This window comes from Pseudophryne corroboree, chromosome 5, assembly GCF_028390025.1.
Source record: "Pseudophryne corroboree isolate aPseCor3 chromosome 5, aPseCor3.hap2, whole genome shotgun sequence".
NCBI classification, from domain to species: Eukaryota; Metazoa; Chordata; class Amphibia; order Anura; family Myobatrachidae; genus Pseudophryne; species Pseudophryne corroboree.
In genome coordinates this window covers 445,181,583-445,253,671 of record NC_086448.1, presented here as the reverse complement: position 1 = coordinate 445,253,671, position 72,089 = coordinate 445,181,583, and the positions used below count along the sequence as shown (strand labels likewise).

The following is a 72,089-nucleotide window of genomic DNA, read 5'->3' as shown; positions in this document are numbered from 1 at the left end:
AGTTATACTTTCAAGGTGTGTGTGTAATGTCTTTATTGGGGTATTTTTTTAGTAGTAGTACTACAGGTACCAGCGGGCCCGGTTTTCCGCCGCATGCTGGTACTTGTGGTTCTCCAAGTACCAGCTTGCTGGGGAGGCTTGCTGGGACTTGTAGTACTGCTACTAAAAACAATATTCATAACTTTCAACAAAGGCTATCAGCCCCCCATCCGCAGCCCATTGGATGGGGGGGGACAGCCTCGGGCTTCACCCCTGGCCCTTGGGTGGCTGGGGGGGGGACCCCTTGATTGAAGGGGTCCCCACTCCCCCAGGGTACCCTGGCCAGGGGTGACTAGTTGGATATTTGATGGCACGGCCGCAAGGCACTGTATAAAAGTGACCCCCGGCTGTGGCATTATCTGTCCAGCTAGTGGAGCCCGGTGCTGGTTTCAAAAATACGGGGGACCCCTACGCTTTTTGTCCCCCATATTTTTGGAACCAGGACCAGGCGCAGAGCCCGGTGCTGGTTGCTTAAATATGGGGGAACCCCTGTCAATTTTTTTCCCATATTTTTGCAACCAGGGCCGGCTCAAAGAGCCCGAGGCTGGTTTGGTTTAGGAGGGGGGACCCCACGCAATTTTTTTTTTAAGTTTAAACGTTTTTTGTTTTTTTTTACAAGGTGCACAATGAAGCCCTGCACGGATCTCTCAGATCCGGCCGAGATTCATTGTATTAAAGTCGGCAGTGTTTTACAAGTCACTCACGTAAAACACTGCCTAAAAAAACGAATGACATCGACATCGGAAAAAACTAAAATGCAGAATACGGCAGCTTAGTAAATTAGTCGTAATCAATTCAAAAAGTTGCATATTTACACTTTCGATGTCATTCGTGATTGAACTTTGACCTCAAACGGGAAAATACGAATCTTAGTAAATTTACCCCACAGTAATAATCTAAATAAAGCATGTGATTTGCCTGCGACAGTATCCCATTACCGTTGTCATAAAGTATGTATATCCAGCAGCTTCACTGTAGTAAGCCACTTCAAAAAAATAGAAAAGCAATGGCGGACTAAGTAAACATGTGCATATAGGCATTGACTCTAGAATAGCGTCCCTCTCTCTGTATTCATACATGATACATGTGCAACAGCTCTGTAGAATTACATAGTTTGAGAAGGAGGGCAGTAGCTATTTCAATAATAACATTTATACATGTAGATAGATACCAGGGCACACAGCGTTAACACCAACTCATTTAGCTGTAGCTTTGAAAGGACAGAGTAGAGGTAGAATCCCTGAAAACTCCCTAAACCTAAAGCACTTGTATTGTTAGGCGGTTCTCACCCCTTTGCTAACCAATCCAGACTCTGCATAGCTGCTTAGATTAGATGAAGGTGGTGTGGCTGCAGGTCCTCCAATGACGAGAAGTAGCAAAAAATTATATTGCCAAAACAACATGGAAAGTTGTAGGAACACAAAGCCCCAACTGTCTAATAGTTGCTTGTAGTGTTGTATACTTTGTGTCAATTCTCCCTCTAGTGCAGAGGTTACCAAACGCAATCCTCCTGGCACCCCAACGGTCCTGGTTTTAAACTTATCCATTCTTGGCCACAGGTGACTTAATTAGCACCTTAGTCAATTTGATTTAACCATCTGTGCTGAGCCATGGATATACCTAAAACCTGGACTGTTGGGGTGCCTTGAGGACCGTGTTTGGGAACCTCTGCTCTAGTGCAAAAGCGAAGTATGCAACTACTGTACACCATATCGGATAGTTAGAGAATAATATTGGAACTGATCGGCTGATGTCGCTGAGAATGCAATCGGCACTGAAGATGAGCGCAGATATAATGGGATATTAGGCCCCTGTCTCAGCTCAGGGGAGTTTGTATTCCACAGACACAAGTTCTATGGATAGTCCATTGAGCTACGGAGAAGTCTTAGACTACAAGTCAAATCCTATAACTATATGTAATGCTGACGGCCACTTAGACACTACCAGCGTACTGTTCACTAACTTACGAAAGAGGGGGACTGTGGAGAGTGACCTCATGCCATGGACAACTCGTATAGGAACTGACCTGTCATGAACGCATCAGACTGAAATACCTTCAGGCCGCAGAGCAGAAGTCTTGGTGCCATTGGTGAAGACTCCACACTGTACGCTAAGCACTGTGCTGGAACTTCCATGGTAGAAAAGTGTCCTGTGAAGAGAAAACCATCAACAGTGTACGTGCAACCAACAGAGGAGAGATGTATGGATCATAACAGCCTACAAGGTGAGAACAATATCATCTCACCCATAGTTGAGAAGAGAACTCTCAGATTAAACATAGCTGGATTAGAGAATAGCCACGGGAATACAGACCTCTTTTTTTTTTTTAACATAAATTTTTTATTGAAGCAATACATGTTATACATACATAGATGTTCAGTATGTTTTAAATCTTTGATATAAGGGTATTATAAGAAAACAGAACAAAAAGAATACATTTGAGTCCTTAGTCAAGAGATAAATCTGTTATAAGTAATCAACAGCATCACAATGGTATGTAACAGGACCTCTGAAGATCATCTGTCCTACTGATCTGAAATCCAACTCAGTCGGCTGACCCATATTTGTACTTTCGAATATAATAAAAGAAGGAAATTACAATAAGAAAAAAAAAATAAAAAAATAAAAATAAATTAAAATTAAATAAAAGCAAATATACACACACATGTATATACACGTATGTGCAATACCCGTGCCGTACCCAATTTCCCCCCCAACCCGCCCACAGTGCCCTGTTCGTCAATTAACTTTTAAAGTACAATCGGCGGATCCCCCGCAGCCATTCTAGTGAGAAACCATTCTGTGTTGGACAACGAGTCGTGGAGCTGTTTCCTAACCGCTGTTGACAGGGTCGTTATATAACTCTCCCAAACCTCAAAGAAATTGTGTATCTTGGCGTCTTTTTCTAGCAGGACACTTATCCACTCCATCCTAAAGAGGTAGAATAATTTGGCTTTAAATAATGATAGAGTTGGTGGATCCTTCGCTATCCACACCTGCAGGATGGCTTTTCTAGCCGCCAAACTAACTGCCAGCAACAGTTTTTTACTGCCCAACGAGAGGCGCTGATTCGGTGGTATAATACCAAAGAGCGCCCACTCCGGAGACAACCTCCAATAATTTACCAGATTGGCCGTCAAGTAATTTCGTATCTGAATCCAAAATTGTCTGATTAAGGGACATGTCCACTGACAGTGAAACATATCTGCCTGAGGAGTGCCACATTTCCAACAAGTATGTGTGTCAGCAAGTCCTATCAAGTGTCGTCTATGGGGCGATAGATAAGTCCTATGCAAAATATTGAGAGACATTTCTTTATATCTAGAAGAGGGAAAGAATTTGCAGGTTTTAACATGTGCCGCCAGTAGGTCAGTGATTTCAACGTTCGGAAGACTTTCTCTCCAAGACATAACCCCTCCCGGACCCCTCGAGTAATCCAGGACGTTCCGAAAGTACCCATACGCATTTGAGATTGCTTTCTTAACCCTAGGGGTTTGTTTCAACATTCTATCCATCGGATTATCCCAATTCCCAGGTGAAAAACATCTGATAGTGGATGAAATATAGTGTTGAGCCAGAAGAAAGGCTACAGGAAAAGGCCCTCAGAGTTGGGTATTTAGTAGTGGCCTCCTGGAACGTGAGCGGCCTCGAGCCCCGCATGTCTACTAAATCACCGATCCTGGACACCCCCCCCAGCCTCCATATAGTAAACGGGTAATGTGCCTGACCCTCTTGGAAGTCAGGATTAACCACGAACGGAAGGTGTAATGATTTGTGGGCATTTAGATTTAGTTTATGTCGCATTTCCTTCCACAGTTTTTTGTTTCCCCTCAACTCCTCGGACACCTCCTGATCATGCAGATGTAGAAATGTAATGAGATCCCCCTCCTGTATAAATTCTCTATCTATGTCTGTATTTGTGTATGTGTTATCGTTTTGCATCCAGTCATGTAGGTAACGTAGTTGGGCCGCCTGGGAGTACCATAAGATATTAGGGAAGTTAATTCCCCCATTCCCTACAGTCTGCTGTAGTTTGACTAGCGCTATACGCGGTCTCCCTCCCTGCCAGATGAACCTCATAAAGAGAAAATTGAGACGTTGAACGTCTTTAGGTAGAAGTGTGTGTGGCATGGCTTGAATGAAATACATCAGACGGGGGAATGATATCATCTTGATCAAGCTAGCCCTCCCCAAGTATGATAAAGGCATAGCTTTCCATGTCTCAAGTTCTGTTTCAATTGTTCGAATGGCCGAGGTAAAATTTAGGGTGTATAGTCGCTCAGGCTTTCTCGATATTCGAATCCCTAAATACGTTATGTGATCCGAACTCCATTGTAATGGTAGATTCATCGCCCCCTGCCTCAAAAATGAACCATTCCCCAATCTGAGTGCCACCGATTTTGCCCAGTTAACGTTAAAGCCTGAAACTTGACCATAAGCCTGTAATAGATTAAATATATGTGTCAATGAAGCCTCCGGATCAGAGATATATAGCAGAAGATCATCGGCAAAAGCAGTAAGTTTTAGATTTCTGCGACCAATCTGGATTCCTTGAAACTGATTATCATTTAACAACAAGCGATGTAAGGGATCTATGGCCAGGTTAAACAGCAGGGGAGATAAGGGGCAACCCTGCCGCGTGCCCCGATGCATCACCACCGGGTTGCTCATATAGCCATTAAGCAAAAGGGAAGTCGAGGGAGAGTCGTATAGGTATCGAATAGTTTCAATGAAGTCTTGATGGAACAGTCTACGTTCCAGGACCTTAAATAGATGGGGCCAGTGTACTGTGTCGAAGGCCTTGGTGGTGTCTAAACTGAGGAGTATATTTCTGGATTGGGGCGATTGAGCAGAAGCTACAACTGCCGCAATCGCCGCCCTAATTCCTCTAACCGAATGGGTATTGCGAACAAAGCCAAGTTGGTGGCTAGTTAAAGTGTGGGGGAGAATAACTTGCAGCCGGTCTGCTAGAATCTTAGTAAATAGTTTTATGTCGGTGTTTAGCAACGTAATAGGCCTATAAGAGGTCACCAATTGTGGGTCATGCGCAGGTTTAGGGATTAAAATAGTATGTGCTGTCGTGAAATGGTGAAAGGGGGAGCGATGCTGTAAAAGGCTATTGAACACTTCCAGCAGAGTCGGAACCACATGGGGCTGGAGGATTTTGTAAAATTCATTAGAGAGGCCGTCAGGGCCTGGAGATTTGTGCAACTTGAGTTTGGACATTGCCGAGATCAGTTCCTCTTCTGTAATAGCTCTCACTAGTAGATCCGACTGTGCGGTCGTGATTGGCGGTAATAGAGTGTCTGGTAGGAGTGTGGTGTGGGTGGATTCGTTGAAGGGGAGATCAGAGTATAGGTCCGCAAAGTAAGATTCAAAATGATCTAATATGTCTGGGGAATTGGTAAGGAGTTGTCCCGAGGCGCGATGTCTAACAGCTGTTATGAATTTGCGTGTCGTTTTCTTCCTAGCCATGGTTGCCAGTAGTCTACCGGATTTATTACCCCATGTGTAGTATTTGTGGGAAGAGAATACCACATCACGTTTTGCTTGCGCTAGTAAGTGATCGTTTAAGAGCTGTTTAGCCTGTAAATAAAGCCGCAAGGACTCATCAGTCTGTAGGGTAAGATGGCGTTGCATTGCATCAGTCAATTCTGAGTGTAAGGTGGTATAAATCGCTAAGTTTTTATTTTTCAATCTATGAACATACTCAATAATTTGACCCCTTAAGACTGCTTTTGCCGCCCCCCAAAGAATGTTTGGGCGGTCCCAGTGCTCTAAATTATCGTCTAAATAATTGGCCCAACTTGTTATCAGAAATTTTCTAAAATCATCACAGTTATAGAGATAGCTTGGAAATCTCCAAATCCTAGAACTCCCTGAATGAAGAGTTTTTTGCAGCGTCAATGTCACAGGAGCATGGTCTGATATCAGAATGTTGTGTATATCAGCTTTCATGACTCGCGTCACTAGGGAATCTGCAACCAATATGGAGTCAATTCTGGATCAGGAGCTATGAACCCCGGAGAAGAAAGTAAATGATCTGTCAGAGGGATTGAGGAGACGCCAAATATCAGTAAGTTGAAGGGAGGTTTTCAGTGTTTGGAGATGTGTCCAAGAAGGGGAACCGGCAGTGCGCGGGACAGGGCGTTTGTCAATAGTAGGATCGTCAACTGTGTTCCAGTCACCAGCCAGGATAAGCTGAGAATTATCTCGCTGAAGCAGTTGAGAGCTAATTTCTTGGAAGAAAGCAGCTGTCTCGCCATTCGGTGCATATACGTTAACCAGTGTGTATTTGTTACCCCAAATCTCCACGTCCAAAATTAAATAACATCCCCCCGGGTCAGCTACAGAGTTTAAAACAGTATAGTGTAGGTGTTTGCTAAATAGAATCGCCACCCCCCTAGTCTTCCTCGTGTTGTCTGCTGAAACACAGCTATCCAACCACGGTGCCCGAAGAGCAGAGGAGGCGCCCTCCATCCAGTGGGTTTCTTGGAGAAATATAATTTGAGGTCTAAACCGCTTCAGGTGTGTGACAACCCGCTTACGTTTTATCGGGTAGTTAAGGCCCCCACGTTCCAGGATAACAGTTTAAAACAAGAATCTGCGTTAGAGGCCCCTATCCTAGGATCCGTCATTGACCATCAACCCACTCCCACCCTAGGGTGACTCTCCAACGGGAATATCATGTCACGTCGCCGTCCTCCTCCTTCCCAGCGAGCGGAGAGGAACGAACGAGACCACACAATGTCATTGAGCCTAGAAGCAGATCGGGCGAGGAAGGCACGGCACGGGCAGAACAACAAAAACAACAAAAAATAAAATAAAAAGTAAAATAAAAAAAACACACATTGCTTCACATAACATTTTCCATTTTTTCCAAACCAAACTAAAGACCACGCGAGTGCCAAACCCACTGGTAGCACTGGCGAGAGGCCTATCAGAAATATATATAACATTAGAATGTAAGCTGAGTAGCATGCAAAGAGACCCAATGTCTCTCTCAAATAGAGTCTATACCGACTCTGACACAGGGCACTTAACCACATAATGTTTAGAAACCTATCAGAAGTAAATGCAATATTAAAATTCAAGCTAAGTAGCATGTGAAGAGACCAAGTGTCTCTCTCGTGTGAAAATTAGATCGACTCAGGCATAGAGTATATAACATCAATATGTCTAGTATTAGTGTGGTGGATTTCCAGGGTTCAGCATGTGTGTAACATGGGATTGTGCGGTGGCGGGATCAACAAATATCAATGTGCGACCGTTGTCGTGAATGCGTAGTTTAGCAGGATACATCAGTGCGAATCTAGCATTGTTCTCATGGAGTATTTTGCAAACATCCGAGAACTCCCTTCTCTTCTGCGCAACAGAGGCCGAGAAATCTTGAAAAATCAAAATACGTTTTCCCTGCACTACCAATTGTGGGAGTTTGCGATAAGAGCGCAATACATGTTCCTTCATACGAAAGTCCATGAATTTCGCAATGACAGGCCTCGGCTTCACTTCAGCATCAGGGCGAGCAGGACCAATTCTGTGCACCCTTTCAATGTGAGATAAGAATGGGGCATCTGTGATTCCCAACGCCTGGAATATATCAGTCGTTACAAAATATGACAATTGTCTGTCCTTAACTGCTTCGGGGATGCCCACAAAGCGTAGATTCGATCTTCTATCCCTGTTTTCAAGCTCATCTATTTTTGCCTGTAGAGTTTTAAGAAAGGAATCTTGAGTGTCAGTGGAGCGTTGGAGTGTGTGCATCTGATCCTCCCCATCGCTAACCCGCTGTTCTAGTGAGGTGATCCGTGAGGTGTTATGGTCAATTTTCGCAAGCGTTGAATCAAGCAGTGTCTGTATCTGTTCAAGCCTTTTATCAATTAAAGGGATATTCTCAAGTTTCTTGTCAATTTGGGGCATGAGGAGTCGGGAGAGCTCCTGGGCCATATGCACTAACGAGGTTTGATCAGGAAGCGCCTCCACCTCCTGAGTTTGGTCTCGGGAGTTCCCTGCCTCCAGGGGCGAGGGGGGGTTGGGTTTCCCCGCTGGGTTCTTGGTCTTACTCATTCTTGTAGTAACTGAGGATTGGGAGAGTCTAACCGCTGGAGTTTTATGGACGTATTTGTCCATCCCCCGGTCCGTAGACCACTATCTGCAATAAGCTAGGGGCTTCTATACGAACACACTACAGTATATGATAATAAAACACCTCACGTAATGGCCTGAGTCAGAAGATATGTCAGTGCTACTCAGCAAAAAAATAGCAACAACATTTAAGTAGACATTAGATTACACAGTGTACAAATAAGGGTATTGTAGGGGCATTGCACCCTAAAATCTCCCGGCAGGAGCCTAAATCAGTGCAAAACCATTGAGGGACAGATATTAATCAAGATAGAATAAATTGCTCCCGTAAAAAGGCTTTTTAAAGGATAACAATGGATTAGTATAGCCAATTTACTGCTGAAACCAAGTATCCACCAGATGGTGATATTACCTCAAAAATTTCTGCACAGCGATTTCCACACACTCCAGTATCAGTGTCACGTGTGGCAGCTACCAAAAATAATAATAAAGAAAAAATAGATGAATAAATAAAAATAGGAAGAAAAAGCAGAATAGTGAGAGAGTAAGAGTTTCAAACAGTAATAGGAAAGTGTGTGTAGGTAAGATAAAGGCTAGGAGGAGGTAATTAGCATTTATAAAATAAAGATGGGTCCACACAAAGTCACCAGGGAGCTTGCAGTCCCAGCAGCAGAACCCATGCAGCTAGTGACACAGTCCAGGCTACTGCCAGCAGTTCCCCCAGCTATCAATGCAGGGCCAATTGCAGCCAACCACCAGGTGTCAAAGCCTCTCCTCCAAAGCTGCAGGGAAGATATATATAAGAGAGAAAAAAAAAAAAGAAAAAAAAAAGGGGGGGGGGGGGGGGGTACGCCAGCAATTCCTCCAAGGCACCCCAGCTGTCCTAGGCACCTATACAGCCCTCTGCAACAGTCTCTGCCGTCTGTCCACCGCAGGATGACAAGTGAGTCCGGCCGGTGCTTTAGTAGGATCCCAGGAGTCAGAGGCACTGGGCTTGGGAGTAGGGTCTGGAACTAGGCGGCAATACAGGGGCAATGAGGGACATCCACCCAGGTTCCCGGCAAGAATGTCGCTCACCCTCTCCCGCGATCAGACCGCAGCCAGTCTCAGGCGTAGCCGGCGTTCACCGCGCTGTAGCAGGCAGGCTGAAGTCCTCCTCCGTTCTATGACCGTCACCAGTCACTGACGCCATCCATCGCTCCGCCGCGTCAGGTGCGTTCCCAGGTCTTGCAACACCGCCCGGGGACCAGGGGCCGGAGAGGCGGGGGTGGGCGCAGGGATAGCCCGGCCACAGATCGCTTTCGTCTTGGGTCCTCGTCACGGGCAGCCGCGGAAATCTCCTCACGTACCCGCCGGCTGATCGATCAGGCGGCCGCAGGGGAGCAGGAGTCTCGACCAGTCCACGGGTCACCGCGTGTGATTGTCCTCACCGGGGAGCAGCAGGTATGAGACAGTTAGAGCCCACGGCAGGGGCTATGTCAGCAGGACCCGGGGTTTTGCTTTTCGCGCCAGTCAGCTTACCGGCGTTCATGCAGGCCGTCTCTTTGAGGGCCGGATTCCGGGGGCTTACAATTTTGTACCCCCTCGTGCAGGGTATCTCCGAGTTCCCCTCAGTTCAGGGAGAAGCAGGGTAGGTCTCTCAGGTGAATGAGGGGTATGTTGCAGGAGGATGGCTGAGGGTTCTAATCCTGCAAGACGGAGCCCATGTTAAAAGCAACCATGCTGGATGGCCCGCCCACCGGAAACCTCTTTTTTTATTTTTAAAAACTGAAAAGAGCAAATACAAAGCTGCTGCCTCAAGTTATTTTAAAATGGGCATGCAAGGATGGGGGGAATATACAAACTCCACAACGTCAGGACCATGGTGGTTACCGAACCCATGACCCCAGCACCGTCAGTGCCCAAGCCCTATAGAATCCATGGTGCCCACTCCTGTAATCCCAATTCAAGAATATATATGGCTATATTTGTGCAGGGATAGTCTCTGTTTGAGGGTCCATATACAGCTTTCCAGGGAAGGTTGTATGTGGAGCTATGCGTTTTACTTAAATGGACCCATTAATTTGAAACAAACATAAAAAAACAAAAAGGTAGAGACATTCCCCTAGAGAGGAACAGACAAAAAGGTGCTCCCATACAGTGTAAGGACAAATAGGAATCATACGAGGAGGGCCTCATAATATCACACCTACATTCCAGGAATGGTGAATGTGAGCATCTCTATGCTCTAACCAGTGGCGTAAGTTCGTCACAGTTGCCTGAAGGCAAGATAAATATTGGTGCCCCCCTATTCCCTATATTAAGATAAGTGTGTGTGTGTGTGTGTGTGTGTGTGTGTGTGTGTGTGTGTGTGTGTGTGTGTGTGTGTGTGTGTGGTGTTCTGAAAAAAAATGTATATACTGTATTTATACATTTAATTGTCTTCTATTTTAAATCACACATTTCTTAGCAGTCATACCCAGGATTAGAACCCATAACCTGTTACACTGACAGCAGACACTTTACTGATGGAGTTATTTGCTCCTGTATGGGAAGCATGAGAATTCTAACTATATAAAGTTACGTGTAATTGTCAGAGAAGTAGCTTCATAGTTAAAATTCTCATATTTCCTATACAGGAGCAAACAGCTTCATCAGTAAGGTGACTGCTTCCAGTGTAATTGGTCGTGGTTTCTAATCCTGGGTGTTACACTTGTGAAATGTGTATATTCAGTATAATAAAGAGCAGGGCCGGCGCCACCACTAGGCAGCTTTAGGCAGCTGCCTATGGGCGGTGGACACTGGAGGGCGGCACCTCATGCTGTCAATGAATGCTTGCTTTATGCCTTAGCTGATCTCCACTTCCTTTACAGATGAAGAGCAGGGATGCCGCGGCCACCTGGCAGCACAGTGTAAGTAACCCAGTGAAGTGGCTCTGTCTGTGCACAATAAAGTAAGCTTCGTGCTGCTGGCTCGTTACACTGTACGAACAGTAGTAATTGTCCGCTCCTATCCGCGACAACACCCCGGGGCGGGTTGTACATATTTGCCGCCCCACAACAACACTCTCCCGCGATGTCACGCCGCATTGTGCCCGCCCTCCGGCACCACCACCCGCGATTGCAGCCCGCATATATATTACCCCCCCCCAGTGATTATACCCCCCCTCCCCCCGCCGTACGATTGCATCCATCCCGCATATAATAGCCAACCGAACCCACAATAATCCCCCGCCCCCCTCCCCAGCACGGTATGCATTCGCAGGGAGGGGGTCGGGTGATTATCGTGGATTCGGTTGGCTATTATATGCGGGATGCAATCGTACGGCGGGGGGAGGGGGGGTATAATCACTGGGGGAGTAATATACATGCGGGCAGGCCCGGCGACAGGGGGGGGGACAAAGGGTACAGTAGTAACAGGCCCCGAGGTTCAGGGGCAGAAAACAGTGTGCCTACTAGTAAATTGCTTGTAAGCCAAAGGACTACTCTGCTACTGGCGGCCGCAACTTAGATGACACACTCCAGTCCATTACAACCCCCCCCCCCCCACCCCCCCCACAGTAGTTTGGTCCGGTCCAGGCCATTGCGATGCGCATAATATTAATGACATTGTGATGTCATTATCCTGTGCCGGACCCTCACTGTCCTCTCCGCCGCTGCCCGGCTACTTAGAAAGAGGAGAAGCCAGGAAGAGAATCGCCGGGCAGTGGGCGCAAAGTCTATGAGGCCACTGCAGCAGCCACGCCGCTACTCCCTACGGACACACTCCTTTCAAAAAAGTGACTGGCAGCATGTGGTGAGTCAAGTGACAGCAGCAGCACTCAGCTCTGCAGTCACAGCCCTGCCGGTCATGTTTTCTGCATCTCTCTATATTGTAGATGTTTAGCAGGAACTACCTCCTAATCTGTCTCTGTGTATATGTGTGCCAGTCTCTGTCTCTGTGTGTATGTGTACCAATCTCTGTGTGTGCCAATATGTGTACCAGTCTCTGTGTGTATATGTGCCGGTCTCTGTGCCAGTCTGTCTCTCGGTGTGCCAGTGTCTGTACCAGTCTCTGTCTCTGTGTGTATGTATGACAGTCTCTGCGTGTGTGACAGTCTCTGTGTATGCCAGTCTGTCTCTCTGTGTATGTGCTAGTCCCTGCCTCTCTGTCTGTGCCAGTCTGTGTGTGTGCCAGTCTCTGTGTGTATGTGTGCCAGTCTCTGTGTGTATGTGTGCCAGTCTCTGTGTATGCTAGTCTCTGTCTCTGTGTACCAGTCTCTGTGTGTATGTGTGCCAGTGTCTGTTTCTGTGCCAATCTGTGTGCCAGTCTGTCTGTGTGTGCCAGTCTTTGTCTCTATGTGTATGTGTGCATGCCAGTCTGTCTCTCTCTGTATGTGCTCGTCACTGCCTCTCCGTCTTTGACAGTATCTGTGTGTGCCAGTCTCTCTCTCTCTGCCCCCGTGTGTGTGTGTGTGTGTGTGTGTGTGTGTGTGTGTGTGTGTGTGTGTGTGCCAGGCTCTGTGTGTGTGTGTGTGTGAATGTCTGGCAGTCTCTGTGTTTGTGCCAGCCTGGCTTCTGTCTGGCTTCTCTCCATTCTCCGTGGGGGTAAAATGAGAGTGGCACACTGGTGGGTGAAGGCCTGTATCCAGCATTACAGGCCGGGCATGGGCATGTCTCTGTACTGTAGCATAGCGGTGAGTGCACAGTCTACAGGCGGATCAGGGGCATTCCTTGTCCTAATGGTCCCTGATCCCCACATGTTTCACCTGATGCCCATTACTGGGATTATTACATGGTGGCAGCACTGCAAGGGCAAATGGAGGCTGTGCGCACTATAGGTGTCTAGGCACTGGGACTGGCTGCATCGCACAGAGGTGCAAACCTCGTAAATCAGCATTCCAGAATGAAGTTGTGCTGGCCCCAGTCCACACGCTATTCCTGGAGATATGTCTACGCTGGAATCAGGGGGTTCTCCTACATATACCCAATTACCCTGATTATACCCAATGAGCGTCAGGCATATTATACACACGTACCAAATATGTGTGGGGAGCAGGGTGTTCCTTGTATGACTGAGCCCTCCTCCCCCTTCTTCCCATATAGGACAGTGCATCTTCTATATGACAGTGGATTGCCTCTTTATATGACTGTGCTGCCCTAAGTGGGGGCCGAGGGGTGGGGCCCCAGAGATATCCGTGTACAGGGCCCCATGATTTCTGTTGCCGGCCCTGCATGCGGGCTGCAATCGCGGGTGGTGGTGCCGGAGGGCAGGCACAATGCGGCGTGACATCGCGGGAGAGTGTTGTTGTGGTGTGGGAATATGTACAACCCACCCCGGGGTGTTGTCGCAGATAGGAGCGGACAATTACTACCGTTTGTACAGTGTAACGAGCCAGCAGCACGAACATATATATTATATGCCCTAGCAATAAAGTATGTTGATTTAGCCTGTGGAGTGACATCTGATGTATGTATGTACTAAGGCCCTCATTCCGAGTTGTTCGCTCGCAAGGCGATTTTAGCAGAGTTACACACGCTAAGCCTCCGCCTACTGGGAGTGAATCTTAGCTTCTTAAAATTGCGAACGATGTATTCGCAATATTGCGATTACAAACTATTTAGCAGTTTCAGAGTAGCTTCAACCTTACTCGGCATCTGCGATCAGTTCAGTGCTTGTCGTTCCTGGTTTGACGTCACAAACACACCCAGCTTTCGCCCAGACACTCCTCCGTTTCTCCAGCCACTCCCGCGTTTTTCCCGGAAACGGTAGCGTTTTTATCCACACGCCCATAAAACGCCGTGTTTCCGCCCAGTAACACCCATTTCCTGTCAATCACACTACGATCGCCGGAGCGAAGAAAAAGCCGCGAGTAAAAATACTATCTTCATAGCAAAATTACTTGGCGCAGTCGCAGTGCGAACATTGCGCATGCGTACTAAGCAGAAAAACGCTGCGATGCGAAGAAAAATACCGAGCGAACGACTCGGAATGAGGGCCTAAGTGTGCACAATGACTGACACGCCGGGTTTCCGATGCAGAAGGTAATGCCAGCAAAAGCGTTACCCTATGGAAGCCTATGGGTTTCTTTCTGCATTGGTTTCCGATCTGATCCCTCCCTGCATCCCCTGCGGCTGTGGCATCACTCTGCACATGCGCAGGCGGATGCCCGGGACATAAACTGGGAAGTCCAAGGACTGGCGGCCATCGCCTTTACAATACTAATGGCATATTTTAGTACATATACTATTATTATCGGTGCCGTAAGTGGCGGGTGTACCGCAAGAGGTTGGTACATCCCACCCACTATCTTTTGTGAGATTAATTATTGTAAGAGAGATAAGTGTTCATGAGGCCCAAGCAGTAGCCTACTAATCCATGACACTACACAGGGGGTCATTATGACCCGATCGCTACTGCGCATGTGCGGGGTCCGTAATGCACACGCGCATTGATGCTTCATCGGGCAATGACAAAGGGAACTAAGAAAGTGATTGCAGCGGCGATCGCTTGAGAATTTACAGAAATGGGCGTTCCTGGGCGGCAACACAGCGTTCGGAACCGTTTTCTGGGAGTGGTAAGAAAAATGCAGGCGTGTTTGAAGAAACGCAGGCGTGTCCAGGGCGGGTGTTTGACGTCAGAGCCAGGACCGAACAGGCTGAAAACGTTGCAGCTGGTAAGTATGTCTAGACCTACTTAGGAACTGCACAACATTTTTCCCCATAGCAGCACTGCACAAGCGATCGCAGCCTTGCTATGGGAAAAAACCCACCCCCATAGGAGAAGTATAGTTGATCGCACAGGCTGCAAAAAGCAGCTTCGTGCGATCAACTCGTAATCAGGCCCACTGTCTGCCTACTTCTGTGACCTTGCAAGTTATTATTATTATTATTATTATTATTATTATTAATAAGAGTTTCTAATTATTCTGTTGCGCTTTATAATTGTAAACAGTAATAGAACAAAACTGGGTAATAACAGACAGACAAAGCGGTAGGAACAGGGACGGCTCTACCATTAGGCAGCTGCCTAGAACGCCAGGATCTGGGGGGGTCTGCTTATCATAAAATTAAGGATAACTCTGAGAGATGCATCCTTGTTTAACTTAATGCAGACTGTGGCTGTTGAACTTCTAAGATGCCACCTCCACACTTTCACCTGAAGAGCTGGATAGTAGGTACTGGTTTGTGGTTTGGGAGGGAGTTGGGAAGGGGAGGGGAGCAGCACGCTGAAGTTTTGCCTAGGGCGTCCAGAAACCTTGCACCGGCCCTGATAAAGAGGGTGTGATTTGTAAGGTGCAGGGACCAGTGAGGAAGTCGGCCACTGAAAAGACAGCGACAGATATCAATTAACTTAATTCAATAGTGTTACAGAATGGGAGGAGAGGTGCCCCCCTTCAGAGCAGGAGCCCGGCGGCAGATGACATTCGTTGCCTCCCGGAGTTCTGCCTCTGGCTCTAACCTTCAGTTTTACAACACATGTGGAGAGGTGTGCCAATACTGTTCGTTTGATGCTATAGGTTATTGGAGTAGATCTCCAATTATTTTGTTGACGGCCGGGTACAGCGTTAACTGTAGAATGACACCCCATAAAGGGAGGGTTGATACTGGGAGTCTACCTTAGATAGAGTTTGTATAAGTAACTGAATATTCTCAGTACATACCCCAATACGAGCAGAGAATATTCAGAAAAGAAAGGATATCTCGTTTCTGAAGTGTTTGGAACTGTACAAACGGTAAAACAATTACACATTGGGCCTAATTCAGACCTGATCGCACGCTAGGTTCGGGTCAGAACTGCGCATGCGTATGCACTGCAATGCGCAGGTGTGTCATATGGGTGCAAAATGGATCATTAATGAGCGATGGATTTAACGAAGAATTCATTCACACAGCTGATCGCAAGGAGATTGACAGGAAGAAGGTGTTTGTGGGTGTCAACTGACCATTTTCTGAGAGTGGTTGGAAAAACACAGGCGTGTCCAAATGTTTGCAGGGCGGGTGTCTGACGTCAATTCTGGGCCAGAACAGGCTGAAGTAGTTGCAGCGGCTGAGTAAGTTCTGAGCTACTCAGAAACTGCACAAAACCTTTTTGTAGTGCTTGGCTGCACATGCGTTCGCACACTTGCAAAGCAAACATACACTCCCCTATAGGCGGTGACAATTTGATCGCAGCGCTGCAAAAAATAGCTAGCAAGCGATCAGGTCTGAATTAGGCCCATTGTGAGGATCTAGTGTAAAGGATGTCATAGATGCTGTATATCAGTACGGGCATGAGAGGTCGTGTACACCTGGAGTGCTGTAACACAAGGTTTCACCTGCTTTAAGTTCATGAGTTTATATTCCTGCTACAGTGTATGTCACTACGTAACACTGAATTGTACAGGCCTATGGCCCAAACACTAACCCACTGATCAGCAGCTTGCAGCAATGAAGGTACCTGCTAACATATACACAAATTAGCAAATATAATTTGTTAAAGAAGTTAAACAGGAGCAGAATGCCATGGGGGTCATTCCGAGTTGATCGCTAACTGCCGTTGTTCGCAGTGCAGCGATCAGGCTAAAAATGGCTTTTATGCATATGCACCGCAATGCGCAGGCACGTTGTACGGGACAAAGTCCGTTGTTGTTTAGCACAGGTTCTAGCGAAGTTTTCAGTAGCACTGACGGCCACAAGAAGATTGACAGTAAGGGGGCATTTCTGGGTGTCAACTGACCGTTTTCAAGGAGTGTTTGCAAAAACGCAGGCATGTCTGAAAAAACGCAGGTATTGCTGCGCGTTCGCTGGGTGGGTGTATGATGTCAAATCCGGACACGAATAGGCTGAAGTGATCGCAAACGCTGAGTAGGTTCAGAGCTACTCAGAAACTGCACAAACTGTTTTTGTAGAGCTCGGCTGCACATGCGTTCGTACTTCTGCTAAGCTAAAATACACTCCCCAGTGGGTGGTGGCATAGCGTTTGCACGGCTGCTCAACTTGGAATGACCCCCATGTCCCTTCTGGAAAGCTCTATGGGGATTTGAACCTGAGCCTCCCCAATCAGTGCAGTATCAGGCTATTAGCTCTATTGGCCAGCACAGTATCTTGCCTTGAATTGTATCTGCTGTTTACAATAGGCTCACACAGGACTGTTATAGAGAATAAACAGGTGTTACAAAGTTAACACAACTATGTGTTATGACAGGCACTGGTGCAGAGAGGAAGGGGGAGCAGGTACTATTTACCTGGCCCCAGGCCTGATGGAGGGGCCCCAGAGGTGGCCCAAGCACACCTCCCTCTTACCTGGCAGCAGCACTTTTCCTCAATCCAGTACACGCAGCTGGTGCTGGGCTTCATTGTGGCCAGGGAAGCACTTAAAGTACTATTTATTTAAGTGTGCAGGGCCACGCCTCCCATGATTAGGCCACGCCCCCTGACTAGTACCTGGGCCCGTCCAGGCTTCTAATGCCCTGACAGGTCAGTGCTGAATTGAAGTTCTGGCCCCTGTGTTGTGAGGCAACCTCGCCTTTACTTCTATGCTGTGTTTTAACTTCGCTATGTGAGGGAACACAGGCACTGAACAGGTGCAGGCAGTCATTTTAGTATATATGTGCTGCTAAAGAACATGTACCTGAGCTAACACTGTAGCTGTAAGCAATGGCTCCAGTCTACTAGACAGAGATAGAGATAGCGAAGTATGGCAACAGATATTTGTTTCTGTGTCAACGCAGGTTATCTGGATGTACTCACCCGGATAGTAGCGACCTTTGTTTCAACATGCTAACCAGCTCATGCCTAGTGTTATACACATGTTCTAAGGCTGAGCATAATTAAGCTTGCAATACTAGAAGACCGCAGTATCAGTTGCTGGTGTGTAAGCCCGGCTGCTGTAATAGAAAATGGCGGTAACTGCCATAGGAGCGTGCCATTATGAGTGGGGGTGTTAAGACTCCCCTAAGGCTAGGAGGGTGACCTGAAGTTTAGGAGCACCCCAGTGAGGTTTCCCCAGCGCGGTCATCATAACGAGGGTGCCGAAAGAATCGTGCCGTATTATGCCCGCCCCCAGCCTGGTTGGTGCTATGCAAAAACACCATGTCCTAGAGGCGGGACCATATCAGTGCCTCCTGGAGCTGCTTGCGATCTTCAATATATCAGTGAGCGCAATCTTGTATAACTACACGTGTCTAGGCTAGACTGCAGCCATGGAGGATCCTAGGTCTTTCTATATACTGTGACGGAACACTTTCTCAGTCTCATATTCCACAGATCGCTGCCCCCAACACCAGAGGTGTAACTAGGGTTTTTGGAGCCAATGGCAAGATTCAGAATGCCCCCCCCCCCTCCCCCCCCCCCTCCTCCCCCCCCCATAAAGTATGTGCGCGCACCGGAAAATGTGCATGGCCACATACCACAAGGGGCGTGGCCATTGGAAATGGGGTGTGCCAACATGATAAGCCACCTGTTTCTCGTCAGACTGGGAACATTCTTTTTAATTCCACATGCACCATACCAATATGATGGTTCTTACAATGTGGAACCTCTGAAGAAATGTATCCTCTGAGGCGGATTGCATCTTCACTATTCAGGTAGGAGATCATATCGTCCAGAAGATGCCTGTTTATGTAGGAATATTAACAAGGTCAGCAGCATACAACAGCGGTTCAACCAGACTCGTGTCACCTCCTGCCCTTTGAGTCTCTCAGCCACACTATCTCCCCCTTGCGTCTCTCAGCCGCACTATCATCTCCCCCCTGCTTCTCTCTGCTACACTATCATATCTCCCCAACGTAATCTCTCAGTCACACTCTCACCCCCCCTGAATCTCTCAGCCACACCATCACCTACCCCTGCATCCTCTCTTAGCACACCATCACCTACCTCGTGACGTTTCTCAAAGCACCATCATCTCCCACCCTGGCATCGTCTCTCAGCACACCATCACTTCCCCCTGCGTCATCTCTCAGCACACCATCACCTACCCCTTGCGTCGTCTCTTAGCATACCATCACCTTCCTGTGCGTCGTCACCCAGTACATCAACACTTCCCCATGCACCATCACCTCAATTGTCCCATTTTTGCACATATCGCGCCATTTGCATAAAGCAGCTAAACCCGAATAAAGTAATGGGCGAGATCACGAAAAGTCTCCTTTGGGTCTTCAAACGGGTCACTTTTTAAACATTTCAGCTCGCCATACCCAGGGGCAGTGAGCTGAAATGCTGATATTGCGCCGGTCGGCAGCGACATTTTAATAGCTGCCAGTGGGTGCGATCGTGGGTGGGAGGGAGCTGCAACCTTTGAATTCTGACCTATGTCTTTTAGTGTGTCTCCCCCACCTTCATTTTATAGCTTTTTGTGTCTCCCAACTTCTAAACCTCTCTTGTGTGTCACCTCACTGCCCCCCCCGCCCCCCTTCTAATCCTATCACTGTGTCATCACCACTCACTTTCCCCCTACTCATACCTTCCAGGAGCTGGCAACCGGGAGCGTGTGAAGCAGGCAGCAGTGCTCTGCTCGTTATACAGGGAGTCTAACACATTGTGGTCACACTCCCAGCATGCGGAAGCAAACAGATGGAGTGGCGGGTATAGTGGAGGGTGGGAGGGCCGGACTGCTCGGCGGGCTGCAATGGTGGTACAGTGGAGCGAGTGGGCTGTGCAGATGCCAGTGGCATCCTTCTCGCTCCATGCTTGTTACGCTACTGCCCAACACCAAGATAGGTGTACCTTCTGGCAGTAGCAGCTTCCCTGGTATGTGTGTACATACATTGTACTATCTGGTAGAGTAGCAGCAGAAGACTTTCACAACACTGACCCACATTTTTCCCCAGCGCAGTCTCATGCATGTGTGTGCTGATCTACCCGCGCTAGCACAGTAGACTGTGGGACCCATGTCTTACCACCTTGGAGGTGGAGGCTTCAAACTGATACTCCTGATGGTGGAGTATGATGGCAGATATTCATCTTAACAGCCACTAGGCCTCCCATGGAGCCCACGGTGCTGGGATGCTGCATACAGCCAGGTGCACGGTGAGCCAGAGCCCCAACTAGCCACTGCCTGTCAATCACTATGCAATCCCATCCTTCTGGGTTTTATTTATTATTTATTATCAGTTATTTATATAGCGCACACATATTCTGCAACGCTTTACAGAGAATATTTGGCCATTCACATCAGTCCCTGCCTCAGTGGAGCTTACAATCTAAATTCACTATCACATGTACACACACACACTCACACACATTCACACTAGTGTTAGTTATTTGTTTGGAGCCAATGAACCTACCAGTATATTTTTGGAGTGTGGGAGGAAACCAGAGTACCCGGAGAAAACCCACACAAGCACGGGGTGAATGTACACTCCACATAGGGCCATAGTGGGAATTGAACCCATGACCTCAGAGTTGTGAGGCAGTAATGCTAGCCATTACACCGTCCGTGCTTCCCATGCAATTGCTTAGTGAAAGTCTGTGCATGAGCAATGTGGCTGCAGCGCAAGCGCAGATAGACAAGAATCATCTGTTTGCGATTTTCGGACAATACCGTCCAACTCTGAATACTTAGAGGGTTTAGGCATACCTCCCAACTTTACTGTTCTGTGGAGCGGGACACTTGCGCGGCAAAGCCACGCGCGCTCCCGAAAAAGGGGTGTGGACCATGAAAAGAGGGCGTGGCTTCGCGGGAGGACCCGCAATCGCGAGCCACGCCCCTGTTTTCGTCACTGAGGGGGCATGCCCAGCGCTCTGTGAGCCGCTGGCATGCTCCCTCTCCCTCTGACTCCACTGAATAGACGCTGTGCGCATGCGCACAGCGTCTATTCACCGCTGCTCTGCTAAGCAGAGCAGCGATTGACAGAGCCTCCCAACTGACCCCCCCACCGCGGGACACTGCGGCCCGCGGGTGGGACAGCGGGACAGTCCCCAAAAAACGGGACTGTCCCGCGAAAATCGGGACAGTTGGGAGGTATGGTTTAGGGACTGCAAACAACATTTTACTTTTGTGTAAAGAAAGTACATCTGATGAAATACCAAGATATAAAGGTGTTGTCTGATGATAAACTCAAGCGACCAGGTTCTGGGACACAATGTGTTAAATATGGAGTCTGTCAAAGTACATTTAAAAAAGGATAAGCATTTATCTAAGTTACAACAATGAAAACATACAAGTCATAGCAAGTCATATATACTTAGCTGTTTCGCAGATGTTTAAGGACTGTCCTGGAAAATGGTCATCAGTTATAAGTAGTGTGGCAGGATAGGTACTTTGCCACCTGTAAGCTACACACAGGGTCCTGGGGATGGATGGGAAGTGTGAATGGACCGCGTTCCAATTCACTTGGCCCAGACCAGGTCTTATAGGCTTCTTAGCCCAAGAAGCTGCTTCATGAGCCAGCACCTGGGTGCTGGGTTTAAAGCAGTCTCTCCCATGAGTCAGGGCTCCTGAAGGCAATTATTTTCCAGGTGATAGGCCTGCTAGGGACAGTGGGATTAGGAGGGCTGGGCCACTAGTGTCAGAATGCCGGGACCTGAACGGTTCCTTATTAAGTAACAGAGAGTGAGGCAGGGCCTAACCTCCCTGGTAGTTTATACTAAAGACAGTGATCTTTGTTTTATGTATATTTTTGTTTTTGAGCTACCTGAATAAAAGGTATTTGTTGTTTTTGCACAAGCCTAGAGTCGGTCATTGGTGGATTTTTGCAGCAGAGCACATTCTAACAAGTCTCCTGTTACAAATGGCGCCTGAACAGGGACCCTTCTGCTAGCCGTGTCACACGTGGCAGAGGACTCAACAGCCGCAAGGTAGTGGCACACATACCAGCGAACTCCAGACCAAGCTGAACTCATGGGCATCAGTACCAGACCACGGGTGTTGTGAGTAGTGGTTAATCCCAACCCCACGGGGTAAAAATAATGATGTTTTATTTAAACTGAATGTATTTGATTTTGGTGCAAAGGTTTGCATTGGCAGCAAAGAGGTTAAACAGGGTGCATGGCCTGTTCTGTCTTATATGCTTTGCACCAATCATTGCAAGCAGCTGATAATTTATGACTGAATTTCTTTTCCAATCTTATTTTTACCTGTGTCTGCAAAATCTGGTAATGGGAGTCTAGTGTCCCTGTTAATTAGCTCATTAAGACCAATCAAGCAAAGTTGAAACCTTTTATAAATGTGGTTCTATTTAAATAGAGATATTTTGTGGCACTATGTGTCCCAGCAATCCCTGAGTTTTAGATTTAAGAGCCTGAAGGGAGAATTTGTTTATTTGCACTACCACTGTAAGATATTTGTGACCACTATGTACATACATGCTACATTTCAGTGCTTTTGTTAAAAGCTTAATCTGTGCTAAAAAGAAAAAAAAGGAATATTTATTTTCCCTTTCACTAACAGTTTTCAAAGGTTACAGGGTGAATAAAGATTTTCAGATGTACAGCCTATTCTGAAGTGTCTCTTCAAATGGGTAACAAAAAGAGAATTCATGCTAAAAAAAAAGGGGGTGACAGCTCTAACACCCCAGGTCAGGAACTTATGTGACCCTATTAAAGCCCCACAGTTGGAGAGTGAAGTGGAGAGCTTATTGGGGAGTAATCTAGATCTTGGGGAAGATTTTATCATGGAACCTTTTTTTTTTTTGGTGTCACACGATAAGTGACCTTGAAAATAGTGTCCAATTTCAGGACCAGGAGCTTAGAAGAGCTTATGGAAAAATGTGATTTCCTTCAAGAGCAGGTGAACACCTTAGCGCAAAAACTGGAGGAGAAGGAGTCTCTTTTGTCTGACTCTCTGACCAAATTGGGAAGGAGTAGAAAAGAGATTGCCAAGCTCTCAGGCCAGGTGTCAGAGTTGCGGAAAACCTTGGCAAAGGCTAAACCCATATCTGGAAACTTTGTAGTACATAGCCAAGGACTATTAGAGGAAATCTCCTGTGACCAGACACGATATGGGAGTTTGGTGCTGGCCAATAAGGCTCTGTTGCAAGACTTGGCAGAGCTTCAGGAGGAGGTTTCTAAACTAAAACCATTGGCTATGCCTAGTTTCAGTTCAGACACAGGCATAGCTACACCAGTTGCTGAAGACAATATGCCGAAGGTTGGGTCAGAGACATTATCAGCCAAAGTGGAGATGCCATCTTCGGGGGAAATGATGCCAATGGTGGTGCAGGCTGCGGAAGAATGGTACCATACTGTATTGGAACATGGCTATACTGGCTTCCCGGTTCCAGCCAGAAGGAACAGGAAAGTTGAGCCAGAGCTGCCAGTGCCTAAGGCCCGGAAGGCTCCCTGCTATGCCACTAGTAAGGCCATCTGCCTGGAAAGTGGAAATGAGGGCCCTTCCTCAGAGGTAGAGCATTTACAGGCAATAATGTCCATTCAGTTGGTACTGCCATTTCAGAGCATGGAGGAAGCTGCAGCCATTATTGCGCAGCACACAGAAAATCCACAGGAATTTTTCAAGCAGCAAGAGAGAGCCACATCAGATGGCAGTGTTTTGTTGTTAACCCCTAGGATGGCAGTGAGAAGTTCCTCCGAAGCAGAACCACCTCATTCTCCGGAATAAGAATGTCGTAGTAGCTTGGGTGAAGAGTCGAACAAAGCCCTGAGTTCAGTAGATCCTGTTCAAGATGGAGCATGGCAGCCACAGGGGCTCACAGAAGATGTGTTTTTGGAGACACAAGATGAGAATGGGAGATGCCTGGCTGCTCCTCAGTTGACAGGGAGTTAGGAGGAAGCGGTAATGGAGCTGGGAGAGGTTTACTTGATGTCAAGTGATCATCCACCCCCAAAACAAGAATCCTCTAATCTGCTGGATCTGTGGCAGAATGATGAACCCCAGGAATCTACCTGGACAGATGGCAATTTGAGGACTACTCAAGAGCCCATCCTAGAGCAGGAAGTCTTATCTGAGCTTGAGATTGCTTCTGTTGAGGTCTTGGAAACCCAGGATCTGGACATCCAGTTCACATGTGAGACTTTCTCTGACGAATCACAGACAAAGACCGTACCATTGGAGGACCGTACCATTGGAGCTAGTCATGGCTAAGGTAGTGGCAATAGAGGAGTCTACTTCTGAAGTCATCTGGGAACATCCTTCTGAAGGAGTTCCACTTGTGTATGTGGACGATAAGGTGCAAGATTTCGATCTTGGGGTTGTTGCACCCCGGCATGATCCACCACAAGAGGCTCAAGATCCAATTGCTGAATTGGGACAGTTCATAAAGGACACACTAAGTAAGGAGCAAGAGCCTGTCTCAGAGGAATCGGTGCAGAGTCCCATTTCTGAGATTGCTCTACCCAGGGAGAGTTCTCTAGATGAGACGCGAGAGCTGGAAACTTTGAGGGGAGAGTTCCAAAAGCTTGCCCTTAGTAACAGCCAGCTATAAGAAACAGTGAAGGAGATTCCAAGACTACGGAGTTGAATAAGAGACCTGGACAAGAGAATCAAAATGGGTTATGTGCCAGTCATAGAACGGCAGGAGTCGGTGACTAGGGTCAAAGATGGGAGCACTAAAAGTTCAACAAATGAAAGGACTTTCTGAGACTCGGGACCTCACTCTGAGGGAAAGGGTGGGGGCAAAGTTGGACCATGACCTCAGAACAATTAAAGTCAGGGCAGAGACTAGGTGTTACCGATGCCAAGAGCTTGGCCATAAAAGGTGGAATTGTCCATATAGGCCAAGACCAGTGTAGGCCGGGGTGACTACTAGGCCCAGAGTGACCTTAAAAACCTTCCCCAGGGGGGCGTGGCCTGGAGGCTGACTGAGCAAGTTGCATTCCATGTGAGCTCCCAGGGATCTGGGAGTTTCTGTGCATTATTCTAACCTCCCCACGCTTATTATTCACCCTGTGTGCTTTGATCTTCATCCTACATTCGTGGAGCAGGCAGTGAGTAAGAGCTGCGGAATCGGGGAGCCGGTTTCCTGGCTCCCGCGGATTGCGGCCTACTCATTGCCCTGAAGCCGGGGCCTAAATTACAGCACGTTCCCCCGGTCTGGTGGTCGGCCTGCCCGGGACGTCGGAGGGGCCCACCTGGACCCTGTCCCTTGCTGGGACATTCTTACAGCTCACCTGGTGGTCCTGGCTGATCGGCAGAGGTGATCCGGGACCGGATCGTGGCCGAGGCGCGCGCTCCGGAGCCCGAGCGACGGCCATCTTGGAAGTCAGGTGAAGAGAGGAGACGTGACGGCGGCCCGGAGGAGACGTCCGGCGGCCCTCGGGAGCGGACGCTCTGCTGACCCGGCTCCAGTAAGGTGATCACACCTCCCTTCCCTGTGTACTCTTGCCGGGCGCCCGTGACGAGCTGCTGCGGGGAGACCACCGGCCCGGCCGCGGCTCCCCCCCCCTGCCTGCCGGGAGTTTAGCGGCTGTTCCGGCAGACACCCCCCGTATACCTGGGGTCCGGAGGTGGCCTAGCCGCACCCTGGGGTGTAGACTGCCCCGTGCGGAAGACGAGGAACCCCTTTTCTCCCTCCACCCCACTGGCTCACCTGTGGACACCAGGAGGTCCTGTGCGCACCTGCCCCTCTGCGAGTCCGCCCGCGGCTGTGGGTGGCCCACTGGACGGAGCGGGAGGTCGGCACAGATCCCTGCAACCTCTAGCTGCCTAGCATTACGCCCCGGGGCCGTGAGGGGGAAGCCCGGATTGACAGGGCCGTAGGGGCGGATATGACAGACCTGGCCCCCTGTCCTGCCCCTCGTCTGCCTGGACTCCTCCATTGTGGCTGGGCGGCACCCCCGGATTTGCCTTAGAGTTGCCAAGAACTCTCTCTTCCCAAGCTATTACGACCTACTTGAAGAGCCCAGCTGAGGCATATCGTATGAACCGCCTCCCTTGCTGCTCCGTGGTGACCGTCTTCCTAATAGCCGCTAGTGTCACCGCAGCCTCCCCACCGGGGCTATGTGAGCGCCAAATGTGGTATGTAACCAGCCCTGTTCTATATGATGCCATACTGCTGCCTCCAGTGCTTACAGGCATTTGCCTGACATATATTATGCTATAATATGACCAAGCCACGCAGAGGGGATAGCGGGCTATACTACTAATCGGGATATGTCCTAATCTTTTCTTCCTCGGGGCTCTGTTCTGGATTCTGTTCTCTTCACTCAGACAAATGACAAGACGGCGCCGCTCTGGTAACGCATCAAAAGCTAAATCCGCAACCACACAAGCTGCAGCCTTTCATACTCTATTTGGCATCCCCGTTCCTGACCCCACTACCTCCACGCTTCTCTCTGGCTTCTTGCCGTCAACCATCATGGAGGATGCTGGAGCCCTGCCCTCTCCAAAACGCCGCCAAGCCGGGTCTGCCAGTAAAGACTCCGCCGATATGGCGGCAATCCTCGTACAACTGCGCTCTCTTCCGACTCGCCAGGACATTCAACAAGATTTATCCAACATGGAAAAAAGGATTCATGATTCCCTACAAGCGAGTCTCTCCACCATCCAGTCTGATCTCACGCAAGTAGCAAATAGAGTGGTCGAACTGGAAGATCACAGAGATGAAACGGACTCTAAGCTCGCCGAGCTCCACAATCTTGTATCTCGATACTCACGTACCACCACTGAAATGAGACGTAGACTGGATGATATAGATAACAGAGGTAGGTGGAATAACTTGAGGGTCAAAGGTCTACCCGAAGATGTGCTGCCATACCCTCCAACATGACCCGCCCCACTAGGTACAAAATGCTCTGTTTCTGGACTTTCCTCTTAATTTATTATTGCCATCACCTGTGAAGAAACAGCTTTCTTATCATTTAACTAATTCAACACAGGTGATGGAAATCATAAATTAAGAGGGAAGTCCAGAAACAGAGCATTTTGTACCTAGTGGGGCGGGTCATGTTGGAGGCTCTGTGCTGCCTCAGGGCTTGGTTGCGGCATTGACTACAGTATTCAACGGCCTCCTTGGTGCCGACCCCAGCTCTCAAATAGTGTTTGACAGAGCACATTGGGCACTACGGCCGAGGGGAGCACCCACGGAGCGGCCTAGAGATGTCATCTGCCGGCTACATTACTTTCAGGTGAAAGAGACTATCCTACAGAAATCCAGACAGGCCACGACCATAGATTTTAATGGCCACCACATACAGATTTTCCAGGACCTTTCTTGGGTGACCCTACAACAGAGGCGTCTTCTCCACCCCCTTACGGAGGCTCTTCGGAAGAAAGATATCAGATTCCGCTGGGGCTTTCCTTTAAGCGTCCAAGTCACCCGCGATGGGAACCGATATGTTCTTGAGGACTAAGACGGTGTCTCGTCTTTCTGCACCGCACTGGGTCTACCGTTAATATCGCTGCCAAATTGGACGAACCCCCTGCAGCTTCCCACTGTGACACTACCCCGCAGGGAGCCTTGGAAAAGAGTGGGCGCCTCCAGATGACGTAATCGGACTGGCAGGACTGATGAAACATCTGACATTCCATGACTGCGTTTGCCATCCTAACTTGTGATATCCTTTTTTCTTTATCTCACTGACTGCTCACATTGATCTTTCTTACTGGGTGTTTAATGTGTGAGCTTTAACTGCTCAGTGATTGCCTATTACTCTCTTAAGGTTAAATGTGACTCACGTACCTAACTTGGGAGGTTTCTTGTAGATGTGTGGGATTGGGTGGCGTGATGGGAGGTGGCGGTTGATTGATTTTCTCCCGCTCATTTCCTTCCTGACCATGACGTATCCCTTTAAAATACCCTTTTACTTTACTATCTTAAATTGTTGAGCCCGGTATCACCCTCTGGCCCCCCTCTCTGCTGTATATTTTTTAGACCATGGGATGCTTAATTTTTACCCATGGCTATCAATGCAGAGACTGCTACTATATGTTGTTGTCTATGTTTTATTTTTGGTTTTTCCTTTTCTTTTTCTATGTTAAAATATCTATGTCTTCCTTCCTTTCCTCAAGTGTTCACCCACCTACCCCTTCCCTCCCGTGCCACCACCAATTTCAGGATATTTATAGTGCGGCATTATGTCGGAGCCGTAGTCATGGTATATCATTCAGTCTGTTGATCCCTGCATTCTTTTCAGTATGGCTAGCTTAAAAATTGTTTCCTACAATGTGAAAGGGTTAAATATCCCTGAAAAGAGATCAGGCCTACTGCACACCTTACATACTGATGAGGCAGAGGTTGTTTTCTTACAGGAAACACATTTCAAGCAAGGGGCCGCCCCGGGACTTCGCTCTCGTCACTTTCCTAATGGTTATTTTAATGATTATTCTGGAGCGAAGGCTAGGGGTGTTGCCATTCTTTTTGCTAAGCATCTGAGACTGCTAGATATCTCCGAAATGTTGATAGGTGATGGGAGGGGGATTCTAGTTAGAGCTACCATTGCCCACCAGACATTCACCTTTGTAAATCTCTACCTTCCTAACCGAGGCCAAACTCGGTTTCTTAGGGAATCATTGGAACTAATTGAGCAAAACCTGATGGGTACTTTGGTGGTGGGAGGAGATCTTAATTGGGTCCTTGAACCCCGCTTGGATTCCTCCTCTGGGACTCCACGGAATACTCTTAGAGAGTCCAGACGCTTTAGAGCTGTCTTACATGATTTCCAACTGGTTGACGCTTGGCGCCTTCTGCACCCTTCAGATAGGGACTTTACCTTTTACTCACCCCCACATAACTCATATTCTTGAATAGATTACCTCTGCGTGAGCCATGCACATTTGGATCTATTGGTTGATGCAACTATCGGCCAAGTGACAATATCAGACCATGCCCCAATTACGCTCACACTATCTCTCCCCCCTAAACACTGGCGCTGGCGGTTTAATGAACAACTCCTTCGGGACCCTGTTTGCCGAGCCCAGATTGAGACAGCTATAGACGATTACATCTTTTTGAATGCGACTGGTGATGTATCCCCGGTCATATTGTGGGAGGCACATAAGTGTGTGATTAGAGGTCAGTGCATACAACTAGGCTCCCGTCTGAAAAAACAGAAGGTTGAGTGTAGAAACGCCTTACTAGAGAAAATAAAAAAACTGGAACTGACTCATAAGTCCACATTGGCGTCAGACACCTTTGCTGAGCTTCAAACAGCAAGACAAGCTCTTAATACTTTACTCAGCGATAGTACCCGTAGGGCGTTCCGTAAATGTCGACATAAATATCATAGATGGGGAAATAAACCCGGTAAACTTCTGGCTCGTGCTCTTAGAGCTCAGAGATCTTTAACATACATATCCAAACTCACAGGCGCTGACGGGAGGTCCCGGGCCTCTGATGCAGAGATAGCGGAGATTTTCCATAATTATTATTCGCTTTGTACAATCTGACCTCTAAGCGGACATCAACTGCACGCAAGGATCACAAACACAACTTACAGAAGTTTTTGGATGAAATTACATTCCCGACTCTCCCAACGGACATTGCTCAGGCCCTAGATGACCCTTTTACTGGGGAAGAACTGCTGGCTGCCCTAAAGTCGTCCCCCAACGGTAAAAGCCCAGGGCCGGATGGTTTCCCAGTCACATATTATAAGGCCTTTCAGGATAAACTCGGCCCCCTTCTCCTGCAGGCCTGCAATGCCATATCATCAGCGGCCCCTCTATTGGGCCAGTCCTTGAGTGCCCATATTACTGTCATCCCGAAGGACTCTAAAGACCCGACACTCCCTTCCAGCTATAGGCCGATTTCGCTGTTAAATGTAGATGTTAAATTATTTGCAAAACTCATGGCTAATCGTCTTAGACCATTACTGCCAGATATACTACACCCTGATCAGGTCGGATTTGTTATGGGCAGAGAGGCAAGGGATAATACTATCAGAGTCATTGATCTGATAGCGCACGCGCAGATAACTGGTACTCCTCTCATGCTCCTCTCCACAGACGCAGAAAAGGCCTTTGATCGGGTAGATTGGGATTTTATGGAGGCAGTGCTTCGGCGCTTGGGTCTAGGAGAGGTTTTCCTGCAGAGGATTCTCTCATTATATAGAGCTCCATCTGCTCGGGTTAGGGTGAATGGCATCCTTTCTGAACCCATATCAATTTCCAACGGCACACGCCAGGGTTGCCCGCTGTCACCCTTAATCTTTGTTCTATGCATGGAGGCCCTGGCTCGGGCGATCAGGTGCAACCCTAACATTACGGGCCTGCAGGTGGGCAAAATTGACCATCGTCTGGCCCTCTTTGCAGACGACTTATTGGCGGTCATAACGAATCCTTTGATTTCTCTTCCCAATCTTATGAAAGAATTTGCACGGTTCGGAAGTTTGTCAAACTTTAAAATTAATTACTCGAAATCTATGGCAATGAATGTCACGCTCCCGCCTACAACGGCATCCCTCTTGTCGCAGTCATTTCAATTCACATGGCAAAAATCCCACATTACATATTTAGGAGTTCAAATCCCATCGGCACTCAACACTATAGTCAATATTAACCATATACCTCTACTTCGCAAACTGAGACAGGAGATGAGGCACTGGCTCACGCAGAGGTTCTCATGGCTAGGCCGAATAAATATAGTGAAGATGAACGTCCTCCCCAGGTTGCTATACCTTTTTCAAACTGTCCCTTTGAAACTTCCCCCTCAATTCTTAGCTGAAGCACACAAGGCGATAAGCCACTTCATTTGGGGCGGACGGAAGCCTAGGTTCAAGCATAGCCATTTATCTAGGCTGAAATCTCAAGGCGGGCAACAGTTACCTATGATTTCTGCATACTACCATGCCACACTACTACATAGAATTGTAGACTGGTCCCGCCCCACTTCACATAGGAAGCAGTGGGTTGACCTGGAGTCTTCTTCCACCAATCTTAACCTACAAGCAGTGCCCTGGTCTCCTAAATTTAGTCGCTCATCACATCCCACTGTGGGGCCCACCTTAGCTTTATGGCGGACGCTCCGCTACAAGATGGGAATCTCGTCTAAACGAACATCCCTTATGCCTATTTTCGATAATCCGTTATTCCCCCCGGGAAGGTCCAATAAGATTGCTTCTAGATGGGAGGGGGCGGGTGTGACCAGGGTACTTCACTTGCTTGCATGTGGCGAACTCAAAACATTCTCTGAAATACAGAAAGTGGGCGATATTCCTGCTCAAGATTATTGGTTCTACCTCCAGGTACACCACTTTGTTACCTCACAGAGAGGGGCGATAGACCTTTATAAGGCTCTCACTCCCTTTGAATCCATGTGCAATCAGGAGATAGCCCCCTCACATGTTGTGTCAGGTTTCTACAAGATTCTTCAACAGGCTTCCTTCCCTACTGTCCCTTCTTTTTGTGATTCCTGGGATAAAGATTTAATGCACTGGGGAATCAAGATCCACTGGGACACACATTGCAAGGTTATGGCGCAATGCTCCACTAGCCTGGACGTTGTGGAAACACAATACAAATTACTGACGAGATGGTATAGGTGTCCGTCTCTTCTACATAAATTTTACCCCTCAGTCTCCCCTTTGTGCTGGCGATGTTGTAGGGATACAGGTACACTGATCCACATTTGGTGGGACTGCCCGTTAATTACCCCATTTTGGAACACAATTGCGGATTTATCAACAAAGATTTTGGGAGGCCCAGTGCCACCGGGTCCGGACTTTTGGCTATTATCACATTCAGATATTCCCCTCTCCCGCTACAAGAAATCCCTCCTTAAACACTTAAACAATGCGGCAAGAGCTGTACTCCCGGTGCATTGGCGATCCACTAACCCACCAACAATATGGGAGTGGTTCCAACACATTGACTTTTACATGCATATGGAAGATGTTTATTCTGCCGCCTTAGACAAATACTCAGACTATATAGCTACCTGGCTTCTTTGGATAGACTTTAAGACCACTAGGACCTATGCTGATTACGCACCCTGACTATTCACGGCTGATGGAGGCTGTTGAGGCCCCCACACGGGCTTCTGCAGTGTTCTATGACTGTGGCCTTTCTACTCCCCCCCCCCCCCCCCCCCCTTCCTCTTCTCCCTTGTGTCACAACTGAGGGCCTGAGCTGACGGGAGGCAGCCTCAGTTGTAGGGGCTGAGATGTACCGGAACCTGGGAGGTTGTATCAGACCCCTGGACATGTAAGTAACATGAATAATAACTGCCCGAAGGCGTGACCACGACAACTTGGATAAAAGTCAATGATGTTTATTATGACAACTCCGCAACACAGCAGCAGTAAAAGAAAACGTAAAAGTCAGCAAAGAATAAATACAGTTCCTGGGTACTACAGGATGGCAGGAGCCACAGGGCACTGGTAGTGTGAGATAGTTCTTATGATCTTCTAGATGGAAAGTCCTTACCAGGCCCGACTGTAGCAATGGAGATAACCCAGGATTGTGCCAGCTGGTGTTCCAGGAAAAGCTGGGTTGCTGAAGATAAAACAGCTGCTGTGGATACTGGCTGGAACCAGACTGTTGTTAGCACGGAGTGGATACTGGCTGGAACCAGTTAAATAATAAATGAACTTGGGAGCGATGAAATATGAACTGAAATGTAGAACTTGAGAGCGGAGAAATAATAATACCGGTGGAGAGTGGTAAAGTGTAGAAAGGACACCGGCCCTTTAAGGGAAGCTGTACTCTGCTGGAAGCTGAGCTGGAAGCAGGTAATGTTGTAGCTGGAAACAGATGAATCCACAATGGATTGGAGAGTCAGGCTACACCGCAGGTGGAATGCTGGTGCGGGTCTCTATGGTGGAAGTCTTGAGACAGGAGCTGGAACCTGGAAGACAATCACAGGAGAGAGACAAACAGGAACTAGGTTTGACAACCAAAGCACTGACGCCTTCCTTGCTCAGGCACAGTGTATTTATACCTGCAGCAAGGAAGGGATTGGCTAGGCAATTATGCAGATTATCAATACTGAGAACAGATTGGTGGAAATGATCAGCTGACAGAATCCAAGATGGCTGCGCCCATGCAGACACTTGGAGGGAAGTTTGGTTTGTAATCCATGTGGTAATGAAAACAGTAATGGCGGCGCCGGCCACCGGAGACGGGAGGCGCCAGGCTGACAGATGCACATCCAACCATGCGGACACAGCGGAGGCCGCGGCTGACGTAATCGCCACTCAGACACTCTGCATGCAGAAGTTCAGGGACGGCGGCGGAGGCCGCGGGAGACGCCATGCCAGGTGTAATATGGCGTTTACTGTGACAGCGTCCCAGAGTGACAGGAGAGGATACAGGAATGTACACATCAGGATAACAGATGGAATCCGGTCCTGGAGCGCTGAGCCAGCCTTAGGAGACATCTGATGGGTAAGAAATGGCGTCCAGATACCCGGATCGTGACAGCACCCCCCCCCTTTAGGAGTGGCCCCAGGACACTTCTTTGGCTTTTGAGGAAACTTGGAATGGAATCTCCGGACCAAGGCAGGAGCATGGACATCAGAAGCATTGGTCCATGAACGTTCCTCAGGACCATAACCTTTCCAGTCAATAAGATATTGTAGTTGACCGTAACGGTGACGTGAGTCCAGGATCTTGGCCACTTCATACTCAACGCCTCGTTGAGTTTGGACTTTCGGAGTTGGAGGAAGTGAGGAATGAAACCGATTCAAGATCAGCGGTTTCAACAGGGAAACATGGAATGTCCTGGGTATTTTTAAGAAGGGAGGCAACTGGAGTCTGTAAGCAACAGGATTGATGACTTGTTCAATCTTGAAAGGACCGATATAGCGAGGTGCAAACTTCATACTGGGAACTCTTAACCTCAAATTCTTCGTGGATAACCATACCCGATCACCCACCTTGAGAGCAGGAACTGCTCGACGCTTCTTATCCGCAAACTTCTTGTACCTGAACGATGCCTTGAGCAGAGCTGATCGTACGCTCTTCCAGATATTGGCAAACTGATGCAAGGTGATATCCACTGCGGGAACAGAAGTTGCTGGAAGCGGTTGGAACTCAGGGACTTTAGGGTGGAATCCAAAGTTAGTGAAGAATGGTGTTGAAGCAGATGAAGAATGATACTGGTTGTTATGACAGAACTCGGCCCAGGGAAGTAATTGAACCCAGTCATCTTGAGAGGAGGACACATAGATGCGGAGGAAGGCCTCCAAGTCCTGATTCACCCTCTCGGTTTGACCATTGGTCTGAGGATGGTAAGCCGTGGAAAACTTTAGCATGACTTGGAGGACTTGACATAAACTTCGCCAGAATTTGGCTGTGAATTGAACTCCTCGATCTGAGATAATTTCTTCAGGAAGACCGTGGAGTCGGAAGATCTCTTGTATGAATACTTGAGCCAACTTGGAAGCTGACGGAAGACCGGTGAGAGGAATGAAGTGTGCCATCTTGGTGAACCGGTCAACTACCACCCAGATGGTATTGAACTTGTTGCACATGGGTAAGTCTGTAATGAAATCCATCGACAAGTGGGTCCATGGTCGACGGGGAACGGATAGTGGAACCAGTTGCCCCGCAGGCGACTGGCGGGATACTTTATGTTGGGCACACTTTGGGCAAGATGCAATAAACTCCAAGACGTCCTTTTTCAGAGTTGGCCACCAATAGGACCTAGAGATAAACTCCAGGGTTTTTTGGATACCTGTATGTCCGGCAAAACGGGAAGCATGGGCCCAATGCATGAGCTTCTTCCTTAGCATCGGCTTCACAAAACTTTTCCCTGATGGGGGCGTAGAGTCCATCCCTACCGTGGAGAATGCCAACGGATTTATAATAGGATGCTTGTCTGAAGACTCTGACTCATTTTCTTGCTCCCATGAGCGGGAAAGGGCATCGGCCTTGCGATTCTGAGAGCCCGGACAGAACTGGAGTTTAAAGTCGAACCTGGAAAAGAAAAGTGCCCATCTGGCCTGACGAGGGTTGAGACATTGTGCGCCCTTCAGGTATAAAAGGTTCTTGTGGTCTGTAAGTATGGTGATTGAATGAGAAGCTCCCTCCAACAGATACCTCCACTCTTCTAGAGCGAGCTTGATGGCTAGCAACTCCTGGTCGCCAATGGCATAGTTGCGCTCAGCTGGGGAGAACTTCCGGGAGAAGAAACTGCAAGGGTGTAAATGGCCATCTTTAGCCCTCTGAGATAACACCGCTCCTACTCCAACGGAGGAGGCATCCAGTGCACCTCTAAGATGAAAGGAGAGTCGATGTCAGGCTGTTTCAGAACAGGCGCAGAGATGAACCTTTGTTTTAAAAGATGAAATGCTTGCATGGCTTCTTCAGACCACTTGGACGGGTTAGCACCCTTCTTAGTGAAAGCAGTAATAGGCGCCACAATGGTGGAAAAGTCTCGTATAAACTTTCGGTAATAGTTGGCGAACCCTAAGAACCTCTGGACCCCTTTGAGGGTTAAGGGTACCGGCCAATTTTGGATTGCTTGTAGTTTCTCAGGATCCATCTCTAGTCCGGAACCGGACACAATGTACCCTAGAAACGGAATGGACTTGACTTCAAAGACGCATTTTTCTAATTTGCAATAGAGATGATTGACACGGAGACGGGACAGAACCTCTTTAACCCAAAAACGATGTTCCTCTAAATCGTTGGCAAAAATGAGGATATCGTCTAGATAGACCACGACATGACGGTATAGAATGTCTCTGAAGATCTCATTGACAAAATGCTGGAAGACAGCTGGAGCATTGCTCAATCCGAAGGGCATGACGAGGTACTCATAATGTCCGTCACGGGTGTTAAAGGCGGTCTTCCACTCGTCACCCTCACGGATCCGGATGAGATTGTATGCACCTCGCAAGTCCAGCTTTGTAAAGATGGTAGCTCCGCTAACTCTGTCAAAGAGCTCAGTAATCAGGGGTAAAGGATAACGGTTCTTGATGGTAATGTCGTTCAAACCTCTGTAGTCGATGCACGGCCGCAGACCACCATCTTTCTTTTTTACAAAAAAGAAGCCTGCGCCGGCTGGAGAAGAAGGTCGAATGAACCCCTTTGCTAGGTTCTCTTTAATATATTCCTCCATAGAATGCGTCTCAGGCAGAGACAACGGATAAGTTCGGCCTCGAGGTGGAACCTTCCCTGGAACGAGATCAATCGGACAGTCCCATTCTCTATGAGGAGGAAGGATATCAGCAGAAGCTTTACTGAACACATCCGTGAAATCTTGATATGGAGGAGGTGGAACATCAGACGACCTGGGGGAGGAAGAACAGACAGGCAATACTTTAAACAAACATGTCTCAGCACAGGAGGAACCCCATGCCAGGATTTGCGTAGTCGTCCAATCAATTGTAGGATTGTGAAGACGGAGCCATGGAAGGCCCAGGACCACAGGATGTGTGGCTCTTGGAATCACTAAAAAAGAAATAAGTTCGGAATGAAGAACTCCCACTCTCAGACGAACTGGTAGAGTCCTTAAAGAAATAACTGCATCAAAAATTTTGCTGCCATCCACGGCAGTTAAAGAAATGGACGAAGGAAGTCTCTCGGTGGGTAGGGACCACCGTTTAACATAGGCTTCGGTAATAAAGTTCCCAGCTGCTCCGGAATCAAGGAGGGCAATGACGTTCCGATAACGTTGAGCAACTTGAAGCGAGACTGGGAGATTACAATCTTGAGGAGATGGAGAGGAGATCATTACTCCTAGCCGGCCCTCTCCTTGGCGAGCTAGGATTTGGAGTTTCCCGGACGTTTGGGACAGGCATTAATGGTGTGAGACGGAGCTGCACAATAGAGACAGAGAAACTCGGAGAGACGTCTTCGGCGCTCAGCAGGAGTTAAACGGGAACGGCCAAGTTGCATGGGCTCATCTTTAGATGGTGACAGTTGACGAGGAGGAGGAGCAGAAGATTTTGGAGCAGATGATCTTCCACGCTCAGTTGCTCTCTCTCTGAAACGTAAATCAACTTTCGTGCAGAGTGAGATTAGCTCATCTAACTTAGAAGGTAAGTCTCTGGTAGCTAACTCATCTTTAATACGCTCAGATAAGCCATGCCAGAATGCAGCATACAGGGCCTCGTCGTTCCATGCCAGTTCGGATGCCAGGATCTGGAACTGTATCAGATATTGTCCTACAGTACGTGACCCCTGGCGTAAACGGAGAATCTCGGATGAAGCTGAGGTTACCCGGCCTGGCTCGTCGAAGATGCGCCTGAATGTTGACACGAAGGCAGTGTAGGAAGATAGCAGGGTGTCGGACCTCTCCCATAACGGTGATGCCCAATCAAGGGCTGAGCCACTGAGAAGAGAAATAATGTAGGCAATTTTTGTACGGTCACTGGGAAAATTGCCAGGTTGTAGCTCAAACTGAATCTCACACTGGTTGAGAAATCCCCTGCAGAATCTTGGAGATCCGTCAAATTTTGCTGGCGTTGGAAGATGAAGACGTGGAGCAGAAATGGGTAAGGTGGGTGGGGTTATAGCTGGAGTCACTGTGGTTGACGCACCAGACGCGCCTGATCCACGGAGAGTTGTCTGAATCCCATCCAGCCGAGTAGAGAGATCCTGGAGACAGCGGATGATGTGGCCCTGTGCAGCCTCCTGATGTTCTAGTCGGGCTGCCAGTTCTTGCATCGGCCTGGCCGCTTGATCCTGGTCTCCGGCTGGATTCATTAGGTCAGTGCTTACTGTCACAACTGAGGGCCTGAGCTGACGGGAGGCAGCCTCAGTTGTAGGGGCTGAGATGTACCGGAACCTGGGAGGTTGTATCAGACCCCTGGACATGTAAGTAACATGAATAATAACTGCCCGAAGGCGTGACCACGACAACTTGGATAAAAGTCAATGATGTTTATTATGACAACTCCGCAACACAGCAGCAGTAAAAGAAAACGTAAAAGTCAGCAAAGAATAAATACAGTTCCTGGGTACTACAGGATGGCAGGAGCCACAGGGCACTGGTAGTGTGAGATAGTTCTTATGATCTTCTAGATGGAAAGTCCTTACCAGGCCCGACTGTAGCAATGGAGATAACCCAGGATTGTGCCAGCTGGTGTTCCAGGAAAAGCTGGGTTGCTGAAGATAAAACAGCTGCTGTGGATACTGGCTGGAACCAGACTGTTGTTAGCACGGAGTGGATACTGGCTGGAACCAGTTAAATAATAAATGAACTTGGGAGCGATGAAATATGAACTGAAATGTAGAACTTGAGAGCGGAGAAATAATAATACCGGTGGAGAGTGGTAAAGTGTAGAAAGGACACCGGCCCTTTAAGGGAAGCTGTACTCTGCTGGAAGCTGAGCTGGAAGCAGGTAATGTAGCTGGAAACAGATGAATCCACAATGGATTGGAGAGTCAGGCTACACCGCAGGTGGAATGCTGGTGCGGGTCTCTATGGTGGAAGTCTTGAGACAGGAGCTGGAACCTGGAAGACAATCACAGGAGAGAGACAAACAGGAACTAGGTTTGACAACCAAAGCACTGACGCCTTCCTTGCTCAGGCACAGTGTATTTATACCTGCAGCAAGGAAGGGATTGGCTAGGCAATTATGCAGATTATCAATACTGAGAACAGATTGGTGGAAATGATCAGCTGACAGAATCCAAGATGGCTGCGCCCATGCAGACACTTGGAGGGAAGTTTGGTTTGTAATCCATGTGGTAATGAAAACAGTAATGGCGGCGCCGGCCACCGGAGACAGGAGGCGCCAGGCTGACAGATGCACATCCAACCATGCGGACACAGCGGAGGCCGCGGCTGACGTAATCGCCACTCAGACACTCTGCATGCAGAAGTTCAGGGACGGCGGCGGAGGCCGCGGGAGACGCCATGCCAGGTGTAATATGGCGTTTACTGTGACAGCGTCCCAGAGTGACAGGAGAGGATACAGGAATGTACACATCAGGATAACAGATGGAATCCGGTCCTGGAGCGCTGAGCCAGCCTTAGGAGACATCTGATGGGTAAGAAATGGCGTCCAGATACCCGGATCGTGACACCTTGTTCCCTTCTTTCCCTTGTCTTCTTCTCTTTGTTTGTTTCCAAATGCTCGCTACCTTACACTTTGTATAAATACTGTGTTACTAAGCGATATTGTTATGGGATTGCTCCTTATTTCAGATTCTGTAACTTCGGCTGAACGTTACGCAGTTTAAGATGACGTCTATGAATCTGTTAATCCCTCTTCTTCGCAACCATTTATTTATGTTCTGTAACTACAGTTGATAAACTATGAGACTGTTATCTACGGTCTATTTTTGATATGTATGCTGAAATGTTTGGAAAATGTTCTATATTGCAAACAGAAAAATAAAGAATTCAAAAAAAACAAAAAACCTTCCCCAGTCCAGAGTTGGTTAATGTCAGGTGTTACAAACACCCAGAAAAGAATGAAGCGACTTCCTCAGTAGCCAGTAAATCCGAGCCCGATAAGGGAGACATCCCTAAGGGTGGAAAGGTGAAGAGAAGGGGAAGTTTAGTGGCCAACCGGAAGTTGTCCATTAAAACGACCACTTCAGCCACTATGCCAAAGTGGAAGGAAAGGGAAGGTGGCACAGTGGAGTCGGTGCCACCAACCTTTAATGGAAATAGATTCCAAGGACAGTTAAAAGGGCCTCAGGTGTGTACTTGGGAGAGGAACTTGGGACCCAGGTGTATGGGCCCAAGTTATGTCCCAAAGATTTGTCAGCCCAAAGTAATTGGCAAATGTGAAACCTTGCCAATGTCACATGCCACTTTTCTGAGCCAGGAAAAGCTGAGGGAAAGGGTATGTGGCAGGAAAGGTACTTTGCCACCTGTAAGCTACACACAGGGTCCTGGGGGTGGATGGGAAGTGTGGATGGACCGGGTTCCCATCCATTTGGCCCAGACCAGGTCTTATAGGCTTCTTAGCCCAAGAAACTGCTTCATCAGCCAGCACCTGGGTGCTGGGTATAAAGCAGAGTCTCTCCCATGAGTCAAGGCTCTTGAAGCCAATTATTGTCCAGGTGATAGGCCTGCTAGGGACAGTGGGATCTAGAGGGCTGGGCCACTAGTGTCAGGATGCCGGGACCTGAACGGTTCCTTATTAAGTAACAGGGAGTGAGGCAGGGCCTAACCTCCCTGGTAGTTTATACTAAAGACAGTGATCTTTGTTTTATGTATATCTTTGTTTTTGAGCTACCTGAATAAAAGGTATTTGTTGCTTTTGCACAAGCCTGTAGTCGGTCGTTGGTGGATTTTTGTAGCAGAGCACATTCTAACAAGTCTCCTGTTACAGTAGTTTCAAAGAAATTTGATTCAGTCATCTTCAGGGTCCTGTCTTAATAACTCTGAGTTAACAAACTGAAGATGGTTTGTAGGAAAACTAATTCTGCTGAAGACAGAACTAGCTCCAGTCAGAAGTGATTTGCTATGTGTAAACCTCTAGGCTTTATAGCACGCCATCATGAACATTATTGCATCCTAGAAAATGACAGAAAGAATCTGATTGGTTATTATGGGCAACATCACCTCTTTTCACTTTTAGAAGATTTATTAAATTTACCCCATTGTCCTACAATATACTACTTTCATTGTATCGGGGAGAATAATTGCCTGATGGTGTTGTATTTTAACATCCTCAAGGGTGAACACGCAAACAAACAAATATCATGCATACCAGAAAAAGAAATAAGAATAGCAGAGGCATCACCGGGCGTGGCGACACCCGGTGCGCACCCTTGCTATGCCAGCGCGCTCGCGGCAAAAGGGGGTGTGGCTGCCAAAAGGAGCATGGTTTTGCGGATCGTCACTCCGGGGGCATGCCCAGCATCTCCGAAGATGCTGGACTGTACTGGGTTTCCCCCAGAGACTGTCTGCAGAGCTGTTGGCTCCACTGCTATGACAGGAGCCAGGTGCTGTAACAGAATTTCACACTGCAGCACCTGGCTTCTGTCACTGTGGAGGAGCCCACAGATTGGTGTCACCCCTTCTAGGCGTCACACCTGGGTGTGGGCCGCACCCCCCGCACTCGCCTTGTGACACCACTGAAGAATAGGCACATCAAATGAGGCTCTTATACTCTTTGTTAAAGGCACCCTTGGAGTCCAGCAGGGAATCTTCAAGTCTCAATAAATAAATTTAAAAGCTTTCACAGCTTGATGATAAAAAAATAGGGGGGAACATTTATTTATAACAGAAAAGGAGAGTTATAGTTACATAGTTACATAGTTGTTGAGGTTGAAAAAAGACAAATGTCCATCGAGTTCAACCTATTGTACATTGTATTTTTAATATATATATATATATATATATATATATATTAATTAAATGCTGTATCCCTGGATATTTTTTTCAGCTAGGAATTTATCGAATCCATTTTTAAACTTATTGATTGAGACCACCAATACTACCTTATCTGGCAGAGAATTCCAAATCTTTACTGCTCTTACTGTGAAGAATCCTTTTCTCCGTTGGGTATGGAATTTTTTCTCCTCTAACCTTAGGGGGTGTCCTGGTGTCCTATGTAGTGTTTTTTTGGTAAACAAATCGTTTGATAGATCCTTGTATTGTCCCTTAATGTATTTATAAATATTAATGTCCCCTCTCAATCGCCTCTTTTCCAGTGTGAACATATCAAGCCTTTTAAGTCTTCTCTATAGCCCCGCCTCCAGGCACTGTGAGCTCAATTTCGTTAATCAGTCCAATGCAGGAGCAGGTAAGAGAGAAGGTAAATGTTAGTCACAGAGAACCACATTCTCACGACAGGAGAAGAGACCAGCAGCTAATGCCATACAAACCCATAGAAGCTAGATGCATCAGGGTGGGCTCCCTGTGCAACTCAATGTACCTTGCAGAAAGAGTTAACAATAGTAAGTCTACCATAACTCTCCTTTTCTGCAGCAGTTACATTGGTTTCCATAGGGAAACATCAGTGATGTCCTAAAGCAGTTCCTCAAGGGAGGGAACGCGCCTTAGCGGGTATGAGAACCCAGCGTCCAAAGGAAGCATCCTGGGAGGCGGAAGTATCAAAGGCATAGAACCTACTAAACGTGTTCACAGAGGACCACGTAGCCACCTTGCACAATTGTTCTGCGGACGCGCCACAGTGGGCCGCCGAAGAAGGTCCAATAGACCAAGTAGAATGGGCTTTAATAGCAGCAGGAGCTGGGAATCCAGCCTGCGCATAGCTTGTGCAATCACCATTCTAATCCATCTGGCCAAGGTTTGCTTATTCGCAGGCCAGCCATGTTTGTGAAAACCAAACAAGACAAAAAGGGAGCCTGACCTCCTGATAGAGGCAGTCCTCTCCACATATATACGGAGAGCCTGTACCACATCCAAAGACCGCTCTTTGGAGGATAAATCAGAAGAGATAAAGGCCAGAACTACAATCTCTTGGTTAAGGTGAAAAGATGACACCACCTTAGGTAAATAACCTGGCTGAGTTCTAAGAACTGCCCGGTCACGATTAAATATTAGAAAGGGTGAACGACAGGACAATGCGCCTAACTCCGACACCCTTCTAGCAGAGGCAATAGCCAGTAAAAACAAGACCTTGGCCATGAGCCAATTAAGGTCCACCAACTCAAGAGGTTCAAATGGACACTCTTGCAGGGCATTCAGGACAGCAGCCAGATCCCATTGAGCCACAGGAGAGACATAGGGAGGCTGAATCCGTAAGACACCCTGAGTGAATGTATGAACGTCATGCATAGATGCAATTTTTCTCTAAAACCTTACCGACAAGGCAGATATGTGAACCTTGAGGAAGGTCAGACAAAGTCCTAAGTCCAGGCCTCTTTGGAGACAAGCCAGAATTCTGGAAGTTCTGAATCTGTATGTATCATAATTCTTATCAGCATACCAGGTGAAGTAAGAATTCCAGACCCTGTAATAAATCCGAGCTGAAGCCGGTTTATGGGCTTTTAACATAATTTGCTTGACCGCCTCAGCGAATCCTTTGGCTCTCAGGAGTGATGTTTCAATAGCCACGCCGTCAAAGCCAGCCTGGCCAGGTCTGAATAAAGACAAGTGCCCTGTACGAGGAGATCTGGGTGCTGAGGAAGTAGAAGAGGACGCTCTGTCGATAGACACTGCAGGTCTGAGAACCAATGCCATCTGGGCCACACTGGAGTGACTAGAACTAGAAATCCTCTTTCTTGTTTGAACTTCTGTAGGACCCTGGGCAGGAGTGACACTGGAGGGAACATGTACGGCAGCCGAAAGTTCCATGGAATTGCCAGTGCATTCACGAACGCTGCTTGAGGATCCCTGGTCCTTGATCCGAAGACCAAAACCTTGGACTTGTGTCGAGACTCCATCAGGTCTACGTCTGGTAGGCACCACTTGTCCACTAGGAGTTGAAAGACTTCTGGATGAAGACGTCAATCACCGGCATGCATGTCCTGGCTACTGAAGAAGTCCACTTCCCAGTTCAGGACGCCTGGAATGAACACTGCCGATATTGCTGGCAGAGGGCGTTATGCCCAATTAAGGATTTTTGACACTTCCATCAGTGCCATGCGGCTTCGAGTGCCACCTTGATGGTTTATGTATGCCACCGTAGTAGCATTGTCTGACCATACTTGAACCGGCCTGTTCTGTAGCAGAGGCAGGGAGACAGTCAATGCATTGAACATCGCCCGCAACTCCAGAATGTTTATTGGGAGGAGTGACTCCTCCTTGGTCCAGCGACCCTGAAAAGAGTGTTGCTCCAACACCGCACCCCATCTTCTCAGACTGGTGTCCGTTGTCAGCAGGACTCAGTCGGGGATTCAGAAGGGACGGTCTTGCTCAATTGCTGGTCCTGTAGCCACCAGGTCAGCGACAGACGATCCTCCGGAGTTAAAGTGATCATGTGAGATCTGATCAGATGAGGTAGGCCATCCCACATGGAAAGGATTAACCTCTGCAGAGGGCGAGAATGAAATTGAGTGTACTCTATCATGTCGAATGCCGACATCATCAGGCCAAGTACTTGCATCGCTGAGTGTATCGACACTCCGGGGCTACAAAGGAAGCATCTTACCCGGTCTTGAAGTCTCAGGACTTTTTCTAGAGACAGAAACAATCATTGACAGTGTGTGTCCAGGAGTGCCCCCAGGGGCACCATGCTCTGAGTTGGGACCAGCAAGGATTTCTTCCAATTGATGAGCCATCCGTGTGCTTGTAGGAAGCTTACCGTCAGTTGCAGATGACTGAGGAGGACATTGTGGGAGTTTACCAGAATCAGCAAGTCGTTCAGATACTGCAGGATCCTGTCTCCCTGGCAACGGATATGGTCCGTCATTACGGCCATGACCTCGGTGAAGATCTGACGAGCCCTAGCCAGTCAGAAAGGTAGAGCCTGGAACTGATAGTTGAGGTTGCCAATAGCAAACCGCAGATACTGCTGATGCAACATGGCAATATGTATATGCAGGTGTGCATCCTGTATATCCAGGGATATCATATAGTCTCCGGGTTCCACAGCCAGTACAATTGAGCACAGTGTTTCCATATGGAACTTGGACACTCTCACAAACTTGTTCAGTGATTTGAGGTTGAGTATAGGCCGGAAAGACCCATTGGGTTTTCGGAACTAGAAACAGGGTCGAGTAGTAATTTCTGCCTCTCTGGGCCAGAGGAACTGGCACTACCACTTCTGTATTCAGGAGGGAACCCACAACCTTTTGTAGGAGCTTGCACTTTTAATGGATCTGAAGGGATAACCATGTTGCAAAACTGGTGAGGGGGACGTTTCTTGAAGGAGACAGCGTACCCGTAAGAGACAACTTCCCGCACCCATGGGTCTAAAGTGGTCGTTAACCAGACCTGGGTGAACTGCAGAAGTCTGCCTCCCACCCTCGGGTCCCCCAGGGGGAGGCCTGCCTCATCATGCGGCAGGCTTGTCTTGTTTAGACGCAGGCTAATGGGCCGCCCAGGACTGCTTTGCCTTGAGCTTAGTGGTTTTGGAAGCACAAGATTTTCTCGGTATGACTGACCTTTTTCTTTCCATTAAGGCCGAAAGGAACTAAAAGTAATATCTTAGCCTTATGTGCAGAAGGATTAGTATTTGGAGAAAGGCAGTCTTAGCAGCCGTCAATTCAGACAGTTTTATTTAGGTCTTCCCCAAAATTTCCCCCATAAAGGGGAGTACCTCCAAGGTCTTTTTGGAGTCTAGGTCCACCTTCCATGACCTCAACCACAGAATACAGCGAGCCAGGACACCAACACACCCACCTCAGAAGACGCCTCCTGAATGTAATAGGCGGCGGTGGTAATATGAGACGGGTATTGTCTGGCATTATCAGATATATCCTTGGGCAGCTCTTCCTCTAATGCCTGAACCCATGCTTCAATTCCTTTTGCAGCCCAAGAGGCCGCAATAGTGGGTCTATGTACAGCACTTGTAAGGGAGTAAATAGACTTCAGGCATCCCTCCACATGCTTATCTGTTGGTTCCTTCAGTGAAGTGACAGGCAGAGTGGATGACACCACTAGGCAGGTGACATGAGAATCCACCGGCGGTGAATTTTCCCACTTGTTACATAACTCTGCAGGGAGAGGGTAGCGAGCCAAGGCCCGTTAAGACAGAGTCAATTAGCGCTACATTTCTTTGAGAGTGAATTTCTTACCTGGATTAGACCAGGGCTCCTGCCTGATGTCCACCAAATGGTCAGAATGGGGTAATAGATTTTTAACCACCTTCTGCCATTTAAACATATCAGTTTTCTTAGCCACAGTAGTGGAATCCTCATCATTAGTGATTGTAGGATTTGCTTAATAGCAACCACAAGGGAAGGGAGCTGCGAACTGACTAAGAGATGTATGATACATAGCACACAGACCATCATACACAGCTTCCCCCTATGGTAAATCTTTGGCGCATGCTCTGCATGATGCAGGTGCATCCACAGACTTATTGCCCTTCTTGTTAGACATTGTATACAAATGCAACAACAGAGCGACTTAGTACGATAAAGCCAGAGTACAATACCTGCGATTAAATCCGTTAGTATGTGACTGAATACACAGTACACAATAACTGCGAATAAATCTGGTATTATGTGACTGAGTACACAGCAGAATACACATAATTGGTAAATACTGTGACGCACTATATACATGACGCTGATGCACCTAGCCCCTTAGGGTACAGAATATAGTGATAGATATATCTGGGAAACACTGAAAAGTGATCCACACAGCAGATACAGGCACACACAGTCACAGGCAATGCAGATAATTATTATGACAATAAAACTGCACTGGACTAGTATATGTACAGCGCGGTCCTAGACAGGAGGTATATATCAGAATACTCGTACAATATATCCTGTAATAGGTAAATTTTTTCTTAACTAACGCTGTCTGTATAAAGACATGTAGAATACTCAAGTGTTTGTAAAGTCACAGCGCTGTGTACAGGCGGCTTTACAAGGGAGACCTTGCCTTGCAGTCCCAGAGACTAGCCGCAACTATGCTTATAAGATGGCGCCCAGCGTCTCAGTCAGGGAGTGAGGGAGAGTGTGAGGCAGCTCCAGGGTGGGAAAATCTGCAGTAGATGTCACCCTGGGCCAGGGAGAGGCTACAGGTCAAGCGCCAGCTCCCCTATGCTGGACTTCCACCCCAGGTACTAGCGAGCCTTATTAAATGGTGTGTTAGTACACCCAACCTGTACTCTTACATCCTGGCGGTCTAGTGGGGTCCCTGCTCGGTGACAGTGTCCATGCCAGCGGAACACGATTTAATGGCGGGTCCCGCCTGGGGGACCCTCTTACCTCACCCCCATAGTAGCGACTGTGTGCCTAAAGCTGGAGCATCTCTGCCGCAAGTACCCGGGAACAGGCCGCAGGAGTATGCAACGCCACTTGGGAGATGATGGAGCTGCAGCGCTGAAGTGTCACCATGACATACATGACAGCCAAGTTTTGAAGAAATTTGCTGTCAGAAAAAGCTTTTTCAGGGCTGCCCAGTGCAGGCCACCTGTTAAGTGACCTTCTGCTGCAGACACCAACTGAAACTGAGCTCACAGTGCCTGGAGGCGGGGTTATAGAGGAGGCTCCAATGCATCCTGGGACAGCCTAAAGCTTTAGCCTGTTGGTGCCTCTGGATTAAGACCCACTCTACACCCTAATGTTTCCCTGTGGAAACCTATGTAACCTGCTGGAAAAAACACTGAATTTAGATAAAATTATAAAACAACAAATATAAAAAAATAAGATTTTAAACCTATCGGTAAATCTATTTCTCCTAGTCCGTAGAGGATGCTGGGGACTCTGTAAGGACCATGGGGTATAGACGGGCTCCGCAGGAGATAGGGCACCTAAAAAGAACTTTGACTATGGGTGTGCACTGGCTCCTCTCTCTATGCCCCTCCTCCAGACCTCAGTTAGAGAACTGTGCCCAGAGGAGATGGACAATATAAGGCAGGATTTAGCAATCCAAGGGCAAGATTCATACCAGCCCACACCAATCATACCATGTAACTTGGAACATACATAACCAGTTAACAGTATGAAAAAACGACAGTAACGGTCCAAGACCGATGTCAACTGTAACATAACCCTTATGTAAGCAACAACTATATACAAGTCTTGCAGAGTTTCCGCACTGGGACGGGCGCCCAGCATCCTCTACGGACTAGGAGAAATAGATTTACCGGTAGGTTTAAAATCTTATTTTCTCTTACCTCCTAGAGGATGCTGGGGACTCCGTAAGGACCATGGGGTTTATACCAAAGCATCCAATCGGGCGGGAGAGTGCGTATGACTCTGCAGCACCGACTGAGCAAACGCTAGGTCCTCATCAGCCAGGGTATCAAACTTGTAGAATTTAGCAAAAGTGTTTGACCCCGACCAAGTCGCCGCTCGGCAAAGTTGTAATGCCGAGACGCCTCGGGCAGCCGCCCAAGAAGAGCCCACCTTCCTAGTGGAATGGGCCTTAACCGAATTTGGTACCGGCAATCCAGCCGTAGAGTGAGCCTACTGAATCGTATTACAGATCCAGCGAGCAATAGTCTGCTTCGAAGCAGGAGCGCCAATCTTATTGGCCACATACAGGACAAACAGAGCCTCTGTTTTCCTAATTCTAGCCGTCCTAGCTACATAAATTTCTAAGGCCCTGACTACGTCCAGGGATCTGGAATCCTCCAGGTCACTTGTAGCCACAGGCACCACAATAGGTTGATTCATATGGAACGAAGAAACCACTTTAGGCAAAAATTGCGGACGTGTCCTCAATTCAGCTCGATCCACATGAAAAATCAAGTAGGGGCTCTTGTGTGACAAAGCCGCCAATTCTGACACTCGCCTTGCTGATGCTAAGGCCAACAACATGACCACATTCCAGGTAAGAAATTTCAACTCAACCTTGTTAAGCGGTTCAAAACAGTGTGATTTTAGGAACTGCAACACCACGTTCAGGTCCCATGGTGCCACTGGAGGCACAAAAGGGGGCTGGATGTGCAGCACTCCCTTTACAAACATCTGGACTTCTGGAAGAGAAGCCAATTCCTTCTGAAAGAAAATCGAGAGGGCCGAGAAGACGACCCAGATGAAAATCTTCCGTAGGTGCATTCTTGGTCTCACACCAAGACACATACTTTCGCCAGATACGGTGATAATGTTTTACCGTCACCTCCTTCCTAGCCTTTATTAAAGTAGGGATGACCTCTTCCGGAATCCCCTTTTTCGCTAGGATTCGGCGTTCAACCGCCATGCCGTCAAACGTAACCGAGGTAAGTCTTGAAATACACAGGGCCCCTGCTGCAACAGGTCTTCCCTCAGAGGAAGAGGCCAGGGATCTCCTGTGAGCATCTCTTGTAGATCCGAGTACCAGGCCCTTCGAGGCCAGTCTGGGACAACGAGTATCGTCTGTACTCTTCTTCGTCTTATGATCCTCAACACTTTTGTGATGAGAGGAAGAGGAGGAAACCCGTAGACCGATTTGAACACCCACGGTGTTACCAGAGCGTCTACTGCTACTGCCTGAGGGTCCCGAGACCTGGCGCAATACCTCCGAAGTTTTTTGTTGAGGCGTGACGCCATCATGTCTATTTGAGGAGTTCCCCAAAGACGTGTTACGTCTGCAAAGACTTCTTGATGAAGTCCCCACTCTCCTGGATGGAGATCGTGTCTGCTGAGGAAGTCTGCTTCCCAGTTGTCCACTCCCGGAATGAAGACAGCTGACAGAGCGCTTACATGATTTTCCGCCCAGCGAAGGATCCTTGTGGCTTCCGCCATCGCAACTCTGCTTCTTGTCCCGCCTTGGCGGTTCACACGAGCCACTGCTGTGACATTGTCTGATTGAATCAGAACCGGTAGGTTTCGAAGAAAACTCTCCGCTTGTCGAAGGCTGTTGTAAATGATCCTGAGTTCCAACACATTGATGTGTAGACAGGACTCCTGGTCTGACCAAAGCCCCTGAAATTTTTTTCCCTGTGTGACCGCTCCCCATCCTCGGAGGCTCGCGTCCGTGGTAACCAGGATCCAATCCTGAATTCCGAACCTGCGACCCTCCAGGAGGTGAGCACTTTGCAACCACCACAGGAGGGACACTCTGGTCCCTGGGGACAGAGTTATTTTCCGATGTAAGTGCAGATGGGACCCGGACCACTTGTCCAGAAGGTCCCATTGAAAAGTCCTTGCATGGAACCTTCCGAAGGGAATGGCCTCGTAGGCCGCCACCATTTTCCCCAGAACTCGAGTGCATTGGTGAACTGACACCCTTTCGGTTTTAGCAGGTCTCTGACCATGTTCTGGATGTCTTGGGCTTTCTCTATTGGGAGGAAGACCTTCATTTGTTCCGTATCCAGTATCATACCTAGGAACGGTAGCCGAGTTGTCGGAATCAACTGTGACTTCGGTAGATTTAGAATACAACCGTGTTGCTGGAGCACTCTCAGAGAGAGCGCCACACTGCTCAGCAATTTCTCCCTTGATCTCGCTTTTATCAGGAGATCGTCCAAGTATGGGATAATTGTGACTCCATGCTTGCGCAGGACCACCATCATTTCCGCCATTATCTTGGTGAAAATCCCCGGGGCCGTGGAGAGTCCAAACGGCAACGTCTGAAATTGGTAATGACAATCCTGTACAGCGAATCTCAGGTATTCCTGATGGGGGGCATATATGGGGACATGAAGGTACGCATCCTTTATGTCCAGAGACACCATAAACTCCCCCTCCTCCATGTTGGCTATTATCGCTCTGAGAGATTTGATAAAGCTAAATATTTATCTTATATAAAACCCTTTATGAGGTCTAAGAACACTGTACGCTATTTACGTATGGAGTACCGTAAGGGTACGCTCGTTGCGTAACGATCGCTTAGCCGTGGTCGAGACGCTCAAGCGTCACGTTCGCTCACGGCCGAGAGATCACAGGCAGACACGCTATTGGCTGCCGGCTAACGTAATGATTCGCTATAGCGTAGCGGACGCTCGGGACCACGAGGAGATCACCAGCGGCGCTGACGCTCACAATGTTAAACCTTTAAATCTAAACCATAAACAATGTAATATGCTGAAAAACCTTAGTGTAGAGATAGGGTGTAGGTGCAACACAGTGTAACCTTATTAACTTAAAAGCTGTTTGAGCGTCACCGACGCTCTGTGAATACTTAACACTATAAGAAATACACAGATACCGTGCTTAGGGTCCAACGCCTAATATATATATTATGAATGTTATACTTGCAAAAGAATGAATACAATAACAAGTCATACACTACAATATAACATAGACTACCTAACCAGATAACTACACAGGAAATACAATACAATACTATTACGTTTAGGAGAGTACGAGAGAAAGAAGAGAAGAGAGAGAGAGAGAGAAATGGCCCATAACATCAAGAAAGACAATATGATTGCGGAGAAAACTTACGCACAAAGGAAACGATCGCATGCGCCTCTGGACATCCAGCTCCCGATTTTCAGCAATGATAATCGTTGAAGAGTGAGAGCTGGATGTGATCGGCTTGTCTATTTATGCCCCACACACAATACAATTCAATGGTCCCTACAATCTCATTGTTCATTGGACACAGGAATTCCTCCTCGCATTATAACAAAAGGTCATAGGTTGATTCATACAGGTGGGCTGTGACTATTTCCAACAGCTCAGGTGGGAGGGAAACTGGGTTTCCCGCCGCATGGATAAGTAAGTGCAAATATAGTAAATGTTCATAAACTTCTTATGTCCATAACTATTCGCACGAGCGATTAATCTGCTTCAAACCAACACCGGAATATTGCTAATTAAATACTCTTCCGATGGGTACTAAACACCACTGTATTACTCCTGTCTGACCCTTCGTATCAAACAAAGGGGGATTTCTCTGTTCATGAACATTCTATATTAACCAAACTTTCAGAATCTATCAAAGGGACCATGATCTACAAAATACATTATATAGTGGAAATATGTAACGATTGAGTCGCACGCTACGAACACATGAACTCTACCGTAAATGCACATACCGCGCGCCCGCGGGTGCCCGCACAGTGAGTATGCGCACGCACGGGAGAGCGCACGCATGCGCAGCGCAGACCTGTGTGAGGTGCAAATATGGCAGTGTGCATAGAGATATTTTTCTGACTTTGACAGTCCACCCTTTGGCAGTCAACAATAACTGCCACTTCCTAAAACATTTCAAAACGAGAAAAATATATGTCAGGGGTTAATACATTTACATGGTTGGGTAGGGGAGGAGAGGAGAAGGTGGGAAAAGGGTATGACCTAGTGTGATAGCAGAAGCATGTGTGTATGAATCCGTGCTTGGGGGTCATGTATCATCGTGCCGTACGTGTTTTAAATCAAGCTTCGAGGTATTGCGAAGTATACATTTGAATTCCTTCTTATCCCGTGGTACGGGTCTGTGGATGGGCTGTCAAACTTTACCGAGCTCTTTTCGGATTTTGAACAAAATGGGGAGCACATTTTAGTTGATGATACATGAATGGGGGAATATGTGATTGCTGGTATCTGTGCCTGTATTCCCTATACTATGTGTGTAATTACCTGAAGGTTGTAGAGATGAAGAAAAGACATAATTACGGTAAATGCAGTGGTATTCTATGTCAGGTAAATGTACATTTGTCGGTTGAAGTCTTGTTCGGTGTCTGTTGAATGCAGTCTTCTTTGTGCTTTTGCCCATAAGGTGCGAGCAAAAGCTTTGTCAATGTCCATAGATTTACAAAAGTGTTGGGCTAGCGTAATTTTAAAATTTCTAGGGAAACCGGGGATCTATGGCAAAGTTCATCAAAAATCTGCGTATCAGGTTGTCAAAACTTCTTCTTTAATCCCATCTGTTGTCTGTATATCGGCTCATCAAATTCCTCGTCCAAGTGGGTCTTTTTACCTTGGAGGAAAACGGAAAAACAGGTGAAAGAAACGGACCGTAGAAATCGCATTTTCATCACATCATTGGGGGTCATTCCGAGTCGTTCGCTCTGTAATTTTCTTCGCATCGCAGCGTTTTTCTGCTTAGTACGCATGCGCAATGTTCGCACTGCGACTGCGCCAAGTATTTTTGCTATGAAGATAGTTTTTTTACTCACGGCTTTTTCTTCGCTCCGGTGATCGTAATGTGATTGACTGGAAATGGGTGTTACTGGGCGGAAACACGGCGTTTTATGGGCGTGTGGATAAAAACGCTACAGTTTCCGGAAAAAACGCGGGAGTGGCTGGAGAAACGGGGGAGTGTCTGGGCGAACGCTGGGTGTGTTTGTGACGTCAAACCAGGAACGACAAGCACTGAACTGATCGCAGATGCCGAGTAAGTCTGAAGCTACTCTGAAACTGCTAAGTAGTTTGTAATCGCAATATTGCGAATACATCGTTCGCAATTTTAAGAAGCTAAGATTCACTCCCAGTAGGCGGAGGCTTAGCGTGTGTAACTCTGCTAAAATCGCCTTGCGAGCGAACAACTCGGAATGAGGGCCATTGTTTCTACATTTGGGTCATAAATCAAATCCATTGGAATTACAATTTCCTCACTCCTTAAACTCATCACCCTGGTACTTCGTTTGCACTTCATTAAAGCCTGACCGCATCTAAATATCAAGCCAATCGTTATGATAACACCTAAGATACATAGGAGAAACTTCCCAACATCCATTATGACTCCTTGAGCCCATTCTCCTAAACCGGAGAACCAATTTCGCGGGTTCAACCATGACACCCAACCAGTCAGCTCATTACTCACAGCAGCAAGGGTGAGATTGTGTCTCCTGCGAAATTCCCACTTCAGTTGGAGAATATCGTCCATCTTTTGGTCTATGACCTCGACCGGGTCCTCGGTACTATTTGTAATATATGTGCAACATTTCACGCCGTACTGCGTTGCCAGTGTGACACAATATCCACCTGTTACTGCCGTGAGATAATTGAGAATCATTCTATGCTGAACCAGTTCTGTTTTATAAGCTTGAAGTTCTCTTCCAGTATACCTAAACGTGTCATCATACATTTCTGTGATATTGTCTAACAAATTTGCGAGCGCAGATATGTATCTATAATTCAACACTCCTCTGGCGGTGCGAGTGAAATCTAACGCGATTAGAACCTGAATCCCGGTGGATTCATGGATCATGTCAGAGGCCGGATGCTCTGTTCTTTCTATCAGGTGCCGTTTAACTACGTGCTCGTAATGGGTGTGAGTATAAGGAGCTTGGGCAACACGGTGTATATCTTTCATTTTGGCATGTGATACAGTCATTACTTCAGGCAGTACTTTTCCAATATAACACAATCCTTCAGAGTTTGGGGCAAGCCACTTGTACGCCTTCCTCCCGCATATGAAATATGCATCATCGGGGAGAACATATGGGACGGAGTAGGACATAACCATATTACACATCTTCCATGTGAAATCTCCTAACCCTAATTCTCCCATCTGTCTAGTACACGTATCAGCTTGTACGATATGTGCACAGTATCCTGGTGATACCTCTCCAACTCTCGTAATCCTGTTTCGTAGGGTATACCTATATCGGAAAGATTTTCCTCTACTGGCTATGTGGCGTACAAGCTCTGTATCTGTCGGCATTCTATCTGCTCTATATGAAAAGGTCATGGTTTGGTTACTCCATGACACTTCCCAATTTCCCGGCTTTCGGGGATTGGAAATGTTAAAACATATGAGGGATCTATCCACATGATATTGGTGGAGCTTCAAACTAGGAGGACTGGAGATATTAAACCTCCTGTCCACCGGCCTCCCACCACTTAGCTCAAGTACCTCCCCTATCGTTAAAGGAAATGGTACTAGTCCTGATTTGCTATGACCTTGAGGTACTTGAGAGCATACCCAACAATCTGTTTGATTTAACACACTACCCACTAAGGAGTGATAGTCACTCAAGGGATGCCGGTCCATGTGGATATTAAAACTGGATTGGCATTTCTTGATGCACCCATCCTCAACTACGTTGTCACAGACCCTACAGATACAGTTTTCTTCAGCTAACAATCCTTCACAATTCCTTCTATGGTCAATGCTATCGGATCGTTTTCTGATACTCGCCTTTGCTTGTTGATTATGTTGTTCTTGGGGAAACTACGCCTCCATCTCTGTCATCAGAACCCATTCCAGAACCTCTCTCGACCTCCATGGTACTCTCGCCGGAACAGACTGCTCTGGTCAACATCATGGTCAACAGGAAAATCCGGATCACAGTCTCTTGGGGCAAGTCCATCTTATAGGAGGAAACGAAGAAGAATGAGAAGGGGGAAAAATAATTTGAGGGAGGGGGAATGGGAAGTGGAGAAAAACAATAAAAGGGAACAGGGAATCGACAACTGCTTTTGATCTTGTGATTCTCAATGCTCAGGTGCCGCCTCAGTCCTCCTGGAACAGACACTCCAGTGATACAACTTCCTCTACCGTCTGTTCCTTATCACGGGACCTCTCTGGATCAGCAACCTTCTTACAATGGGACGAATGAACCCAAGTCTCTCTCTCGGCAACTTTCAATGCTGTAGTGCTAGTCAATAAGACTTGGTATGGTCCTTCCCATCTGTCAATAAGGCAACCTGAGCGTAGAAAATTCCGTATCATTACATAATCCCCAGGTTCAATGTCATGACCATTACTATCTGGTAAATCAGGAATCACCAACTTCAAATTATCATTTTGATTCCTTAGCTGTTTACTCATGTTAATCAAGTACTTTACAGTCACTTCATTGTTACACTTCAAATCATCCTGAGGGTTAATCATAACATGCGGTTGTCGACCAAACAAGATTTCAAAAGGGGACAGATTAAGAGGGGACCTGGGAGTGGTTCTGATGCTGTACAGTACAATGGGTAGAGCTTCTGGCCATGTCAATCCTGTCTCTGCCATAACTTTGCTCAGTTTATTTTTAATAGTGCTGTTCACTCTTTCTACCTTCGCACTCGCCTGTGGACGGTATGGAGTGTGCAGCTTGCTATCAATTCCCATCAACTTACACATTCCTTGAAAGACATCACCTGTAAAATGGGTACCCCTATCACTTTCAATTATTCTAGGGATACCATATCTACATACAAATTCCTGCACAATTTTCTTAGCAGTAAACATAGCGGTATTTGTGGCCGCAGGAAATGCTTCGACCCAATTTGAGAAAACATCTATACAAACAAGTACATATTTCAAATTTCGACAAGGGGGTAATTGAATGAAGTCAATCTGTATTACCTGGAAAGGGCCGCCTGCAGGTGGGATATGAGATGGTTCTGTTGGTATTGCTTTTCCGATGTTCTTTCTCAAACAGGTAAGGCATGACATTGCTCTCTTACCTGCATGAGATGAAAATCCTGGGGCGCACCAATATGCTTTTACCAACTTGCACATTCCCTCCTTGCCCAGATGAGTCAGCCCGTGAGCTGCCTCAGCTAAACATGGGAGATATGCTCTGGGGGCCACCGGTTTACCTTGTCCATCCGTCCAGAGTCCTGAGGACTCCTGGCCATATCCCTTTGCCTTCCAGACTGCCTTTTCCTGTGTGGAACACAAATTTTGCATTTCACACAACTTCTGTGTGTTGATGGTATTAAATACCATCAGTTGCGTGGTGTCTGTCTGTCTGGGGGTACCAGCTGCTAACTTAGCTGCTTCGTCTGCTCGGCTGTTACCAAGTGATACTGGGTCTTGGCTATATGTGTGTGCTTTACACTTGATAACAGCCACTCTGTCGGGTTCCTGTATCGCTGTTAGAAGCCTTTTGATGTGGGCTGCATGCGCTACCGGTGTACCAGCTGCCGTCATGAAATTTCTGAGGCGCCATAGGGCTCCGAAATCGTGGACTACCCCGAATGCGTATCTAGAGTCGGTGTAGATATTGGCTGATTTGCCCTTAGCCAATTCACATGCTCTGGTTAGGGCAACCAGTTCAGCAACCTGGGCTGAGTGAGGTGGGCCTAGCGGTTCCGCTTCTATGGTGCCTTGGTCATCTACGACTGCGTATCCAGTACACAAGTCTCCCGAGTCTGACTGTCTGTGACAACTACCATCCGTGTAGAAAGTTAGATCTACATCTTCCAGTGGATTGTCACTGATGTCAGGCCTTGCGGTAAAATTTTGGGTCAAATATTCCATACAATCATGTGTGTCTTCCTTTGTGTTAAATTCTCCTTCCCCACCACTCTCATCCTCCACCCTTTGTGCCTGTCCAGGCACACCTGGGAGATATGTTGCAGGATTTAATGCACTGCATCTCCTTATGGTGATGTTTACGGGGGCCATTAGTGCCAATTCCCATCTTGTAAACCGCGCTGATGAGACGTGCCTGGTTTGGGCAGAATTTAGCAAGGCTGACACTGCATGTGGTGTATGAATTGTGAGGTTGTGACCTAGCACTACATCTTCGCTTTTCGTTACTAGCAATGCTATCGCAGCAACGCTTCGCAAGCATGTGGGGAGGGATCGCGCTACCGTGTCTAGCTGAGCGCTGTAGTATGCTACCGGCCTGCTGGCATCACCGTGCTTTTGGGTTAAGACGCCTGCCGCGCAACCAGCACTTTCTGTTCCGTACAGCTCAAAGGGTTTCCCATAGTCTGGCATACCTAATGCTGGTGCCTGCGTTAGGCACTGTTTAAGTCTCTCAAATGCCATCTCGGACTCGTCTGTATGCGAAATCCGCTCAGGTTTGTTTGAGGAGACCATCTCCTGCAAAGGTAACGCTAGAATGGAAAACCCTGGGATCCAGTTACGGCAATACCCACACATTCCTAAAAATGTTCTGATCTGTTGCTGGGTTTGTGGCAGAGTCATGTCTCTAATTGCTTGAATTCTATCAGCGGTCAGGTGTCTCAGTCCTTGTGTTAGACAGTGTCCCAAATATTTTACCTTAGTTTGGCATAATTGCAACTTGTCTTTGGAAACCTTGTGTCCTGTGTCTGAAAGATGAAACAGGAGCTGTTTCGTATCCTTCAGGGATGCTTCCAATGAATCAGAACACAGTAGTAAATCATCCACGTACTGTATTAATACTGATCCACTCTCTGGTTGGAAAGACTGTAAACAATCATGCAAAGCCTGGGAAAAGATACTTGGACTGTCTATGAAACCTTGTGGTAATCGTGTCCATGTGTATTGGACTCCTCTGTATGTGAATGCAAACAAATATTGACTGTCAGGGTGCAGAGGTACCGAAAAGAAAGCGGAGCAGAGGTCAATAACAGTGAAAATTTTCGCAGTGGGAGGGATTTGCATAAGGATGACAGCTGGATTTGGCACTACGGGGAACTGACTCTCAACTATTTTGTTAATCCCCCTTAGATCCTGCACTAGCCGGTAACCCCTCCCCCCACTCTTTTTAACAGGGAAGATGGGACTATTGGCAGTGCTGGACGTTCTTACCAGAATGCCCTGTTGTAGCAAGCGCTCTATTACGGGATAAACTCCTAACTCCACCTCTGGCTTCAGAGGGTACTGTGGGATTTTTGGAGCTATCCTACCATCTTTTACTTGTACAACTACCGGAGCTACGTTTGCCATTAATCCAGTGTCCTGTCCATCTTTAGTCCAAAGTGACTCTGGTATCTGGGATGTCATTTCCTCTACTTGGGATGGAGTCCTATTTGTCATAATGGTATGTGACATTAATTTTGACGGGGAGTCTAACATGTCTCGCACTTCCTGAGCGTGATTCTCAGGTATGTCCAAGAATACACCTTCAGGAGTACAATAAATGACGCACCCCATTTTGCACAATAAGTCTCTTCCCAGGAGATTAGTCGGTGCCGATGCAGCTAGCAAAAAGGAATGCTTGGTATGTAACGGCCCTACTGTAATCTCGGCTGGTTTGCTAACAGGGTAGTGCTGGACTACTCCCGTTACCCCTATGGCTGGAATTGTCTTACCAGTGGTTCTCATGCCCACTGTCGAATTTATCACTGATTTGGCCGCCCCTGTGTCTACAAGAAAGTTTAACGATTTACCAGCTACATTGATTGCAATTTCTGGTTCACTTCCAAGATTTGCAATCAATTTTACTGGCTGCAGATTACAGGTATGGCCACACCCCTATTGGGTATGGTGACCTCCCTGAATCCCGCTGGCAGTAACTACTTGTGAAGGGGTTAAATGGGAACTACCAGTGGCTTGCCAGTCTCTGTTCGGGGGGTATCTTTTTGTTTCCCCTGTATGTGGCTCATAACTCCGTCTCTGCGGACCCTGCTCCCAATGTCGTGTGTCGTGTCGTTGTCTAGGGGGTTGATATGAGTTTTGTGAATTTTTCACTCTACAGTCTCGTGCCATGTGTCCCTGTCTATGACATGAAAAACAAGTTACCACATTTGACTTACCCACAGAGTTTGGTGATTTATACAAAGGCTGCCTTGTGGTCAGGGCCTGTATACTTACGGCCATTAACTTATCACCTTGTGACTCCCTGTGTCGGGTGATATTCCGGTCGTGATCAATAGCAGCCTCTCTCAAAGTAGCCACCGACAGACCTCGCCAACATGGTTGCGTGGTCTGTACTCTTGTCTTTAATGTCTCTTTTAACCCATCCATTAGTACAGATACTGCTACTTCTCGATGGTTTATGTTTGTTTTAATGTCCTCTATACCTGTGTACTTTGCCATTTCTAGTAATGCCCTGTGAAAATATTCTGCAGCAGTTTCTGACTCTTTCTGTCTAATGGAGAAAATCTTGTTCCACTTAACTACCGCTGGGAAATACTCTTTTAACTGTAAACTTATTCTTTTTACGTTATCTTTGTTGTACACATCTGTAAGAGGTACATCCTGATCTAATCCACAGTCAGCCAAAAATTGAGCTGCGTCGACATTTGAGGGTAAACATGCCCTCAGCAATACCTGCCAGTCTTTGTTATTGGGCTCTAAAGTGTTCCCTAGGTCTCTGATGTATTTCTGGCTGGCAACTAAGTCTTTCCTAGGGTCAGGGAACTCAGACACTATGGTTCTTAGTTCCATTCTGGAAAATGGGCTGTACATGGCAATGTTCCTAACAGGTGTGATTCCTGTCGTGTCAGTTTTCCCATTTGGCACTGCTATTACCCTAACAGGATTAAGTTTACTAACATCACTCTGTGTAGGTTCTACAGCCTGTGGTGAAATGGTTTCAGCATAGTGTATGGTGCCGTACTTACCTGTAGATACGACCTCACCTATCCCTCCGCTAGGGGCTTTTGTTACTAATCTCGTGGGTGGAGCCGTGCCTACTGTTGTCTCTGCTATGGTGGCTGCTAGAGAGAGCGCCAATATTGTTGCCGATTCGTCTTCTTGATCACACTCCTGGGGAAAGTTCAAAACAGGGTACAACTTGCACGGGTTAATACTTGCATTAGTTAACTTATTAACATTTACACAGTTGCTAAGTGTTTGTTTGTTACACCCTAATGCGTCATTCTCCGCAACCAATTTCTCTCCTGATATGTATGGTGGCGGCGGGGCTGTCGCTATCAATTTCTTGATAGGATTAGATCCCGCCGCCAGAGCCAATCCTCTCTGTATTTCACCCTCCTGTTGCCATAACTGCAAATAATCATAATGTTGGATTCGTCTCTTTGTTGATTTAATGAGACATATCCTCCTCCTTAAATTTTGCAACACTTCTGATCTAAAGCTACCTACTCTTGGGAATTTCTCCCCGTCATGCACTGTCATTCTCTCCCATTCATCACATAAAACCTCTGTATGTGAGCCATATTTTTCACACATTACGTACCTTGCCGACCCGACTGGTCGGTTTACTGAATCAACCCGAACCGAGGTTGATCGCCCCCTTCCTGAACAATTGGCCCCCATAACTTGCAGGCGTTGCTTTCACCACCTCTGACTTTATTTCAGGGTCTTCAGCGAACCCTTACAAAAACCAAAATGTTCACGATAGGCTGACGGTGGCGGTTTACTGAGTACCCCACTCACTCGCCCACGCCGACCAATACGACCCACACACTGCCTTAGTGCTGGCGTACTCGACCCAGGGCCCCTATGAACCTCTATTTACTGGAACATGCGAGGGATATCCGCAGAACACTTACTCTTTCCAGTAACTATTGGTTGTTGGACAATTCCTGAGTGACCAGCGAACTTCCCTTCAGAAAATAAAAAATTACACAAATCACATCAGAGTGTACAAATAGTTTTATGACCGGGATCGTACACAAATGGTACTGGTCAGATTTAACTAATGTACACAATTACGTGCGGTACAATCGTTCAGCACATAAGCAACTAATCTTATGTACTGAGCGACCAGTGGAATCGAAAATTTCGGCTGCGAATTCCTTCAGCCAGAGCTTTATTGGCCTATATGGGTTTTGCACCAACCCCCTGGGTTGTGTCCTTTTTTTCTTTTATGGCAGACTTCTTAGTCTGCTGTACCTGGACCTCCCGGTCTGTAGTATGACCTCCTGGTCTACTATTCTCTACTGCTCAAATTTTATGTTTAACCAGAGATGCCTCCCTAGCCACCATGCACGTCACTTACATGTATGTACCTCTGCGAGAACTCGACTTCTTGTGGTTCAACCTGTAAAATTGTATAAACTTATATATACAAAACACTCACTCACCACACGTACACTTTTGCTTCTATTTCTATTTCTGTGCAGAAATTTTCTTTAGACCAGATGTGTTGTGAATTTGGAGAAGGATCTGTTAATCTAAATTTCGGAATTAAAATAGATTTGCGCTATTTATCGCCTGATGCGCTACTTATCGCCTGTTGCGCTATTTAAAAATCAACACGGTCGTGTGACTTGAGTTACGTGGGCGTACCCAGACGCTCCGTAGCGTAATTTACGCTGCGTGCGTCGGCCTTGGCGTACGCGAGTCTCAGCCCTTTGTTAGAGACACGTGTACACAAAACCAATGTCCACCGCAACACAACTAACACTTTTTATCAATGTAGATGATCCTCGATCGTCTACCGCGCAACACACCAATCTCTCCTTTTACCTTAGGTAGAGTTGCATGTGGGTTTTACACTTTAACTATGAAATAGCGACAAATCTCTCTTAGCACGTTTTATCAATTATAAAATGGCAAACAGGAGAGTGATATATGAAAATACACGAATGAAAAAGAAATGCAGATATGTGCGTGTGTACGCAAGACAGAAATAAACAGTTTTAAAAGACACTAGCGTGTTGTTCTTACCTCCGGTTCCGGATTCCTTCAGCACCCTTTACTAAGCGAAGCAGACGCTTATCCAAACAGCACTATGAGGAATATGACCTCCCGCCCTTTGCTGCTGGATAATGTCTGCTGAAATTACCTAGCAGAGATATGTGAAGGACAGGACGAGCCGCCAATTGATAAAGCTAAATATTTATCTTATATAAAACCCTTTATGAGGTCTAAGAACACTGTACGCTATTTACGTATGGAGTACCGTAAGGGTACGCTCGTTGCGTAACGATCGCTTAGCCGTGGTCGAGACGCTCAAGCGTCACGTTCGCTCACGGCCGAGAGATCACAGGCAGACACGCTATTGGCTGCCGGCTAACGTAATGATTCGCTATAGCGTAGCGGACGCTCGGGACCACGAGGAGATCACCAGCGGCGCTGACGCTCACAATGTTAAACCTTTAAATCTAAACCATAAACAATGTAATATGCTGAAAAACCTTAGTGTAGAGATAGGGTGTAGGTGCAACACAGTGTAACCTTATTAACTTAAAAGCTGTTTGAGCGTCACCGACGCTCTGTGAATACTTAACACTATAAGAAATACACAGATACCGTGCTTAGGGTCCAACGCCTAATATATATATTATGAATGTTATACTTGCAAAAGAATTAATACAATAACAAGTCATACACTACAATATAACATAGACTACCTAACCAGATAACTACACAGGAAATACAATACAATACTATTACGTTTAGGAGAGTACGAGAGAAAGAAGAGAAGAGAGAGAGAGAGAGAAATGGCCCATAACATCAAGAAAGACAATATGATTGCGGAGAAAACTTACGCACAAAGGAAACTATCGCATGCGCCTCTGGACATCCAGCTCCCGATTTTCAGCAATGATAACCGTTGAAGAGTGAGAGCTGGATGTGATCGGCTTGTCTATTTATGCCCCACACACAATACAATTCAATGGTCCCTACAATCTCATTGTTCATTGGACACAGGAATTCCTCCTCGCATTATAACAAAAGGTCATAGGTTGATTCATACAGGTGGGCTGTGACTATTTCCAACAGCTCAGGTGGGAGGGAAACTGGGTTTCCCGCCGCATGGATAAGTAAGTGCAAATATAGTAAATGTTCATAAACTTCTTATGTCCATAACTATTCGCACGAGCGATTAATCTGCTTCAAACCAACACCGGAATATTGCTAATTAAATACTCTTCCGATGGGTACTAAACACCACTGTATTACTCCTGTCTGACCCTTCATATCAAACAAAGGGGGATTTCTCTGTTCATGAACATTCTATATTAACCAAACTTTCAGAATCTATCAAAGGGACCATGATCTACAAAATACATTATATAGTGGAAATATGTAACGATTGAGTCGCACGCTACGAACACATGAACTCTACCGTAAATGCACATACCGCGCGCCCGCGGGTGCCCGCACAGCGAGTATGCGCACGCACGGGAGAGCGCACGCATGCGCAGCGCAGACCTGTGTGAGGTGCAAATATGGCAGTGTGCATAGAGATATTTTTCTGACTTTGACAGATTCCATTTTGAATTTGAATCTTTTTATGTACAGGTTCAGGGATTTCAGATCCAAAATAGGTCTGACCGAACCGTCCGGTTTCGGGACCACAAATAGGGTTGAGTAGTAACCTCTCCCCTGCTGGTGCAGGGGAACATTGATTATCACTTGCTGTATACACAGCGTTTGAATTGCAGCTAACACTACATCCCTTTCCGATGTGGAAGCTGGTAGGGCCGATTTGAAAAATCGGCGCGGGGGCACCTCCTCGAATTCCAATTTGTAACCCTGGGAAACTATTTCCAACACCCAGGTGTTCAGGTCCGAACTCACCCAGGCCTGACTGAAAAGTCGAAGACGTGCCCCCACCGGTGCGGACTCCCTTAGGGGAGCCCCAGCGTCATGCTGTGGGTTTTGGAGCAGCCGGGGAGGACTTTTGTTCCTGGGCAACTGCCGAAGCAGGTGCTCTCATGCCTCTGCCCTTACCTCTGGCGAGGAAAGAGGATCCCCGACCTCTTTTGGACTTGTGCGACCGAAAGGACTGCATCTGATAGGGTGTTACTTTCTTTTGCTGTTGGGGAATATATGGTAAAAAATTTGATTTACCTGCTGTAGCTGTGGAAACCAGGTCCGTCAGCCCATCCCCAAACAATACATCCCCCTTATAGGGTAGTACTTCCATATGTTTCTTGGAATCCGCATCACCCGTCCATTGGCGAGTCCATAAGGATCTTCTCGCTGAGATAGACATGGCATTGGCCCTAGAAGCTAGCAATCCAATGTCCCTTTGAGCATCCCTCATAAATAAGACTGCGTCTTTTATATGGGCTAGAGTTAGGAATATAGTATCCTTATCCATAGTATCAAATTGATCTGTCAGCTCATCTGTCCAAGCTGCAATTGCGCTACACACCCATGCCGACGCAATCGTCGGTCTTAGCACAGCACCCGTACGAGAATAAATACCCTTTAAGGTAGTTTCTTGCCTGCGATCTGCAGGGTCCTTAAGGGCCGTTGTGTCAGGAGACGGTAGGGCCTTGTCCACAGTGGGGGGTGATTCCCAAATCTCCCTGTCCTGCTTAGGGAAAGGGTATGCCATAGAAATTCTTTTGGGGATCTGCGGTCTCTTATCCGGAGTCTCCCAAGCTTTTCCAAAGAATTAATTTAATTCATGAGATGTGGGAAAGTTAATAATCTGTTTCTTTTCCTTAAACATGTGTCGGGGACCGAGGGTTCATCCACAATATGCAACACATCCCTTATTTCCACAATCATACACTGAATGGTTTTAGTCACCCTAGGGTTCAATTTTACTTCGTCATAGTCGACACTGGAATCAGAATCCGTGTCGGTAGTAGTGTCTTGTGTTAAGGGACGCTTTTGAGACCCCGACGGGCCCTGTGAGTCGGTCCAATCTGAGGATTGACCCCCTGATGTCCCCCCTAAATCAGCCTTATCAAGCCTTTTATGTAAAGATGCCACACTTGCATTCAACATATGCCACATGTCCATCCAATCTGGAGTCGGCACAACCGACGGGGACACACCACTAATTTGCTCCACCTCCTCCTTGGAGAAGCCTTCCGCCTCAGACATGTCGACACACACGTACCGACACCCCACACACACAGGGATTAACCTATAAGGGGACAATACCCCAACCAGGTCCTTAAGGAGAGACAGAGAAAGAGTATGCCAGCACACACCAGCGCTTAAAAACACTGGAAAAAATATGTCCAGATAGCGCTTTTTTTATATATATTATGCCAATTCCCACTCACTGCGTCACTAATGTGCCCCCCTCTTCTTTTTTCCAGCCTGTGATGTTCAGCAGGGGAGAGACCAGGGAGCCAGCGTTTTCCTCATGCAGCTTCTGTGGAGAAAATGGCGCTGGTTAGTGCTGAGGATCAAGCCCCGCCCACCCGACGGCGGGCTTCGGTCCCAGTGATTTTTCAATAAAATGGCGGGGGATCATAAATTTACTGCCTCCGCAGTCTAATCCAACTGTATTTGTGCCAAAATGTGAGGTTTATTGCTGCCCAGGGCGCCCCCCCCCCCCCCCGTGCCCTGCACCCTTCAGTGCTGCTCTGTGTGTGTGTGTGAGTGGGAGCAATGGCGCGCAGCGGTAAGATCTGATGTCTTCTGCCGCCTAAGATGTCTTCTGCCTTCTCTATCCGGCTTCTATCTTCGGCATCTGTGAGGAGGACGGCGGAGAGGCTCCGGGACGAGCCCCAGGTGAGACTTGTGTTCCGACTCCCTCTGGAGCTAATGGTGTCCAGTAGCCTTAGAAGCAGTGCCCAACTTGACAAGCCAGCTCTGCTTCTCTCTCCTCGGTCCCACGATGCAGGGAGCCTGTTGCCAACAGGACTCCCTGAAAATAAAAAACCTAACAAAATTCTTTTTCCACAGAAAACTCTGGAGAGCTCTCTGCAGTGCATCCATTCTCCTCTGGGCACAAGATCTAACTGAGGTCTGGAGGAGGGGCATAGAGGGAGGAGCCAGTGCACACCCATAGTCAAAGTTCTTTTTAGGTGCCCTATCTCCTGCGGAGCCCGTCTATACCCCATGGTCCTTATGGAGTCCCCAGCATCCTCTAGGACGTAAGAGAAAGATAGCTTAGCTTGGTTGGTCTCAAAGACCTAAAAAGGCAGTCTGGTTTGAGACAAGGTGAACAGTTCTCAATGCGTTTCGCCCCTTTTAGGCTTCCTCAGGAAAATGTCTAAGGTCTTTTAAACCCCTACTAAGTGGCAATACATTATGCAAATTACTTCCAGTCCATGTCATCAGCAGAATTGGAAGTGCATCAGAACAAAAAGAAATGTGTGTCCGCACTGCTATGCCTGCTGGCAACACATAGCAGAAGTGGGTCATCACTAGAAGTGACACAACGGATTCACTAGGGCACTGTGATTCACATGGCGGAATGCGTCACTACCAGAAGTAATGACACGGCACACCCAGGTGGTCATAGGGTAGCCATATATACATGTGATGTTAGCGAATCAATGCCTGCTATGATAAGTCTTCTGGGCTTTTACTACTGTCCTGTGCTGCACAGGGACTGCGGACGGGGTCCTCCCCCTCTGACTCCCGGTGCCATCTTGGAGACTGCTCCCAGGGACGTCCATCGCTGCAACAATATTCAACCACTGGTGTTCCCTCAAAGCTGTAGTTAGAGGCTTAGTGATACAAATAGCTGCAAAATTAAAAAGGGACTATAAACGTACATATGAACAAGCGGAAACAGAGGCTTTTGATTTGGACAGAGCGCATAAGGGAAATCCAGCTGATAAAATGCTTTCTCGGTGACTTCTATTGGCTCGAGAGAAGGTTAATTCATTCTCATTAAAAGAAGTGCAGTGTAACCTGGCGCGCCTCAATCAAAAGTTTTATGTTTTTAATAACAGAGCCAGCCGTCTGTTAGCACATAAATTGAGGGGGGAGGGGACCGAGAGACCAGGTGCACCACATTTATACCGCTAGAGGCTCTAAGATATCTGATCCACATGAAAATCGCTAACGCGTTTGCTGAATACTATTCAAGTCTCTCTAACTTGAAGGATGATTTACACACTCCTCAACCAAAGGCAGACCAGCCATCAGGGGGGTGCTGTGGGCACAGTAGTCCCGGGCCCAGCCTCTCTAACGGAGAGGGCCCCGGGCCGCTCATGCCGCCGTCCGCCCGCCGCTTTTCTCCACCCCCTTTTCGTGCCCGAGATCTGAAAGTCACAGGAGGGGGAGAGGACGCTGCAAGCATCAATTGTAAGTGCCCCTCCCAAAATGGCCGCCACCTCATATGAGACTGTTATTAAAGATACTAGAAGAGGCTCCTCTAGTATCTTTAATAACTGTCTCCTCTGAGGCGGCGGCCATTATGGGAGGGACGTTTTCAATTGAAGTTTGCAGCATCCTCTCCCCTCTCCTGTGACAGTGTCAGAACTCGATTATGAAAAGGGACGGGGATACCAGAATGGATGGGGCGTGGCTACACGGGACCAGGCTGGCTGCTACCACAGGTCACAGGAGAATGCTCTGCAACAGTTCCTGTGATAGGTAAGTTAGGGAGAGTAAGAGAAAGTGTGTGTGTATTGGTATGTGTGTATCTGAGTGTGTGTGTGTATGGGTATGTGTGTGTGTGGTCATTATGTGTAAGCGGTGCTACTATTGGAGGCATGTATAAGTGCCACTGCTACTGTTCACATGATTTTTTTATTTTTTAAATATATATTTATTTTTTTACTATATATATATATACACCAATACAAGACCCTGAGTGCCGCAGTTTTTTTCCCCGACTACCTACCAGTGTTGCTGAGGGCACCGGGGCGCTATATTCAGAGGAGGAGTGCCGGGCCATACATGATCTATATATATATATGTATATATATATATATATATATATATATATATAGTTGGGGGGGCTGCCTATTTTGGCAGTCCCGGGTCCCACAATTTCTGATGGCAGCCCTGACCAATGGTATCAGATATAGATTATTTTCTACAAACCCTATCTCTGCCTTCACTAGACACTCTGAACCCTGCTTGTCTTTAAGCTCTTCCTGGTCAACAGATGAAGTTGAAGCAGCCATCGATTCCCTACCACCTGATAAAACCCCTGGGCTAGATGGATTCCCTTCAAATTTCAACAAAGAATTCAAAGCATATCTTCCACCGGTCTATTTAGCGAAGCTTCAGTTGCTATATGTTTCCCGAACGAAATGTTGTTTGCGCAGATTGTAACCATGCCTAAGCCAGGGAAATCTCCCTCCTCTGTACAAAATTATCGGCCCATGGCCTTGCTGAACACAGATGTCAAACCTTTTGCTGAATTGATTGCTAATCATATTTGTCCCTTTTTACCTACTCTTATAAAACCAGATCAGATGGGGTTCGCACCAGGCAAGCATTCAGGCAGGCTCCTGACAACACACGTAGGGTTATTCATGTTATAGACTACTCTCTTAGTTCTGTCTCTAGATGCTGAAAAATCGTTTGACAGACTTCACTGGGGGTTCTTTCAGGCCACATTGCGCTGTTTTGGCTTTCAAGGTCGTATACTTAATTCTATTCTTGCGCTTTACTCTTTTCCACCTGCTAGAGTTTATGTGAATGGATGACTTTCCTTGGGGTTTGATATCAGCAATGGTATGAGACAAGGATGTCCTCTATCGTCTTTTATGTTTGTGTTGGCGATTGAGCCCCTTGCTGAGAATTATATTATTAGATTCTAACCATGGTTCTATTATAGGGAATATTTCTCATAAAATTAGTCTCTTTGCAGATGACATTCTCTTATGTCTACTGAAACCTTAGATTTCAGTCCAATTGCACTTGGTCTTGAAGCAGTACTCAGAGGTATCATACTGTAGACTAAATACCTCTAAGACTGAGGCTCTTCCTTTTAATATACATGCAGAACTATTAAAGGAATTAGAAGAAAACTACAGAAACGCTTAAATCTCTCAAGTACTTAGGTGTTAATTTAGCTAGGGACTGTGACTAAATAGATTGCAACTTTAGACCCCTAATGAAAGCTTTTCGAAGAACTGACTAAAGAGTGAATGATGCAAGAAGTATCTTTGTTGGGACGCATAGCAGCTGCTAATATGGTGCTTCTACCCAAACTGATGTACTTTTACTGTACTATTCCCAGATCTCTTCTAGACATCTTTATAATAAACTTAACCAAATTCTTATTAAGTACATTTAGAAAGGTTCTAAGCTAAGCCAAACGTAGCTAGAAATACTATCTATCTTCCAAAAACCAGAGGAGGTGCTGCCTTTCCAAATTTTGAAGCAAATCACTCTGCTTGCACATTGAGTCAGGTTTAAGATTGGTTTCAACCTGACTCCCTGAAACCATGGGTAATTATTGAAAGAGCTTTGATGTTTTCATTTGGGCTTCAAGATCTATTATGATGTAAAAGTCTGTGAATTTTAAAACAATACAAAATTGTTTGCTGTGGATGCAACTGCGTCTATTTGCGTAACGTACCCTCAGTGCGGTTATACGCACAGTAATACCTTAATAAAAGAGAGTATGGTATCATATACTGTTAATTGTGGCTCAACGCACAATTAGATTTCATTTAGCAAGTACAAGTATTAAACACAATTACAGATATAAAAATAAGATTTTAATTACCTACAGGTAAATCTTTTTCTCGTAGTCCGTAGAGGATGCTGGTGTCCACATTAGTACCATGGGGTATAGACGGGTCCACTAGGAGCCATTGGCACTTTAAGAGTTTGAGAGTGTGGGCTGTCTCCTCCCTCTATGCCCCTCCTACCAGACTCAGTCTAGAAACTGTGCACGAGGAGACGGACATCTTCTAGAGAAGGAAATACACAGATAGTGGCGAGATTCATACCAGCTCACACATACAAGGCAAACCAAGCTAACCAGCTTGAAACTCCGCAACCGCTGAAACATTACTTACCAAGTAACAATGCAGTACTCAACTAAAAACAAAGTTGTACTGAACGAAATAACCACTGCAGGAAAACGAAGCGCTGGTTGGGCGCCCAGCATCCTCTACGGACTACAAGAAAAGGATTTACCAGTAGGTAATAAAAATCCTATTTTCTCTTACATCCTAGAGGATGCTGGGGTCCACATTAGTACCATGGGGATGTACCAAAGCTCCCAAAACGGGAGGGAGAGCGTGCAGGCTCCTGCAGAACTGCTTGAACAAACTTTAGGTCCTCAGAGGCCAAAGTATCGAACTTGTAGAAATTTGCAAATGTGTTCGACCTAGACCAAGTAGATGCTCGGCAGAGTTGTAAAGCCAAGACACCCCGGGCAGCCACCCAGGAAGAACCCACCTTACGAGTAGAGTGGGCCTTAACAGACGTAGGACACGGCAAGCCTGCCGTAGAGTACGCATGCTGGATAGTAAACCTGATCCCCCAATTTTCTTTGGATCATACTGGACAAACAGAGTCTGATTTTCTGTGATGAGCAGTCCTCCTTACATAGATCTTTAGAGCCCTTACAACATCTAAGGAATTTGATGAAATTGAGGAGTCAGTCGCAACTGGCACAATAGGTTGGTGGGATATAAAATGTTGACACAACCTTTGGAAGAAACTGCTGACGTGTCCGGAGCTCAGCTCTATCTTCATGGAAGATCAAGTATGGGCTTTTACATGACAAAGCCCCTAACTCCGACACATGTCTGGCAGAAGCTAAGGCCAACAAAGTGACAGCCTTCCACGTTAGAAACTTGACCTCAACCTTGTGTAGAGGCTCAAACCAGTCCAACTGGAGGAAATGCAACACCACGTTAAGATATCAGGGTGCGATAGGCGGTACAAAAGAAGGTTGGATGTGCAGAACTCCCTTCAAAAAAGTCTGAACCTCAGGGAAGGCAGCCAACTGTTTACGGAAGAAAATGGATAGGGACGAAATCTGGACCTTTAAGGATCCTAACCTCAGGCCCATATCCACACCTGTTTGCTGGAAGAGGAGAAATAGTCCCAGTTGAAACTCCACCATAGGAAACTTCTTGGACTCAGACCAAGATACATATTTTTTCCAAATACGATGGTAATGTTTAGACGTTACTCCTTTCCTAGCCTGTATCAGGGTAGGAATGACCTTGTTCGGAATTCCCTTTCGAGCTAGTATCTGGTGTTCAACCTCCATGCAGTCAAACGTAGCCATGGTAAGTCTTGATAGGTGAACGGACCCTGCTGCAGCAGGTCCTCCCAAAGAGGAAGAGGCCTCGGTTCTTCTAGCAGTAGATCCAGAAGATCCGCGTACCAAGACCTTCTTGGCCAGTATGGAGCAATAAGGATTTCTTGAACCCTTGTTCTCCTTATGAGCTTTAGCACTCTTGGAATGAGTGGGAATGGTGGAAACACGTACACCGACCGGAACACCAAGTCATGAGGGCGTCCACTGTCACTGCTTGTGGGTCCCTCAACCTGGAACAATATCGCCAAAGCTTCTTGTTGAGACGAGAGGCCATCATGTCTATTTGAGGTACACCCCAAAAATCTGTTACCTCCTTGAACACCTCCGGATGGAGACCCCACTCCCTTGGATGGAGATTGTGTCTGCTGAGGAAGTCTGCTTCCCAGTTGTCTACTCTCGGAATGAAGATTGCTGACAGCGCCAACGCGTGTTTTTCTGCCCAGAGAATGATTTTTGCTACCTATGACATTGCAGCTCTGCTCTTCATTCCGCCCTGTCGGTTTATGTAAGCCACTGTCATCACATTGTTCGACTGCACTTGAATGGGCCGATTTCTCAGAGGATGGGCCGCTTGGAGAAGACCGTTGTAGATGGCTCTTAGTTCCAGAATGTTTATCGGCAGGCCGGCTTCCAGACTTGACCACCTTCCTTGGAAAGTTTCCCCTTGAGTGACTGCGCCCCAGCTCCGGAGACTTGCATCCGTGGTTAGAAGGATCCAGTCCTGAATCCTGAACCTGCGGCGCTCCAGAAGATGAGGTAATTGTAGCCACCAGAGGAGTGAAATCCTGGCCTTTGGCGACAGACTTATTCTCTGGTGCATGAGCAGACGAGAGCCTGACCACTTGTCCAGGAGATCCAGTTGGAAGGACCAAGCGTGAAACCTCCCATACTGCAGAGCCTCGTAAGAGGCCACCATCTTTCCCAGAAGGTGAATGCACTGATGAACCGACACCCGGGCTGGCTTCAGGACATCCCAGACCATTGTTTGTATCACCAACGCTTTTTCCTCTGGAAGAAACACCCTCTGCACTACCGTGTTGAGGATCATTCCCAGAAAGAACAACCTCCTGGTTGGATCCAAATGTGATTTTGGAAGATTCAGGATCCAACCGTGTTCCCTGAGTAGATGGGTCGTGAGAACAATGGACTGTAACAGCTTCTCCTTGGACGATGCCTTTCTCAGCAGATCGTCCAGATATGGAATTATGTTCACCCCCTGTCTGCGGAGGAGAACCATCATTTCCGCCATCACCTTGGTGAATACCCTCGGTGCTGTGGAGAGGCCAAAAGGCAGGGCCTGAAATTGAAAATGACAGTCCAACAGTGCGAATCAGAGATAAGCTTGATGCGGCGGCCAAATAGGAATGTAGAGGTATGCATTTTTGATATCCAGGGATACCAGGAATTCCCCCTCCTCCAGAC

General features: G+C 47.2%; 1 long non-coding RNA gene across 2 annotated transcripts; it reads left to right on the top strand.

Moving 5' to 3' along the window:
• Positions 1 to 21,494: 21,494 nt before the first annotated feature.
• Positions 21,495 to 64,885, top strand: LOC134929117 (uncharacterized). 2 transcript variants are annotated; one of them, XR_010178296.1, is made up of 3 exons: positions 21,495 to 21,935; positions 41,461 to 41,552; positions 64,786 to 64,885. It is a non-coding gene; the product is annotated as an uncharacterized LOC134929117 (long non-coding RNA). The 2 variants fall into 2 exon arrangements; XR_010178295.1 differs by having other exon boundaries at positions 41,461 to 41,564.
• The last annotated feature ends 7,204 nt before the right edge of the window (positions 64,886 to 72,089 follow it).